General features: G+C 31.8%; 6 protein-coding genes, 2 long non-coding RNA genes and 1 other non-coding gene across 13 annotated transcripts in view; 2 read left to right on the top strand and 7 right to left on the bottom strand.

Moving 5' to 3' along the window:
- Window positions 1-1125: 1125 nt before the first annotated feature.
- On the top strand, window positions 1126-1197 carry TRNAM-CAU. Its single transcript has one exon. It is a non-coding gene; the product is annotated as a tRNA-Met (tRNA).
- A 2278-nt stretch (window positions 1198-3475) lies between these two features.
- On the bottom strand, window positions 3476-5940 carry LOC123224454. Its single transcript, XR_006503973.1, has 3 exons — window positions 5786-5940; window positions 5328-5691; window positions 3476-4541 (listed from the first exon to the last, which is right to left on the bottom strand). It is a non-coding gene; the product is annotated as an uncharacterized LOC123224454 (long non-coding RNA).
- A 5580-nt stretch (window positions 5941-11520) lies between these two features.
- Window positions 11521-14255, bottom strand: LOC123224428 (bidirectional sugar transporter SWEET6a-like). 2 transcript variants are annotated; one of them, XM_044648083.1, is made up of 7 exons: window positions 14161-14255; window positions 14035-14071; window positions 13723-13948; window positions 13457-13618; window positions 13243-13362; window positions 12999-13165; window positions 11521-11688 (listed from the first exon to the last, which is right to left on the bottom strand). In XM_044648083.1, the coding sequence occupies exons 1-6, from the start codon at window positions 14201-14203 to the stop codon at window positions 13028-13030; spliced, it is 726 nt and encodes a 241-aa protein (XP_044504018.1). In that variant the 5' UTR covers window positions 14204-14255; the 3' UTR covers window positions 11521-11688; window positions 12999-13027. The 2 variants fall into 2 exon arrangements, with proteins under 2 accessions (XP_044504018.1, XP_044504017.1); XM_044648082.1 differs by lacking the exon at window positions 11521-11688 and having other exon boundaries at window positions 12847-13165.
- A 6921-nt stretch (window positions 14256-21176) lies between these two features.
- LOC123224433 (bidirectional sugar transporter SWEET6a-like) lies at window positions 21177-22461 on the bottom strand. Its single transcript, XM_044648088.1, has 6 exons — window positions 22367-22461; window positions 22241-22277; window positions 21929-22154; window positions 21680-21841; window positions 21466-21585; window positions 21177-21388 (listed from the first exon to the last, which is right to left on the bottom strand). Exons 1-6 carry the CDS (start codon window positions 22407-22409, stop codon window positions 21248-21250), a joined length of 729 nt encoding a protein of 242 aa, XP_044504023.1. The 5' UTR covers window positions 22410-22461; the 3' UTR covers window positions 21177-21247.
- Window positions 22462-31108: 8647 nt separating this feature from the next.
- On the bottom strand, window positions 31109-32311 carry LOC123222331 (bidirectional sugar transporter SWEET6a-like). The gene is made up of 6 exons (XM_044645027.1): window positions 32269-32311; window positions 32119-32155; window positions 31813-32032; window positions 31560-31721; window positions 31347-31466; window positions 31109-31269 (listed from the first exon to the last, which is right to left on the bottom strand). The coding sequence occupies exons 1-6, from the start codon at window positions 32309-32311 to the stop codon at window positions 31132-31134; spliced, it is 720 nt and encodes a 239-aa protein (XP_044500962.1). The 3' UTR covers window positions 31109-31131.
- Window positions 32312-49177: 16866 nt separating this feature from the next.
- LOC123223106 (homeobox-leucine zipper protein HAT5-like) lies at window positions 49178-51674 on the top strand. Of its 2 annotated transcripts, none has more exons than XM_044646181.1 (4): window positions 49178-49702; window positions 50000-50133; window positions 50502-50741; window positions 51119-51674. In XM_044646181.1, the coding sequence occupies exons 1-4, from the start codon at window positions 49615-49617 to the stop codon at window positions 51491-51493; spliced, it is 837 nt and encodes a 278-aa protein (XP_044502116.1). In that variant the 5' UTR covers window positions 49178-49614; the 3' UTR covers window positions 51494-51674. The 2 variants fall into 2 exon arrangements, with proteins under 2 accessions (XP_044502116.1, XP_044502117.1); XM_044646182.1 differs by having other exon boundaries at window positions 49178-49684.
- An 893-nt stretch (window positions 51675-52567) lies between these two features.
- LOC123224562 (methyl-CpG-binding domain-containing protein 9-like) lies at window positions 52568-66634 on the bottom strand. 3 transcript variants are annotated; one of them, XM_044648289.1, is made up of 10 exons: window positions 66014-66634; window positions 64637-65336; window positions 63334-64455; window positions 62556-63221; window positions 60706-61011; window positions 59365-59700; window positions 58705-58803; window positions 57337-57771; window positions 54301-56592; window positions 52568-53522 (listed from the first exon to the last, which is right to left on the bottom strand). In XM_044648289.1, the coding sequence occupies exons 1-10, from the start codon at window positions 66418-66420 to the stop codon at window positions 53220-53222; spliced, it is 6666 nt and encodes a 2221-aa protein (XP_044504224.1). In that variant the 5' UTR covers window positions 66421-66634; the 3' UTR covers window positions 52568-53219. The 3 variants fall into 3 exon arrangements, with proteins under 3 accessions (XP_044504224.1, XP_044504223.1, XP_044504225.1); XM_044648288.1 differs by having other exon boundaries at window positions 62532-63221; XM_044648290.1 differs by having other exon boundaries at window positions 62532-63221; window positions 64637-65283; window positions 66014-66189.
- A 1768-nt stretch (window positions 66635-68402) lies between these two features.
- Window positions 68403-71037, bottom strand: LOC123224564. The gene is made up of 3 exons (XR_006503991.1): window positions 70344-71037; window positions 69309-69653; window positions 68403-69195 (listed from the first exon to the last, which is right to left on the bottom strand). It is a non-coding gene; the product is annotated as an uncharacterized LOC123224564 (long non-coding RNA).
- A 159-nt stretch (window positions 71038-71196) lies between these two features.
- Window positions 71197-71714, bottom strand: part of LOC123224563 (E3 ubiquitin-protein ligase ATL23-like) — a 1139-nt gene continuing 621 nt past the window's right edge. The window contains exon 1 of the mRNA XM_044648291.1: window positions 71197-71714. This exon is cut by the window's right edge and continues 621 nt beyond it. Coding sequence (XP_044504226.1) covers window positions 71365-71714 — 350 coding nt within the window. The 3' untranslated portion in view covers window positions 71197-71364.

Here is a 71714-nt window from a genome sequence, read left to right on the forward strand (position 1 = left end):
CGTTCATCAGGGGGAGCATTCATCAAACAAAATTTTGAAGTTTATCAAATATTGGACAAAAGGTGCACTGTACTCTTTTTCCCTTCACTAGGTTTTGTCCCACTGGGTTTTCTTAGTAAGGTTTTTAATGAGGCAGTTTAAGCACGTCCAACGCCAACTTACAGAACATTTAATAATTATGTTTCTTCGTTTTGGTTTTTATCCCACTGGGTTTTTCTTTAGCAAAGTTAATATAATTATCTGTAAGTGGTGGAAATCCAAGGGAGAGTGTTATAAAACCAGGTGGCTTTCAACCAAAGCAAGTCCAAAAAGGCAGTGGGAATTCATTTATTAGAGAAAGAAGAAAATGGCAAGGCTTACGCAAGAGAAACCAAAGGAGTATGAATGCATTAATGAAATTGGAAAATTAGCTTGGAAATTTGCTTCCTTTGTTGACTGGAGGGGCGGCAAATTGCCTATAAATCCCCCCTCCTCTCTTCATGTAGATATAGAGATTTCTCTTCTCTTTTCTTCATCCAGAAATAAAGTTTCATAGTCTTGCTCTCTTCTCCTTTGCTATTTCTTCCTTTCATTTCTTTATCCTTTATACTTGCTTAATTAATTTTATAACATTATTATTATTTTTGGCTAGACCAAGGGTTGCTGTGGGCGCATAAGTTGCATAGTAGCCAAACAAAATATATCAAAATCTTTTTTACGATACAACTATAGTATCATGCCGAGTCAAGTTAACTTGCGGTATGACCTAATCAACCCACAAGTTGGGCATGATTTGTTATATATATTTTTAATATTATTAGTAAAATAATGATTTTATTCATATTTCTAACAAAAAAATTTAATCCTAATTGGTCAACGATTGAGACTTTGAGTTTTTAAATTTTACAGATATAACTTTAGGAATACAACTAAACTTGGTTGGAAAATAATCCTTTGGCCTAATAACAATCTATATCAAACAGCTCTTGTTCATTTATACTGAATTATTAAAAGAGAATTTGACATAGATGGTATTAAAATGAGTGTTTGAGCAAATTTTAAGGAGGCATGGGATTTTTTAAAATAATTCAGTCAATGGGTCTAGACTTAACTTTGAATAAAATTATAACGAAACGTTGATCAAACATCAGAGTGGCGCAGCGGAAGCGTGGTGGGCCCATAACCCACAGGTCCCAGGATCGAAACCTGGCTCTGATAGAGTGTAGTTTTCGAAATTTTTTGGGTTTTCTATTTGGGCCTGCCTTGTTCACACCCAAAACTAGCTCTGATAAGAGGTAGCTTCCCACTTTTTTTTTTTTTTTTAAATTTGGGCCTTGATAAGCCTCGCACATACCCAAAACTAACCCAAACTGCTGAGCATAGCAGCCCCTGGCAGCGTGCCAACTGCTTACAAGACAAGTTACAATTACACCAATTTCTTCGACTTATTTTTTCCTGCTGCACACTTTTTTAAAAAAAAAAAAAAACAGAACAGTCATATCGATTGCAGTCAGTTGTTTTTAGGCATGAGCGTTTTAGACAGCGGCTGTAGCAGATAGTTGAACGTCAGTTGGCTTGATGTCGTCTTCAACTTTTGTTGGTGTTGATCTGTAGTAGAATCCATAAATTATTAGATCCTCCTCCAGCTACAACTTATTTTGGTATTAATATTCTATTAAAGGCCAAGAACTATTTCCCATATAAGGTTTACTGCAAAGACAAATATACGTTTGCGAGATTTTAAAAAGTTAAACACTTACTCATTTTTTAATTTTCATTAAACGTGAAAGTAAAACTGTTATTTTAATAATATTATTAAAAAATATAATTTTATCTCATTCTTTCTTTATCAGATTTTAAAACCTAGCAACTTTATCTCTATTTAAAGTTTTTAATTTAAAAAAAAAAATCATATTTTTCTTCCAAACCTAGGTTTTTTTTTCACTTCTCCAGCCACTAGCGACTATCTCTTTCTACCCTAAACCGGACCACCATCTCTGTCACCGTCTCTTTCTTCTTTTGTCATGCCATTGAGTCTAGATGAATGGATGATGTTCACCATTGCTAGAGAAAAAGTCATCGGGAGAGAGCGCCATCGAGAGAGAAACATCGAACAAGAAGCTTACCATTCGCCAGATTTGTTTTCTAAACCTTAGGGGGAAAAGTGAAATTTTCAAAACTCAATATTAGGGAAAATTGTTAGTTTTTCAAACCAAGAGAAGAATATGAGATATAATTTTATTTATTTTAATATTATTAATAAACTGATGATTTTAACCTTAAGTATAACAAAAAATTCTTAGGTGTGTTGAAATGGACTAAACCTTGAGTAAGTATATAAGTTTTTAAAATATCGTGGATGTGTGTTTGTCTTTGCTCCATACTTTGGGTGGGAAATAGTCCTTTGGCCTTTGTTATGGGGATTATTGGAATGAAAATTGTCCAAGTTGATGAAAAGCATAAGCTCACCAAATGCAACCAGGGCTGGATTTGAACCAAGCTTATTCGAGCTCAAGCTCAGCTCAAATGAGCCCGAAACAAGCCAACCCCAAAAGAGTTTGAGCTAGCTTGAGCCTGCAACTTCGAGTTTGAGTTGTTCATCAAACTCATAAACTAAAAATTTTAATATAAAACGATGTTGTGTTAATAATGAGTTAGTTAAAGCTTGAACTCAAATTGAGCTTTAGCTAAGCTCAAGCCTATTTGTAGTAAGCTCGATGAGTATGAGCTTGAGCTTGAACTCAATTACTATAAATTGAATTAAGCTCAAGTTCAAACAAACTTGAACTTGATTCAGTTTGAATCTAGCCGTAGGTGCAACCATTAACAAAGCCTGCCAGTGAGAGATAGACTGACATGTCCTCCAAACTGTTCGTCTTTATAGTTTTTCGCTGTTAAAATCAACAAAAGGCAACAGGGAAAAAGTTATGAAAATATTTTTTGACAAAATAATATAAAACAGCAGTTTAGTCTTTACAAGCAACGACAATTAATTATCATTTCAAATATCTCAAAAGCATATTTCGATTTCATCGTATTGATGTTTATTTTGTAGTTATGATTTGACTATATTGTTTGGTATGATCTTGTAATATATATACTTTTACTTTATTGGTATCACAATTTTTTCATTACTTAGATTATATTTTACAGTTGATTCGCTACTACATTTCGAGAAAATAATAAAAATATATATTTTTTAATTCAAAATTTTTTAATAATATAATTATAAAAAAATATATAAAGTTTTAATATAATAAGAGATGAGGTCAAATAGATGATTCTTTTTGAATTGACACAATAAGTTTAAATTTTGAGTTCTCTCTTAATAAATGTTTTCTAGTTAACATTTTATTAGCCTTTTTCGGGATTAAATCAAATAATTTAATTTTACGTATTTAAAAAATTAAAAAAACTCTTTTAATTGATAGATAAATCTAACCAAATAAACTTTTAATGTTGAAATTATCAATGAAACTTATACAAAATGGGTATGTAACATCCAATATTCAAAGTGTTATTATTGAAATTTTATGCCAATTTGGATTTCAATGGAAATAATGGACCACATAAAATTTTTTTGAACTCACTGCTAAAAAAATCAGCATGATAGATTAATTTAAGCCCTGGGAGCTGTAGAGAGCTGAACCTCCGGCGGCTTTTCGATATCTTGGCCCGTTCTAGGCGTTGATCTATAGTACACGCCATATATAATAAGTTGCAGAAGACCGAACAGTGCTCCAAGGCCATTGCTTATCTGCAAGAGCAAAACCAAAATCATCTGTCTGTTTTTTGCACCAGTGCAAAATTATTATAGAGAAATATTTGGTTTACCAGAATAAAATAATCCAGCTTGATGAGAGCATAAGTGATAGATTATTGCTTTATTTTAACAACTCCACATTATCAACATATATGCCCTCTCATTTTTCAAAACAAATTTCACCATCTCTGTCACAGAAGCAGCTCACTCATAATGGTTAATGCTGAAACTGCTCGCAATATCGTCGGCATCATTGGTTTGTTTTTCACTTGTGTTGTTGCTACAAAAAACAATGATTTTTTTATTTTTTGGTGTGTGTTTTCAGTTACCTTTTTGTTTAATGAAAATATTTGGTTATTTATGATGCAGGTAATGTTATCTCCTTCGGCCTCTTCCTCTCGCCTGGTTTTCTTATCAAAACTGTTAATCTTGTTAATGGATAATTAGCCTGATTTTAAAATTACATTGTTTTGACAGTCCAACTTTTTGGCGAATAATTAAGAGGAAATCAGTGGAGGAGTTTCAGCCCTATGCATATATTGCAACATGTATGAATTGCATGTTTTGGATGTTTTAAGGTCTTCCATTTGTTCATCACTCTCGTCATCACCATCAACATCGCTATTGCCCTGTGTCAAACCACTTTTACTATGATTAAATTTGCCACTGGGGATTTTCGGAATGAAAATTGTCCAAGTTGATGAAAAGCACAAGCCGACCAGATGCACCCATTAACAAAGCCGGCCATTGAGAGATAGACTGACGTGTACTCCAAACTCTTCGTCTTTATAGTTTTTCGCTGTTAAAATCAACAAAAGGCAGCGGGAAAAATGTTATGAAAAAATATATATATATTTTTACTGGCAACGACAATTAATTATCATTTCAAAAATCTAAAAAGCATAAATCATATTGATGTTTATTTTGCAGTTATGATTTGACTATATTATTTGGTATGATCTTGTAATATATATACATTGATAGGATCAAATATTATTTAGGTTCATAATTTTACTTTATTGATATCACAATTTTTTTTGGTTACTTAGATGATAATTTACGGTCGATTTACTACTATTTCTTAAGAAAATAATAAAAATATAAATATTTTTATTATATGTTATTAAATATTATTTTATTTTTAATTTAAAATTTTTTAATACTGTTATGATAAGGTTTTAATATAATAAAAGATGAGGTCAAATAAATGTTAATATAAATATATTCTTTAAATTTCAAGAGTATAAATAAATGATTCTTTTTGAATTGATACGAGAAATTAAAATTTTGAGTTCTCTATTAATAAATGTTTTTTAGTTAACATTTTATCACTTTTTAAAAAAATTAAATCAAATAATTTAATTTTTAAGTATTTAAAATATTAAATAAACTCTTTTAATTGATAAATAAATCTAACCAATTAAACTTTTAATATTGAAATTATCATTGAAACTTATACAAAATGGTAAGTAACATCCAATATTCATGTATTCAAAGTGTCATTATTGAAATTTTTTATTATAAAATGTGACAATTTGGATTTCAATGGAAATAATGGACCACATCAAAATTTTTTTGAACTCACTGCTAAAAAAATCAGCATGATAGATTAATTTAACCCGTGGGAGCTGTAGAGAGCTGAACCTCCGGCCGCTTTTCGATATCTTGGCCCTTTCTAGGCGTTGATCTATAGTACACGCCATATATAATAAGTTGCAGAAGACTGAACAGTGCTCCAAGGCCATTGCTTATCTGCAAGAGCAAATCCAAAATCATCTGTATGTTTTTTGCACCAGTGCAAAATTATTATAGAGAAATATTTGGTTTACCAGAATAAAATAATCCAGCTTGATGAGAGCATAAGCAGCCCAGATACAGCCATTAGTGAAACCGGCAAGTGAGAGATAGAATGGCATGTACTCTACGCTCTTTGTTCTTATAACTTTTTTCTGTAGAAATCCACACAAGAAATTAAGCTTTTTCAACATTTTTTTCTTCTGAATAAAACCAGCAGATTTAGGTTGGGGAGATGGAAAAACTTACCACAATGGTGAGTGGTGAAGCATACATGATAATGTTGAAGACATCGCAGATAATTCCCACAAAAAATGACCTGCTTTCATGGGTGTGAAAAGCCACCATTGTAATTACAGCTATTATCAACACAAAAACCACTTCCCCAGAAAGTCCAATGGCCACCTTCTTCTGCAAATAGATAAAAAGATTAGAAATTTTTATCAAATGAGCGAATTGTCTCTACATGTGATAATAAACATATATATATATATAGATATATACCCTTCCTTGGTTCTGATGGTCGTAGTAACAGAATATTGATAAATATATCAACCCCATCACAACGCCAATGGCGTTGATGGTGATGACGAGAGTGCTTTTAGGATGAACAAATGGAAGACCATAAAGCATCCAAAACATGCAATTCATACATGTTGCGATAGCGATATATGCATAGGGCTGAAACTCCTCCACTGATTTCCTCTTAATTATTCGCCAAAAAGTTGGACTGATTTTGAAATTACATTGTTTTGACAGTCCAACTTTTTGGCGAATAATAAAGAGGAAATCATTGGTTTTTTGTAGCAACAACACAAGTAAAAAACAAACCGATGATGCCGACGATATTGCGAGCAGTTTCAGCATTAACCATTATGAGTGAGCTGCTTCTGTGACAGAGATGGTGAGATTTGTTTTGAAAAATGAGAGGGCATATATGTTGATAATGTGGAGTTGTTAAAATAAGGTCTATTCCCTTCTGCAGTCCTATTTGCATGGGCGTAAAATCCGTTAACTCATTCAAAGAGCATTTGCAGTTTGTTATGATGTAGAGTTTTATACACATCTTACTAACTTGTTAATGGCCAAAAGACTATTCCGCACCAAAGGTTTGATGTAAATCCAAATTTTTTATCTGTTGATTGTTTAAAAATTTAAATATTCATTTATTCATTAATTTTAACTGTTATAATAAGGGTTAAAATAATTATTTAGAGATTTTTATTTGAATAAAAAGAATTCATTACCTTTTTACACTTTAATTTTGAAAATTAACTATCTCAACTATAACTTAATTTTAAAAAATTATTTTTTCACCCCCATTATATAGGGTTTCGAGGATTTTATATTTTAGAGTTATTAGCCACCTCTCTCAAAATTTGAAACATTATATTTATACTCCAAAACTTTATTTCACCTTTCCAATAGTTGTTTTTCTCGATAATTCACTCTAGTGACATCTTCTCTCTATCTCTAATGGTTTCTCGACGTAAAAACCACTGAACATTCTATCAAAATGGCTAGATTTTATGGCACAGATCTAATCAAAACTGGATCAGACTAATTAGTTCAATCAAGAATTAATCTTTAATTTGATTCGATTTCTATTTAATTGTTAATCAATTAAAAGTTAGTCAAACCCAATAAAAACACTGCAGTACAAGAAATTGTTTAAACCCAAAGAAACCTTGTTTCAATTTAAAATTTAAGAGTTCTAAAATTTCTCTAAAAAAGTGAATATACGCTCAACTTTAGAGAATTTTTGTATATTCTTGATTCTAAATGTAGAAGAGTTTGTGGAGTTAAAAACTTATGATGAATCAAATGTAGATTATGTAAATTATTTATACACTAATGTTGTGTATTGTATTATCAGTATAAAAAAACATATTTAAAATTATACTGGTTATTTATAGTGATGGTTATTTATAGTGCTAAATTTGAGAAAATTTGATAGATAACATTTATATTAATTAATGACATTATTGTATAATGTTACAAAATGTTAATTCAACCTTTTATAATTATTTGTTCAATTATAATGATTTATATTGAAACTAATCGATTGAATCATAAACCAATGAGGTGATCGATTTAATTATCAGTCTGGTTTTAAAAATATTGGATAATTTTATGGATAGTAAATTTGATAACATCTAATACATAATAGCAATCCAATCGCATAAATTGCTAAGTGCTATGAGTAACACTTAACGAAATTATAACAATATTTTTGGAATTAAACTGGACGTTAATTCAGTGAAAAGGGCAATTTGGTCTTAGATCAGTGGTTAGATAGTTAATTGTTTAAAAATAATTTTAAAGACTTAATAATCAAATATATAATTAAAAATATTTTGATATAAAAATAAACATAGTCTGACTACAATCGGTGGTAAATAATAAATTATTTTCTTTAACATTTTTTAATAATTAAAATATGATTATAAAGTTAAAAAATTTATCCGTTAATATCTTCTCTTTACTAAAATTTTCTTTATTTTTTCAACTATTGAAGAGATAAGATTAACATTTTTCCCTTTTTACCGGATATTGTTTTTACCCTTTTTTTTTTTTTGTATTATAAACAACAGTAAAATTTTTTTTTTTTCAGTATTCTAATTACAGCAGGAAAGTTGTTTTCGTGTGATATTCTTTCTCTCTTTTTTTTAAGTGAAATTCTTATACAATAATTTGAAATAAAGAAAATATTTTATACTAATAAAAATCAAAATCCAAGAAATATAATTATTAAGGTCAAAGGACTATTTCCCACACAAGGTATACTTTTTCTACATATTCCTACCCGTTAACTTTGAAAAGCCCATTTATCTATTCATAGGTTGTTAAAAAAACAGATTCAAGGATAAAATCGTCATTTTATCTATAATATTAAAAATAAATTAAAATTAAAATTTAATCCTCTTTTCCCCCCTAACCCCTAAAAACTAATCATTTTCCCCTAGGTCAAGTTTTGAAAAATAGCATTCCCCCCCTAGGGTTTAATTTTCAATCCCCGATGCCATCGTTGACGACGAAGCTTTTCCGACACACCACCATGCTCCGACGGCCTCTCTTTTTTCCTCTAGAAAGTCGATCGGCCCAGATCTGGTGTCGTCTTCTCCTGGAAAGTTGAAGACGAAGCTCTTCGTCTCCTAACGAAGCTCTTCAACTTTCCAGGCGAAGACGACACTAGATCTAGGTTGATCGAGTTCCAGAGGAGAGAAGAGAGGTCGTCGGAGCATGGTGGTGCATCAGGAAGGCTTCGTCATCGGTGGTTGAAAACTAAACCCTAGGGGGGGGAATGCTATTTTTCAAAACTTGGCCTAGGGGGAAATGGTTAGTTTTTGGGGGTTGGGGGAAAAAAAAGATAAAATTTTAAGGGGTTAGGGTTCCATAAAATTTAACTGTTTATAGGTGGATATTTGATATTTTTAAAGTTAAAGGGGAGAAACCTGAGAATACAACATACATTGGGTTGGAAATAGTCCTTTGGCCAATCATTAAACCGTGGGTTATCTCTGACAAAAACTGGATGACAAGAAAGGAGGATTCTGATTTGGAAAAGGATAACTCTTAATTATATATCTTCAAAAGTCGATTAACTTGTAGACAAATAATTAAAGATTATTTTGAGGCCAATGGTCTATTCCCCATCCAAGCTTTAGTACAATCTTAAATCTAAAAATCTAGACATTTATTTATAAGTTAATTTTTATTATAATTTTTGATTATAATAAAATAAAATTATCATTTTATCACTAAATTTTTACTTATGCTCAAACCATCTTGAGCTATTAAATTGATAATATAACATGCACATATAATATAAAATAATTTTTCATTAAATGAAATAAATATATGATTCAACATTAATTCAAAATTTTGTCATTATTTTTTGTTTTATCAAATATATGACATGCATTGCATTTTCATTTCATCATACGTAAAAATAAACATTTCTCCCATGTATTGGAAACCGCTCGACCTCTTGTTGCACTAGCATCAAGACTAATGGATCACGATCTGGTGAAAACAATTCGTTGTTGCTTTTTCATCTCGTGTGAATTTTTTTTACAATTATTTATAATATGCCAACAAAAATGTCCTATGCCACCCAAACTGACAAATGTTAAACGTGAACCGTAGTGTTTGTATATTGCTCAACAAATTGATCTTTTTTCAATCATTTCCTATATTTGATTGAAATGATCCCACACCATAGATTTTTACTTTCTTTTTCTTTCTATCGAGCTTGTGTTTGTCCCATTTTCCTTTATTGGTGCCCGTACTTCTATTCCACATGAATTATCAATAATATCGTCATCGTCATAATATTTAAAAAGATTGAACTCGTTTAAGTCTAAATCCATTTGTAAACTATTTAATAAAATTATGAAAAATAATAGTTGAATAACAAAACTGAAACAAAAACTAAATTATAAACATAAAGAAACATTGTTTATGAATTCAGAGAGTTTGAGAATGAGATATTGACGAGAAAATATGAGATTGAGAAAAATGAGAGTTTGAGAGATTGAGAGTATATATATGAATTTTGGGAGGGAAAAGGGGTTTACATAGAAAAAATTTTGAAGAAAAGAATTAAATTTTTTTTTTTTTTGGCTAACCAAACAAAATATATCAAAATCTTTTTTAAGACACTACTACAGTATCATGCTGAGTCAAGTTAGCTAACGGTATGACCTAATCAATCCACAGGTTGGGCATAACTTGCTACAATAACAAAATATATATTTTTAAAATAGTTTGGATTGAGTCTGAGGTCAATTGACCCCTTTGTTATGTCTGTAATGCCCTACTAATAAGATTTTATTACTTTGACTATATAATTTGTTTATGCTTAATATTTTGAACCTATAATTAGTAGTATGATAATACTGCTATTACAACCATTATGTTAAAATGTTTATTCTTAATAATATTTAAACACTATTTTCAAATTAATAAAATATAGAAAACAGCTTTTCATCCTTTTCTTATGCATATTATTTTTCAAAACAATTTGACTCATTTTTATTAAATGCATTTGAATAATATTTGTAATATATTTTATTATAAAAAATGAAAATATATATTAAACGAACCCTAACCCTAAAGCTTGGTTTAATGAAAAAGAGTTGATCCAATCTCAACGTTGTTTTCCCCTTCCAAATATTCTAACTTTAATAATAATAATAAGGCTGAAGGACTATTTTCTACCCAAGTTTAGTTGCGTTCTCAAAACCACATTTATAGAGTTTGAAAAACTCAAAATCTTACCTATAACATAATTGTCGTTAGAATTTTTTTGTTAAAAGCAGGGATAAAATCATTATTTTATTAATAATATTAAAAAAAATAAAATTCATTATATTTTCCCTTAAATTTTCAAAATTAACAATTTTACCTTTGTTTGAAGTTTTATAACTTTGAAAAGTTATATTTTTCCCTCCAAATTTTTTTTTCATTCCTTTAACCACTATCTCTAGTGTCAACGATCTTTCCTTTCTATTTTAAACCATTGGCTGACACACAGGAAGCAACCTGAAATAGATCTCTTTGTCAATGATGAAAATATCTCTTTGTAGTGGTTAGAGGAGAGAAAAAAAAAACCCTAAAATTGGGGGAGGGGGGGGGGGGAATGTTACTTTTTAAAGTCAGAAAACTTTAGGTAGAGGTGAAATATTAGTTTTTAAAACTTAGGAGGGAAATTGTAATGAATTTTATATTTTTTAATATTATTAGTAAAAAAACGATTTTATCCCTATTTCTAACAGAAAATTTTAATTCTAATTGATCAACGAGTGAAATTTTGGGTTTTAAAATCTTATAGATATAACTTTGGGAATGCAATTAAACTTGGGTGGAAAATAATCCTTTGGCCAAACAATAATCTATATCAAACAGCTCTTGTTCATTTATACTGAATTATTAAAAGAGAATTTGACAAAAATGGTATTAAATTACACCAATTTCTTCGACTAATTTTTTTTAGCCGCACACTTTTTTTTTTTAAAATAAAAAAAAACAGAACAGTCATATAGATTGCACTCAGTTGTTTTTAGGCATGAACGTGTTAGACAGCGGCTGTAGCAGATAGTTGAACGTCTGTTGGCTTGATGTCGTCTTCAACTTTTGTTGGTGTTGATCTGTAGTAGAATCCATAAATTATTAGATCCTCCTCCAGCTACAACTTATTTTGGTATTAATATTCTATTAAAGGTGAAGAACTATTTTCCATATAAGGTTTGATGCAAAGACAAATATACGTTTGCGAGATTTTAAAAAATTAAACACTTACTCATTTTTTAATTTTCATTAAACGTGAAAGTAAAACTGTTATTTTAATAATATTATTAAAAAATATAATTTTATCTCATCCTTCCTTTATCAGATTTTAAAACCTAACAACTTTATCTCTACTTAAAGTTTTTAATTTAAAAAATAATCATATTTTTCTTCCAAACCTAGGTTTTTTTCTTCACTTCTCTAGCCACTAGCAACTATCTCTTTTTATCTTAAACTTGGCCACCATCTCTCTCTCCTTTTGTCGTGCCATTGAGTCTAGATGAATGGATGATGTTCATTGTCGCTAGAGAAAATGTCATCAAGAGAGAAACATCGAAGAGGGAGCTTACCATTCGTCAGATTTGTTTTCTAACCTTAGAGGAAAAAAGTGAATTTTTCAAAACTCAATATTAGAAAAAATTGTTAGTTTTTCAAACAAAAAAATATAAGATATAATTTTATTTATTTTAATATTATTAATAAATTGATGATTTTAATTTTAAGTATAACAAAAAATTCTTAGATGTGTCAAAATAGACTAAATCTTGAGTAAGTATTTAAGTTTTTGAAATATTATAGATGTGTGTTTGTCCTTGCTCCATACCTTGGGTGGGAAATAGTCCTTTAGCCTTTGTTAAACCACTTTTACTATGATTAAATTTGCCACTGGGGATTATTGGAATGAAAATTGTCCAAGTTGATGAAAAGCATAAGCTGACCAAATGCAATCAGGGTTGGATTGAAACAGAGCTAATGCTTTTAATATTATATTAAAAAATATATAAAGTTTTAATATAATAAGAGATGAGGTCAAATATATGTTAATATAAATATATTCTTTAAATTTCAGCTGTGTAAATGATTTTTTTTTAATTGATACAGTAAGTTTAAATTTTGAGTTCTCTCTTAGTAAATGTTTTCTAATTAACATTTTATTAGCTTTTTTCAAGATTAAATCAAATAATTTAATTTTACGTATTTAAAAAATTAAATAAACTCTTTTAATTGATAGATAAATCTAACCAAATAAACTTTTAATATTGAAATTATCAATGAAACTTATACAAAATGGGTATGTAACATCCAATATTCAAAGTGTTATTATTGAAATTTTATGCCAATTTGGATTTCAATGGAAATAATGGACCACATAAAATTTTTTTGAACTCACTGCTAAAAAAATCAGCATGATAGATTAATTTAAGCCCTGGGAGCTGTAGAGAGCTGAACCTCCGGCGGCTTTTCGATATCTTGGCCCGTTCTAGGCGTTGATCTATAGTACACGCCATATATAATAAGTTGCAGAAGACCGAACAGTGCTCCAAGGCCATTGCTTATCTGCAAGAGCAAAACCAAAATCATCTGTCTGTTTTTTGCACCAGTGCAAAATTATTATAGAGAAATATTTGGTTTACCAGAATAAAATAATCCAGCTTGATGAGAGCATAAGCAGCCCAGACACAGCCATTAGTGAAACCGGCAAGTGAGAGATAGAATGGCATGTACTCAACGCTCTTTGTTCTTATAACTTTTTTCTGTAGAAATCCACACAAGAAATTAAGCTTTTTCAACATTTTTTTCTTCTGAATAAAACCAGCAGATTTAGGTTGGGGATATGGGAAAACCTACCACAATGGTGAGTGGTGATGCATACATGATAATGTTGAAGACATCGCAGATAATTCCCACAAAAAATGACCTGCTTTCATGGGTGTGAAAAGCCACCATTGTAGTTACAGCTATTATCAACACAAAAACCACTTCCCCAGAAAGTCCAATCGCCACCTTCTTCTGCAAATAGATAAAAAGATTAGAAATTTTTATCAAATGAGCGAATTGTCTCTACTTGTGATAATAATATATATATATATATATATATATATATATATATATACCCGTCGTTGGTTCTGATGGTCGTAGTAACAGAATATTGATAAATATATGAACTCCATCACAAGGCCAATGGCGTTGATGGTGATGACGAGAGTGCTTTTAGGATGAACAAATGGAAGACCATAAAGCATCCAAAACATGCAATTCATACATGTTGCGATAGCGATATATGCGAAGGGCTGAAGCTCCTCCACTGATTTCCTCTTTATTATTTGCCAAAAAGTTGGACTGTCAAAACTATTTAATTTTAAAATCAGGGTAATTATCCATTAACAAGATTAACAGTTTTGATAAGAAAACCAGAAATTAGTTACGATGGCGAGAGGTAGAGGCCGAAGGACATAACATTTCCTGCACCATAACCAAATATTTTCATTAAACAAAAAAGCAACTGGAAACGCACACACACACAAAAAAAACAACACAAGTGAAAAACAAACCAATGATGCCGACGATATTGCGAGCAGTTTCAGCATTAACCATTATGAGTGAGCTTCTGTGAGAGGGATGGTGAGATTTGTTTTGAAAAATGAGAGGGCATATATGTTGATAATGTGGAGTTGTTAAAATAAAGTCTATTCCCTTCTGCAGTCCTATTTGCATGGGCGTAAAATCCGTTAACTCATTAAAAGAGCATTTGCAGTTTGTTATGATGTAGAGTTTCATACACATCTTACTAACTTGTTAATGGCCAAAAGACTATTTCGCCCCTAAGGTTTGATGTAAATCCAGATTTTTTATCTTTTGATTTTTTAAAATTTAAATATTGAGCAATACTATGTGTATCCACTTTGGGTACATAAATATATACACACTCATATGTGTCATCATATGATTGGTTATTGTTTTATTCTTAATTCAAAATCATCTAATCACATGATGACACATATAAATATGTACATATTTATGTACTCAAAATAGATACACATAATTTTATTGTTAAATATTTATCTATTCATTAATTTTAACAGGGTTAAAATAATTATTTAGAGATTTTTATTAGAATAAAAAGAATTCATTTCCTTTTTATATTTTAATTTTGAAAATTAACTATCTCTCTTCTAACTTAATTTTAAAAAATTATTTTTTCACCCTCGTTATATAGGGTTTTGAGGGTTTTATATTTTAGAGTTATTAGCCACCTCTCTCAAAGTTTGAAACATTATATTTATACCCCCAAAACTTTATTTCACTTTTCTAATAGTCATTCTTTCTGACGATTCATTCTAGCGACATCTCCTCTCCATCCTTAGTGGTTTCTCAACACAAAAACCAATTAATATTCTATCAAAATGGCCAGATTTTATGGCACAAATCTAATCAAAACTGAATCAGACTAATTAGTTCAATCAAGAATTAGTCTTTAATTTGATTCAATTTCTATTTAATTGTTAATCCATTAAAAGTTAGTCAAACCCAATAAAAACACTGCAGTACAAGAAATTGTTTAAACCCAAAGAAACCTTGTTTCAATTTAAAATTTAAGAGTTCTAAAACTTCTCTGAAAAAGTGAGTATACGCTCAACTTTAGAGAATTTTTGTATATTCTTGATTCTAAATGTAGAAGAGTTTGTGCTATTAAAATTTGGAGTTAAAAACTTATGATGAATTAAATGTAGATTATGTAAATTATTTATACACTAATGTTGTGTATCGTATTATCAGTATAAAAAAACATATTTAAAATTATACTGGTTATTTATAGTGATAAATTTGAGAAATTTTGATAGATAACATTTATATTAATTAATGACATTATTGTATAATGTTACAAAATGTTAATTCAACCTTTTTATAATCATTTGTTCAATTATAATGATTTATATTGAAACTAATCGATTGAATCAAAAACCAATGAGGTGATCGATTTAATTATCGGTCTGGTTTTAAAAATATTGGATAATTTTATGGATAGTAAATTTGATAACATCTAATACATAATAGCAATCCATTGCTAAGTGCTATGAGTAACACTTAACGAAATTATAACAATGTTTTTAGAATTTGGTCAATTTGGTCACCTCAGTGAAAAGGGCAATTTGGTCTGAGATCAGTGGTTAGATAGTTAATTGTTTAAAAATAATTTTAAAGACTTAATAATCAAATATATAATTAAAAATATTTTGATATAAAAATAAACATAGTCTGATTACAATCGGTGGTAAATAATAAATTATTTTCTTTAACATTTTTCAATAATTAAAATATGATTATACAGTTAAAAAATTTATCTGTTAATATCTTCTCTTTATTAAAAATTTTTCCTTTTTTTTTTGTATTATAAACAACAGTAAAAAAGTTTTCTTTTTTTTTTTTTTCAATATTCTAATTACAGCAGGAAAGTTGTTTTCGTGTGTTATTCTCTCTCTTTTTTTTAAGTGAAATTCTTATACAATAATTTGAAATAAAGAAAATATTTTATACTAATCAAAGTCAAAATCCAAGAAATATAATTATTAAGGCCAAAGGACTATTTCCCACCCAAGGAATACTTTTTCTGCACATTCCCATCCGTTAACTTTGAAAAGCCTATTTACCTACTTATGAGCTGTTAAAAAAACGTATTTAAGGGCAAAATCGTCTTTTTATCTGTAATATTAAAAATAAATTAAAATTTAATCCTCTTTTCCCCCCATAAACCCTAAAAACTAATCATTTTCTCCTAGGCCCTGTTTTAAAAAATAACATTCCCCCCCTCTAGGGTTTAGTTTTCAATCCTCGACGCCAAATCTGATGACATCGCTAACGACGAAGCTTTTCCGATGCACCACCATGCTCCGACGACCTCTTTTCTCTCCTCTAGAATGTCGATCAACCCAGATCTAACGTTGTCTTCGCCTCATTGGGAGACGAAGCTCTTCAACTTTCCAGGCGAAGACAACACCAGATCTGAGTTAATCGACATTCCAGAGGAGAGAAGAGAGGTCGTCGAAGCATGGTGGTGCATCGGGAAGGCTTCGTCATCGGCGATGACATCGGGGCTTGAAAACTAAATGCTGGGGGGGGGGGGGGGGAATGCTATTTTTCAAAACTTGGCCTAGGGGGAAATGGTTATGTTTTAGGGGTTAGGGGGTAAAAAGAGATAAAATCTTAAGGGGTTAGAGTTTCGTTAAATTTAACTGCTCATGGGTAGATATTTGGTATTTTCAAAGTTAAAAAGGGGAAACATGAGAATACAACATATATTAGGTTGGAAATAGTCCTTTGGCCAATTATTAAACCCAAATAACTTACGTGGGTTATCTCTGACAAAAACTGGATGACAAGAAAGGAGGATTCTGATTTGGAAAAAGATAACTTTTAATTATATATCTGCAAAAGTCGATTAACCTGTAGACAAATAATTAAAGATTATTTTGAGGCCAATGGTCTATTTCCCATCTAAGCTTTAGTACAATCTTAAATTTAAAAATCTAAACATTTATTTATAAGTTAATTTTTATTATAATTTTTAATTATAAAAAAAGATAAAATTATCATTTTATCACTAAATCTTTAGTCATGCTCAAACCATTTTGAGCTATTAAATTGATAATATGACATGCACATATAATATAAAATAATTTTTCATTAAATAGAATAAATATATGATTCAACATTAATTCAATAATTTTTCATTATTTTTTGTTTTATCAAACATATGGCATGCATTGCATTTTCATTTCATCATATGGAAAAATAAACATTTCTCCCATGTATTGGGAACCGCTCGACCTCTTGTTGCACTAGCATCAAGACTAATGGATCACGATCTGGTGAAAACAATTCGTTGTTGCCTTTTCATCTCGTGTGATTTTTTTTTACAATTATTTATAATATGCCAACAAAAATGTCTTATGCCACCCAAACTGACATATGTTAAACATGAACTGTAGTGTTTGTATATTGCTCAACAAATTGATATTTTTTCGATCATTTCCTATATTTGATTGAAGTGATCCCACACCATGAATTTTTTCTTTCTTTTTCTTTCTATCGAGCTTGCGTTTGTCCCATTTTCCTTTATTGGTGCCCGTACTTCTATTCCACATGAATTATCAATAATATCATCAACGTCATAATATTTAAACAGATTGACTCATTTAAGTCTAAATCCATTTGTAAACTATTTTAATAAATAAAATTATGAAAAATAATAGTTGATTAACAAAACTGAAACAAAAACTAAATTATAAACATAAAGAAACATTGTTTATGAATTCATAAAGTTTGAGAATGAGATATTGACGAAAAAAATATGAGATTGAGAAAAATGAGAGTTTGAGAGATTGAGAGTATATATATGAATTTTGGGAGGGAAAAGGGGTTTACATAGAAAAAAATTTGAAGAAAAGAATTAAAAAAATTTTGTTTTTTTTTGGCTAACCAAACAAAATATATCAAAATCTTTTTTAAGACACTACTACAATATCATGCCGAGTCAAGTTAGCTAGCGGTATGACCTGATCAACCCACAAGTTGGGCGTAACTTGCTACAATAACAAGATTTATATTTTTAAAATAGTTTGGATTGAGTCTAAGGTCAATTGACCCCTTTGTTATGTCTGTAATGACCTACTAATAAGATTTTATTACTTTGATTATATAATTTGTTTATGCTTAATATTTTGAACCTATAATTAGTAGTATGATAATACTGCTATTACAACCATTATGTTAAAATGTTTATTCTTAATAATATTTAAACACTATTTTCAAATTAATAAAATATGGAAAACAGCTTTTCATCCTTTTCTTATGCATATTATTTTTCAAAACAATTTGACTCATTTTTATTAAATGCATTTGAATAATATTTGTAATATATTTTATTATAAAAAATGAAAATATATATTAAACGAACCCTAACCCTAAAGCTTGGTTTAATGAAAAAGAGTTGATCCAATCTCAACATTGTTTTCCCCTTCCAAATATTCTAACTTTAATAATAATAATAAGGCCGAAGGACTATTTTCTACCCAAGTTTAGTTGCGTTCTCATAATCATATTTGTAGAGTTTGAAAAACTCAAAATCTCATCTATAACATAATTGTCGTTAGAATTTTTTTGTTAAAAGCAATGATAAAATTGTTATTTATTAATAATATTAAAAAATATAAAATTCATTATATTTTCCCTTAAATTTTCAAAATTAATAATTTTACCTCTGTTTGAAGTTTTATAACTTTGAAAAGTTATATTTTTTCCTCCAAATTTTTTCTTCACCCCTTTAACCACCATCTCTAGTGTCAACGATCTTCCCTTTCTATCTTAAACCGTTGGCTGACACACAGAAAACAACCTGAAATAAATTTCTTTGTCAATGATGAAAAGATTTCCAAATCTTTTTGTAGTGGTCGGAGGAGAGAAAAAAAAAAACCTAAAATTGGGGGGGGGGTGGGAATGTTACTTTTTAAAGTCAGAAAACTTTAAGTAGAGGTGAAATATTAGTTTTTAAAACTTAGGAGGGAAATTGCAATGAATTTTATATTTTTTAATATTATTAGTAAAAAAACAATTTTATCTCTATTTCTAACAGAAAATTTTAATTCTAATTGGTCAACGAGTGAAATTTTGGGTTTTTAAATCTTATAGATATAACTTTGGGAATGCAATTAAACTTGGGTGGAAAATAATCCTTTGGCCTAATAATAATCTATATCAAACAGCTCTTGTTCATTTATACTGAATCATTAAAAGAGAATTTGACAAAAATGGTATTAAAATTAGCGTATGAGCAAATTTTGAAGAGGCATGGGGTTTTTTAAAATAACTCAGTCAATGGATCTAGACTAAACTTTGAATATACGTATAATGAAACGTTGATCAAATATCAGAGTGGCGCAGCGGAAGCGTGATGGGCCCATTACCCACAGGTCGCAGGATCGAAACCTGGATATGATAAACTGTAGTTTTTGAAATATTTTGGGTTTTCTATTTGGGACTGCCTTGTTCACACCTAAAACTAGCTCTGTTAAGAGGTAGCTTCCCACTTTTTTTTTTCTCTCTAAAAATATTTTGGGCCTTGATAAGCCCTGCACATACCCAAAACTAACCCAAACTGCTGAGCATAGCAGCCCCAGGCAGCGTGCCAACTGCTTACAAGACAAGTTACAATTACACCAATTTCTTCGACTCATTTTTTTTTGCTGCACACTTTAAAAAAAAAAAAAAAAAAAACAGAACAGCCATATAGATTGCACTCAGTTGTTTTTAGGCATGAACGTTTTAGACAGCGGCTGTAGCAGATAGTTGAACGTCGGTTGGCTTGATGTCGTCTTCAACTTTTGTTGGTGTTGATCTGTAGTAGAATCCATATATTATTAGATCCTCCTCCAGCTACAACTTATTTTGGTATTAATATCCTGTTAAAGGTGAAGAACTATTTCCCATATAAGTTTTGGTGCAAAGATAAATGTACATTTACAAGATTTTAAAAGGTTAAACACTTACTCTTTTTTAAATTTCCATTAAATATAAAAGTAAAATTGCTATTCTAATAATATTATTAAAAATTATAATTTTATCTTATTCTTTTAAAACCTAACAACTTTATCTCTACCTAAAGTTTTCAGTTTTTAAAAAATCATATTTTTCTCCCAAACCTAGATTTTTTTTCTTCACTTCTCTAGCCATTAGTGACTACCTCTTTCTATCCTAAACCCAGCCACCATCTCTGTCACCGTCTCTCTTTTTTTTGTTGTGCCATTGAGTCTAGATGAATGGATGATGTTCATTGTCGCTAGAGAAAAAGCCATCAAGACAGAGCATCATCAGGAGAGAAACATTGAAGAGGGAGCTTACCATTCACCAGATTTGTTTTCTAAACCTTAGAGGGAAAAGTAAATTTTTCAAAACTCAATATTAGAAAAAATTGTTAGTTTTTCAAATCAAGAGAAAAATATAATATATAATTTTTTTATTTTAATATTATTAATAAACTGATGATTTTAACCTTAAGTATAATAAAAAATTCTTAGGTGTGTTGAAATGAACTAAACCTTGAGTCAGTATTTAAGTTTTTGAAATATCGCGGATGTGTGTTTGTCTTTGCTCCATACTTTGGGTGGGAAATAGTCCTTTGGCCTTTGTTAAACCACTTTTACTATGATTAAATTTGCCACTGGGTATTATTGGAATGAAAATTGTCCAAGTTGATGAAAAGCACAAGCTGACTAGATGCAAGCAGAGTTGGATTCAAATAGAGCTTATGTTTTTAATATTATATTAAAAAATATATAAATTTCTAATATAATAAGAGATGAGGTCAAATATATGTTAGTATAAATATATTCTTTAAATTTCAGCTGTGTAATCGATTTTTTTTGAATTGATACAGTAAGTTTAAATTTTGAGTTTTCTCTTAATAAATGTTTTCTAATTAACATTTTATTAGCTTTTTTCAAGATTAAATCAAATAATTTAATTTTTAAGTATTTAAAATATTAAATAAACTCTTTTAATTGATAGATAAATCTAACCAAATAAACTTTTAATATTGAAATTATCAATGAAACTTATACAAAATGGGTAAGTAACATCCAATATTCATGTATTCAAAGTGTCAGTAGAGAGCTGAACCTCCGGCGGCCTTTCGATATCTTGGCCCCTTCTAGGCGTTGATCTATAGTACACGCCATATATAATAAGTTGCAGAAGACCGAACAGTGCTCCAAGGCCATTGCTTATCTGCAAGAGCAAAACCAAAATCATCTGTATGTTTTTTGCACCAGTGCAAAATTATTATAGAGAAATATTTGGTTTACCAGAATAAAATAATCCAGCTTGATGAGAGCATAAGCAGCCCAGATACAGCCATTAGCGAAACCGGCAAGTGAGAGATAGAATGGCATGTACTCTACGCTCTTTGTTCTTATAACTCTTTTCTGTAGAAATCCACACAAGAAATTAAGCTTTTTCAACATTTTTTTCTTCTGAATAAAACCAGCAGATTTAGGTTGGGGAGATGGAAAAACTTACCACAATGGTGAGTGGTGAAGCATACATGATAATGTTGAAGACATCGCAGATAATTCCCACAAAAAATGACCTGCTTTCATGGGTGTGAAAAGCCACCATTGTAATTACAGCTATTATCAACACAAAAACCACTTCCCCAGAAAGCCCAATCGCCACCTTCTTCTGCAAATAGATAAAAAGATTAGAAATTTTTATCAAATGAGCGAATTGTCTCTACTTGTGATAATAAACATATATATATATATATACCCTTCTTTGGTTCTGATGGTCGTAGTAACAGAATATTGACAAATATATGAACTCCATCACAAGGCCAATGGCGTTGATGGTGATGACGAGAGTGCTTTTAGGATGAACAAATGGAAGACCATAAAGCATCCAAAACATGCAATTCATACATGTTGCGATAGCGATATATGCGAAGGGCTGAAGCTCCTCCACTGATTTCCTCTTTATGATTTGCCAAAAAGTTGGACTGTCAAGACAATTTAATTTTAAAATCAGGGTAATTATCCATTAACAAGATTAACAGTTTTGATAAGAAAACCAGAAATTAGTTACGATGGCGAGAGGTAGAGGCCGAAGGACATAACATTTCCTGCACCATAACCAAATATTTTCATTAAACAAAAAAGCAACTGGAAACGCACACACACACAAAAAAAACAACACAAGTGAAAAACAAACCAATGATGCCGACGATATTGCGAGCAGTTTCAGCATTAACCATTATGAGTGAGCTTCTGTGAGAGGGATGGTGAGATTTGTTTTGAAAAATGAGAGGGCATATATGTTGATAATGTGGAGTTGTTAAAATAAAGTCTATTCCCTTCTGCAGTCCTATTTGCATGGGCGTAAAATCCGTTAACTCATTAAAAGAGCATTTGCAGTTTGTTATGATGTAGAGTTTCATACACATCTTACTAACTTGTTAATGGCCAAAAGACTATTTCGATGTAAATCCAGATTTTTTATCTGTTGATTTTTGAAAATTTAAATATTTATCTATCCATTAATTTTAACACGGTTAAAATAATTATTTAGAAATTTTTATTTGAATAAAAAGAATTCATTTCCATTTTACATTTTAATTTTGAAAATTAACTATCTCTCCTCTAACTTAATTTTAAAAAATTATTTTTTCACTCCCATTATATAGGGTTTCGAGGGTTTTATATTTTAGAGTTATTAGCCACATTTCTCAAAGTTTGAAACATTGTATTTATATCCTCAAAACTTTATTTTACTTTTCTAATAGTCATTCTTTCTGACGATTCACTCTAGCGACATCTCCTCTCTATCCTTAGTGGTTTCTCAACATAAAAACCAACGAATATTCTATCAAAATGGCCAGAGTTTATGGCACAAATCTAATCAAAACTGGATCAGACTAATTAGTTCAATCAAGAATTAGTCTTTAATTTGATTCGATTTCTATTTAATTGTTAATCAAGTAAAAGTTAGTCAAACCCAATAAAAACACGGTAGTACAAGAAATTGTTTAAACCCAAAGAAACCTTGTTTCAATTTAAAATTTAAGAGTTCTAAAACTTCTTTAAAAAAGTGAATATACGCTCAACTTTAGAGAATTTTTGTATATTCTTGATTCTATATGTAGAAGAGTTTGTGCTATTAAAATTTAGAGTTAAAAACTTATGATGAATTAAATGTTGATTATGTAAATTATTTATACACTAATGTTGTGTATTGTATTATCAGTATAAAAAAACATATTTAAAATTATACTGGTTATTTATAGTGGTAAATTTGAGAAAATTTGATAGATAATATTTATATTAATTAATGACATTATTGTATAATGTTACAAAATGTTAATTCAACCTTTTATAATCATTTGTTCAATTATAATGATTTATATTGAAACTAATCGATTGAATCAAAAACCAATGAGGTGATCGATTTAATTATCGGTCTGGTTTTAAAAATATTAGATAATTTTATGGATAATAAATTTGATAACATCTATTACATAATAGCAATCCAATCGCATAAATTGCTAAGTGCTATGAGTAACACTTAACGAAATTATAACAATATTTTTAGAATTAAACCAGACATTAATTCAGTGAAAAGGGTAATTTGGTCTGAGATCAGTGGTTAGATAGTTAATTGTTTAAAAATAATTTTAAAGACTATATATAATTAAAAATATTTCAATATAAAAATAAACATAGTCTAATTACAATCGGTGGTAAATAATAAGTTATTTTCTTTAACATTTTTCAATAATTAAAATATGATTATAAAGTTAAAAAGTTTATCCGTTAATATCTTCTCTTTATTAAAATTTTCTTTATTTTTTCAACTATTGAAGAGATAAGATTAACGGATTTTGTTTTTACCCTTTTTTTGTTTTTAAACAACCTTTTTTTTGTATTTTTTTTTTTTTTCAATATTTTTTTTACAGCAGGAAAGTTGTAATTTCGTGTGTTATTCTTTCTCTCTTTTTTTTAAGTGAAATTGTTATACAATAATTTGAAATAAAGAAAATATTTTATACTAATCAAAATCAAAATCCAAGAAATATAATTATTAAGGCCAAAGGACTATTTCCCACCCAAGGTATACTTTTTCTGCACATTCCCACCCGTTGACATTGAAAAACCCATTTACCTATCTATGAGCTGTTAAAAAAACGTATTCAAGGGTAAAATCGTCATTTTATCTGTAATATTAAAAATAAATTAAAATTTAATCCTCTTTTCCCCTTATAACCCTTAAAAACTAATCATTTTCCCCTAGGCTATGTTTTAAAAAATAGCATTCTCCCCCTCTAGGGTTTAGTTTTCAATCCCCGACGTCAAATCCGGTGACATCGTCGATGACGAAGCTTTTCCGATGTACCACCATGCTCCGACGGCCTCTCTTCTCTCCTCTAGATCGTCGATCAGCCCAGATCTAACGTTGTCTTTGCCTCGTTGGGAGATGAAGCTCTTCAACTTTCCAGGCGAAGACAACACCATATCTGGGTTAATCGACATTCCAGAGGAGAGAAGAGAGGTCGTCAGAGCATGGTGGTGCATCGAGAAGGCTTCGTCATTGGCGATGGCATCGGGGGTTGAAAACTAAACCCTAGGGGGGGGGGAGGGGAATGCCATTTTTCAAAACTTGGCCTAGGGGGAAATGGTTAGGTTTTATGGGTTAGGGGGGGAAAAAGAGAGAAAATCTTAAGGGGTTAGGATTCCGTTAAATTTAACAGCTTATAGGTAGATATTTGGTATTTTTAAAGTTAAAAGGGGAAAACCTGAGAATACAATATACATTAGGTTGGAAATAGTCCTTTGGCCAATTATTAAACCCAAGTAACATACGTGGGTTATCTCTGACAAAAATTGGATGACAAGAAAGGAGGATTCTGATTTGGAAAAGGATAACTCTTAATTATATATCTTCAAAAGTCGATTAACTTGTAGACAAATAATTAAAGATTATTTTGAGGCCAATGGTCTATTTCCCATCTAAGCTTTAGCACAATCTTAAATTTAAAAATCTAAACATTTATTTATAAGTTAATTTTTATTATAATTTTTAATTATAAAAAAAGATAAAATTATCATTTTATCATTAAATCTTTAGTCATGCTGAAACCATCTTGAGCTATTAAATTGATAATATGACATGCACATATAATAAAAAATGATTTTTCATTAAATAGAATAAATATATGATTCAACATTAATTCAATAATTTTTTCATTATTTTTTGTTTTATCAAACATATGACATGCATTGCATTTTCATTTCATCATATGGAAAAATAAACATTTCTCCCATGTATTGGGAACCGCTCGGTCTCTTGTTGCACTAGCATCAAGACTAATGGATCACGATCTGGTGAAAACAATTTGTTGTTGGTTTTTCATCTCGTGTGATTTTTTTTTACAATTATTTATAATATGCCAACAAAAATGTCCTATGCCACCCAAACTGACACATGTTAAACATGAACCGTAGTGTTTGTATATTGCTCAACAAATTGATCTTTTTTCGATCATTTCCTATATTTGATTGAAGTGATCCCATATCATGGATTTTTGCTTTCTTTTTTTTTCTATTGAGCTTGTGTTTGTCCCATTTTCCTTTATTGGTGCCCGTACTTCTATTCCAACATGAATTATCAATAATATCATCAGCGTCATAATATTTAAACAGATTGAACTCATTTAAGTCTAAATCCATTTGTAAACTATTTTAATAAATAAAATTATGAAAAATAATAGTTGATTAACAAAACCGAAACAAAAACTAAATTATAAACATAAAGAAACATTGTTTATGAATTCAGAGAGTTTGAGAATGAGATATTGACGAAAAAAATATGAGATTGAGAAAAATGAGAGTTTGAGAGATTGAGAGTATATATATGAATTTTGGGAGGGAAATAGGGGTTTACATAGAAAAAAATTTGAAGAAAAGAATTAAAAAAAATTTGTTTTTTTTTGGCTAACTAAACAAAATATATCAAAATCTTTTTTAAGACACTACTACAGTATCATGCCGAGTCAAGTTAGCTAGCAGTATGACCTGATCAACCCACAAGTTGGGCATAACTTGTTACAATAACAAGATTTATATTTTTAAAATAGTTTGGATTGAGTCTGAGGTCAATTGACCCCTTTGTTATGTCTGTAATGACCTACTAATAAGATTTTATTACTTTGACTATATAATTTGTTTATGCTTAATATTTCGAACCTATAATTAGTAGTATGATAATACTGCTATTACAACCATTATGTTAAAATGTTTATTCTTAATAATATTTAAACACTATTTTCAAATTAGTAAAATATAGAAAACAGCTTTTCATCCTTTTCTTATGCATATTATTTTTCAAAACAATTTGACTCATTTGTATTAAATGCATTTGAATAATATTTGTAATATATTTTATTATAAAAAATGAAAATATATATTAAACGAACCCTAACCCTAAAGCTTGGTTTAATGAAAAAGAGTTGATCCAATTTCACCATTGTTTTCCCCTTCCAAATATTCTAACTTTAATAATAATAATAAGGTCGAAGGACTATTTTCTACCCAAGTTTAGTTGCGTTCTCAAAACCACATTTGTAGAGTTTGAAAAACTCAAAATCTCACCTATAACATAATTGTCATTAGAATTTTTTTGTTAAAAGCAGGGATAAAATTGTTATTTTATTAATAATATTAAAAAAAAAATTCATTATATTTTCCCTTAAATTTTCAAAATTAACAATTTTACCTCTGTCTAAAGTTTTATAACTTTGAAAAGTTATATTTTTCCCTCAAAATTTTTTCTTCACCCCTTTAACCACCATCTCTAGTGTTAACGATCTTCCCTTTCTATCTTAAACCGTTGGCTGGCACACAGGAAACAACCTGAAATAGATATTTTTGTCAATGATGAAAAGATCTCCAAATCTCTTTGTAGTGGTCGGAGGAGAAAAAAAAAACCCTAAAATTGGGGACGGGGCGGGGGGAATGTTACTTTTTAAAGTTAGAAAACTTTAGGTAAAGGTGAAATATTAGTTTTTAAAACTTAGGAGAGAAATTACAATGAATTTTATATTTTTTAATATTATTAGTAAAAAAACGATTTTATCCTTATTTCTAACAGAAAATTTTAATTTTAATTGGTCAATGAGTGAAATTTTGGGTTTTTAAATCTTATAAATATAACTTTGGGAATGTAATTAAACTTGGGTGGAAAATAATCCTTTGGCCTAATAATAATCTATATCAAACAGCTCTTGTTCATTTATACTGAATTATTAAAAGAGAATTTGACAAAAACGGTATTAAAATTAGCGTATGAGCAAATTTTGATGAGGCATGGGGTTTTCTAAAATAATTCAGTCAATGGATCTAGACTAAACTTTGGATAAAATTATAATGAAAGGTTGATCAAATATCAGAGTGGCGCAGCGGAAGCGTGGTGGGCCCATAACCCCCACGTCCCAGAATAGAAACCTGGCTATGATAAAGGGTGGTTTTTGAAATATTTTGGGTTTTCTATTTGGGCCTGCCTTGTTCACACCTAAAACTAGCTCTGTTAAGAGGTAGCTTGCCACTTTTTTTTTTTGAAAAACATTTGGGCTTTGATAAGCCTTGCACACACCTAAAACTAACCCAAACTGCTGAGCATAGCAGCCCCTGGCAGCGTGCCAACTGCTTACAAGACAAGTTAAAATTACACCAATTTCATCGACTAACACACTTTTCAAAAAAAAAAAGAGAACAGTCATATCGATTGCACTCAGTTGTTTTTAGGCATGAACGTTTTAGACAGCGGCTGTAGCAGATAGTTGAACGTCAGTTGGCTTGATGTCGTCTTCAACTTTTGTTGGTGTTGATCTGTAGTAGATAGAATCCATAAATTATTAGATCCTCCTCCAGCTACAACTTATTTTGGTATTAATATTCTATTAAAGGCAAAGAACTATTTCCCATATAAGGTTTGATACAAAGGCAAACGCGGCAAATATACGTTTGCGAGATTTTAAAAAGTTAAACATTTACTTATTTTTAAATTTTTATTAAATGTGAAGATAAAACTCTTATTTTAATAATATTATTAAAAAATATAATTTTATTTCATTATTCTCTTGTCAGGTTTTAAAATTTAATAACTTTATCTTTTCCTAAAGTTTTCAATTTTTAAAAAATCATATTTTTTCCCAAAACCTAGATTTTTTTTTCACTTCTCCAGCCACTAGTGACTACCTCTTTCTACCTTAAACCTGGCCACCATCTCTGTCACTGTCTCTCTCTTCTTTTGTCGTGCCATTGAGTCTAAATGAATGGATGATGTTCATTGTCGCTAGAGAAAAAGTTATCAAGAGAGAGCCCCATCAAGAGAGAGCGCCATCAAGAGGAACATCGAAGAGGGAGCTTACCATTCGTCAGATTTGTCTTCTAAACCTTAGAGGGAAAAGTGAATTTTTCAAAATTCAATATTAAGGAAAATTGTTAGTTTTTCAAACCAAAAGAAGAATATGAAATATAATTTTATTTATTTTAATATTATTGATAAATTGATGATGTTAACTCTAACCATAACGAAAAATTCTTAAGGGTGTCAAAATGGATTAAACCTTGAGTCAGTATTTAAGTTTTTGAAATATTGTGGATGTGTGTTTGTCTGTGCTCCATACTTTGGGTGGGAAATAGTACTTTGGCCTCTGTTAAACCACTTTACTATGATTAAATTTGCCACTGGGGATTATTGGAATGAAAATTGTCCAAGTTGATGAAAAGCACAAGCTGACTAGATGCAATGGGGATAGATTCAAACAGAGTTTATACTTTTAATATTATATTAAAAAATATATAAAGTTTTAATATAATAAGAGATGAGGTCAAATATATGTTAATATAAATATATTCTTTAAATTTCAGCTGTGTAAATGATTCTTTTTAATTGATACAGTAAGTTTAAATTTTGAGTTCTCTCTTAATAAATGTTTTCTAATTAACATTTTATTAGCTTTTTTCAAGATTAAATCAAATAATTTAATTTTACGTATTTAAAAAATTAAATAAACTCTTTTAATTGATAGATAAATCTAACCAAATAAACTTTTAATATTGAAATTATCAATGAAACTTATACAAAATGGGTATGTAACATCCAATATTCAAAGTGTTATTATTGAAATTTTATGCCAATTTGGATTTCAATGGAAATAATGGACCACATAAAATTTTTTTGAACTCACTGCTAAAAAAATCAGCATGAAAGATTAATTTAAGCCGCGGGAGCAGTAGAGAGCTGAACCTCCGGCGGCTTTTCGATATCTTGGCCCCTTCTAGGCGTTGATCTATAGTACACTCCATATATAATAAGTTGCAGAAGCCCCAACAGTGCTCCAAGGCCATTGCTTATCAGCAAGAGCAAAACCAAAATCGTCTGTATGTTTTTTGCACCGGTGCAGAATTATTATAGAAAAATATAGATTATTATAGAAAAATAGGACTGCAGAAGAGAATAGGCTTTATTTTAACAACTCCACATTATCAACATATACGCCCTCTCATTTTTCAAAACAAATTTCACCATCTCTGTCACAGAAGCTCAGTCACAATGGTTAATGCTGAAACTGCTCGCAATATCGTCGGCATCATTGGTTTGTTTTTCACTTGTGTTGTTGCTACAAAAAACAATGATTTTTTTATTTTTTGGTGTGTTTTCAGTTACTTTTTTGTTTAATGAAAATATTTGGTTATTTATGATGCAGGTAATGTTATCTCCTTTGGCCTCTTCCTCTCGCCTGGTTTTCTTATCAAAACTGTTAATCTTGTTTATGGATAATTAGCCTGATTTTAAAATTACATTGTTTTGACAGTCCAACTTTTTGGCGAATAATTAAGAGGAAATCAGTGGAGGAGTTTCAGCCCTATGCAGATATTGCAACATGTATGAATTGCATGTTTTGGATGTTTTAAGGTCTTCCATTTGTCCATCCTGACAGCACTCTCGTCAGCACCATCAACATCGCCATTGCCCTCTGTCAAACCACTTTTACTATGATTAAATTTCCCACTGGGGATTTTCGGAATGAAAATTGTCCAAGTTGATGAAAAGCACAAGCCGACCAGATGCAACCATTAACAGAGCCGGCCACTGAGAGATAGACTGACGTGTACTCCAAACTCTTCGTCTTTATATTTTTTCGCTGTTAAAATCAACAAAAGGCAACGGGAAAAATGTTATGAAAATATATATATTGTTTTGCAAAATATTGATGTTTATTTTGCAGTTATGATTTGACTATATTACTTGGTATGATCTTGTAATATATATATTAATAGGATCAAATATTATTTAGGTTCATAATTTTACTTTATTGGTATCACAAATTTTTTTGTTACTTAGATGATAATTTACAGTCTATTAATAACTATTTCTCAAGGAAATAATGAAAAATAAATATTTTAATTATATGTCATTAAATATTATTTTATTTTTAATTCAAAATTTTTTAATACTATAATGATAAAAAAATATATAGAGTTTTAATACAATAAGAGATGAGGTCAAATAAATGTTAATATAAATATATTCTTTAAATTTCAACTGTATAAATAAATGATTTTTTTTGAATTGATATGAGAAATTAAAATTTTGAATTCTCTATTAATAAATGTTTTTTAGTTAACATTTTATCAGTTTTTTTAAAGATTAAATCAAATAATTTAATTTTTAAGTTTTTAAAATATTAAATAACTCTTTTAATTGATAAATAAATCTAACCAAATAAACTTTTAATATTGAAATTATCATTGAAACTTATACAAAATGGTAAGTAACATCCAATATTCATGTATTCAAAGTGTCATTATTGAAATTTTATATTATAAAATGTGACAATTTGGATTTCAATGGAAATAATGGACCACATCAAAATATTTTTGAACTCACTGCTAAAAAAATCAGCATGATAGATTAATTTAACCCGTGGGAGCTGTAGAGAGCTGAACCTCCGGCCGCTTTTCGATATCTTGGCCCTTTCTAGGCGTTGATCTATAGTACACGCCATATATAATAAGTTGCAGAAGACTGAACAGTGCTCCAAGGCCATTGCTTATCTGCAAGAGCAAAACCAAAATCATCTGTATGTTTTTTGCACCAGTGCAAAATTATTATAGAGAAATATTTGGTTTACCAGAATAAAATAATCCAGCTTGATGAGGGCATAAGCAGCCCAGATACAGCCATTAGTGAAACCGGCAAGTGAGAGATAGAATGGCATGTACTCTACGCTCTTTGTTCTTATAACTTTTCTCTGTGAAATCCACACAAGAAATTAAGCTTTTTCAACATTTTTTTCATCTGAATCAAACCAGCAGATTTAGGTTGGGGAGATGGGAAAACTTACCACAATGGTGAGTGGTGAAGCATACATGATAATGTTGAAGACATCGCAGATAATTCCCACAAAAAATGACCTGCTTTCATGGGTGTGAAAAGCCACCATTGTAATTACAGATATTATCAATACAAAAACCACTTCCCCAGAAAGTCCAATCGCCGCCTTCTTCTGCAAATAGATAAAAAGATTAGAAATTTTTATCAAATGAGCGAATTGTCTCTACTTGTGATAATAAACATATATATATATATATATATACCCTTCCTTTGTTCTGATGGTCGTAGTAACAGAATATTGATAAATATATCAACTCCATCACAAGGCCAATGGCGTTGATGGTGATGACGAGAGTGCTGTCAGGATGAACAAATGGAAGACCATAAAGCATCCAAAACATGCAATTCATACATGTTGCGATATATGCATAGGGCTGAAACTCCTCCACTGATTTCCTCTTAATTATTCTCCAAAAAGTTGGACTGTCAAAACAATTTAATTTTAAAATCAGGTTATTTATCCATTAACAAGATTAGCAGTTTTGATAAGAAAACCAGAAATCAGTTACGATGGCGAGAGGAAGAGGCCGAAGGAGATAACATTTCCTGCATCATAACCAAATATTTTCATTAAACAAAAAAGTAACTGAAAACACACACCAAAAAATTAAAAAAAAAACCATTGTTTTTTGTAGCAACAACACAAGTGAAAAACAAACCAATGATGCCGACGATATTGCGAGCAGTTTCAGCATTAACCATTATGAATGAGCTTCTGTGACAGAGATGGTGAGATTTGTTTTGAAAAATGAAAATTTGAGATTTAAAGTTATACTGGTTATTTATAGTGGTAAATTTGAGAAAATTTGATAGATAATATTTATATTAATTAATAACATTATTGTATAATGTTACAAAATGTTAATTCAATTTTTTATGATCATTTGTTCAATTATAATGATTTATATTGAAACTAGTCGATTGAATTATAAACTAATGAGATGATCGATTTAATTATCGGTTTTGCACACTGGACCTCCCACTGCAAAATTACAATCGATGGTAAATAATAAATTATTTTCTTTAACATTTTTCAATAATTAAAATATGATTATAAAGTTAAAAAATTTATTCGTTAATATCTTCTCTTTATCAAAATTTTTTTTATTTTTTCAACTATTGAAGAGATAAGATTAACATTTTTCCTTTTTTACCGGATATTGTTTTTAGCCTTTTTCTTTTTTTTTGTATTATAAACAACAGTAAAAAGGTTTTCTTTTCTTTTTTTAAATATTCTAATTACAGCAGGAAAGTTGTTTTCGTGTGCTATTCTTTCTCTCTCTGTTTTTTAAGTGAAATTCTTATACAATAATTTGAAATAAAGAAAATATTTTATACTAATAAAAATCAAAATCCAAGAAATATAATTATTAAACCCAAGTAACATTACGTGGGTTATCTCTAATAAAAACTGGATGACAAGAAAGGAGGATTCTGATTTGGAAAAGGATAACTCTTGATTATATATCTTCAAAAGTCGATTAACTTGTTGACAAATAATTAAATATTATTTTGAGGCCAATGGTCTATTTCCCATCCAAGCTTTAAGCACAATCTTAAAATCATAATTATAATAATTTAAAATTTTAAATAGTTATTTATAAGTTAATTTTTGTTATAATTTTTAATTATAGAGAAGGATAAAATTATCATTTTATCACTAAATCCAAAAACTCTAGATGTTAATAACATTTCCTCCCTTCTCCAGATTTTAAAAACTAACACTTTACCCTCATTTTCAAAGTTTGAAAAATTAACATTTCACCCCTAAAATTTGTTTTCTTTCTTTGGGCACCACTATTCCAGTCGACCACTGACGCTTTCCACCTATCTCCCATCCTGTCATAAAAGACGACCACCCACCACCACAAAAGATGACGTTCATCATCCCTATCTAGATGACGAAGCTTCGTCATCTGAATGCTTCGTTCGACATCATCGTTCACCGTTGAAGAAGATCGACTCGCGGCCACAAGAGATGAAACCTATAAATGGCGATGGCGAGAGAGAAGTGAATTTTTCAAAGTTTAATTATGATTGAAAATTATTAGTTTTCTAAACTAAAGAGGGAAATGATATAAATTTTTAGAGTTTTAAGGTTTAGTGATAAAATGACGATTTTAACCTTATCTCTAACAAAAAATTTTAACAAAAGTTGGTTTATAAGTGGGTGTTTGAGTTTTTAAACTATCGTGAGTATACTTTTAAGATTGTGCTAAAACTTAAGTAGGAAATAGTCCTTTGACCTTTTTTTGGTTTATAATTTTTGTCACATTTTTAACTATAGACTTTATGTTTATATCAGTTTTAAATACTAGTTATGCATATCTTTATTTGTTCTTATGTTAATAACATTAAAACAATATTGTATTATAGTTTTTAAAATTTTAACCTAAAGAGTAAATTAATTTTCTCACCCAAGGTTTTCCCTAAAAACATCTTTCCACTTTTGACGATATAATTAACATATACCCAAAATCAAACTCTAAAAAGAGGTCTGAAATAAGGACAAAAAATTAAATTATTTCATTTTTTAAAATTATTACTTAATATATTAGATTTGACTATTACTCTAGAAATGCTTACTGAATGGTTGGAATGTGATTGTGATGCAATATTAGGTGCTCCAAAAAACTTTAATCACTCTAGAGCTTGGAATGAGTTAGGAGGTTGAGAAGTTTATGATTCACATCTATTTCCATCTATTTAAGTACTTCATAGGTTAATTACTTATACTCTAAATGCTCGAATGAACTTGAATAGATTTGTCTCAATTCATGACTTACAATTGATGTTTGCTACTCAACATGGAATTCAAGTTGATACTGTTCATTGGCTTATTTATCGATTGTACCTTATTAAAACTGATGATCATGCAATTCAGTTTGGTATGATCGTATCCTTCATTGTAATAAAACTTGGATTAAACCTAGTAGCAGATGATCTAGATTACCTTATCTATTTCCATCTATTTAAGTACTTCAAAGGTTAATTACTTATACTCTAAATGCCCGAATGAACTTGAATAGATTTGTCTCAATTCGTGACTTACAATTGATGTTTGCTACTCAACATGGAATTCAAGTTGATATTGTTCATTGGCTTATTTATCGATTGTACCTTATTAAAACTGATGATCATGCAATTCAGTTTGGTATGATCGTATCCTTCATTGTAATAAAACTTGGATTAAACCTAGTAGCAGATGATCTAGATTACCTTATCTATTTCCATCTATTTAAGTACTTCATAGGTTAATTACTTATACTCTAAATGCCCGAATGAACTTGAATAGATTTGTCTCAATTCGTGACTTACAATTGATGTTTGCTACTCAACATGGAATTCAAGTTGATACTGTTCATTGGCTTATTTATCGATTGTACCTTATTAAAACTGATGATCATGCAATTCAGTTTGGTATGATCGTATCCTTCATTGTAATAAAACTTGGATTAAACCTAGTAGCAGATGATCTAGATTACCTTATAAAGTTTAGAGATCCAGACCTTCTTTTAGCTCAATCCTTGATAAAGATGGAATTGATTAAATGACCTGATCAATGAGGCTATAGATTCAAAGCTTATCATCCAAGGCATCAAAGAATTATTAATGGTGAAGGAGAACAAGTTCCTCCTGAGCATCAAGTTCCTTTAGCACCTCGCAATATTCTAGGATTGAGCTCCCAAATTGAAAAACAACCTAGAATGGAAGGTGAAGAAATGATGAACCCGTTCCAAATTCAATATGCTAACATGATGAGTTTCATGAGCGGAGGGTTTCACGCCTTACATCTTTGTTTGGATGGAATTCATGAAAGACAAGATCACATCATGCTTGAACAACAACGCTTAAGAAAGGATCACGAGAGTTTTCAGCAAAAAGTTCGTGATTGGATGCATCATCATTCGTGATCATGCATTTCATATTATATTATGACATTTCGCATTTCATAAGTTTGGTTTCTTTTTTTTTTTTTTGGCTATGTTTTGATGCTGACTCTTGTTTATTATATGTTGATAATCCTTATTACTTGGCATTCCATATTAATTTTGTTTAACATTGTTAATTGTTTGTTCTTCTGAATTGATGATGGTATTTGATTGCTAATAAAAAGGGGTGAGAAATTAGTAAAATAAATATAAGGGAAACTTTGTTTTTTTTTTTAGGCTAAAAGGCTAAAAGTGAAGGGAAGTAATACAAAGTTAAATTTCTCACTTTGTATTATATTATTTTTTTCTAAATTAAGCTTTTGTCATTAATCAATAAAAAATGAGGAGATTGTTGTATCTTAATGTTTAGATGATGATAAAAATATAAGTTTAATATATTAATATGTCCAAAGAAATGCATTATAAGATACACAAAGTGTGAAATTTGCAGATAATCATAAAGCAAGAAAATATTGGCCATACCTTTCATGTGACAAAATTGTGAGTTAATCATTCAGTGTTTTGGAATGAAAAGAGAAAATTTCTAGCCATGATGTTCTAATTGTTCCAGCCATGAGTTTTATGTCACGTGTAAGTTGTCTAGCTTTGCCATGTGTAAAGTTGTCTTGAATGTCCCGGTCAGGACATTTAAAAAACCTCCCAACCGTGATACTTTCTCCTCTCAAATAGTTGCCACGTGTTGCCTCCAAGCAAGTGTTCAATGCCTCATCACCACTTATCCAAGGAAGTTGTCAATCCATTGTCGCCACATGTCCAAGTCACATGGGCTTAAAATGTCCTAGTTGGAACACTTGAAAAATGTCCCAGCTATGACACTCTTTCTTCATGGATCGTTGTTATGTGTTGTCTCCAAGCAGGTGTCCAATGCATCATTGCCATGTGTTTAAACAAGTCAGTCCAAGATTTGCGCCACTGCCATGTGTCCAAAGACTTAAAAGTCCGAGCCATGACACTTTGCACTGTCATGCCACATGTCCTAGTCACACCATGCCATGTCGTGACACAAAATCCAGTACAGGTGTGACATGTGTAAAATTCATCCCTCATGTGTAGTTTTTGAAAGCCTCTCTATTGTGACACATATAAAATCGTAAACTCTTCTCAACTGTGCCCCTCTTAAAACCTTTTAGTTGTGCCCCTCTTAAAATCAAGCTCTTGCTTCAACCGTGTGCAAGTCGACATATACCTATTCAAGCTTCTAGATTTTTTTTACTAAAGAAATGAAGCATGCCGCCCATGACACGAATCTACCGCTCGTGCTGAGTATATTTAAAGTTATCCATTAAAGCATTTAAAGCTATATGTTGTAACTCTTATAGAAGTTTGTTTTCTTCGTCAAATTTTTTAGTTAATTCTTGAAGACAACTCAAGCCTAATAGAATGCAACTAGCTCTATAAATTGGTTTGAGATTGAAGGCAAAAGGTTAGATATTCTACAAAGCAAAAAAGAAAAAGAAAAATAGTTTGATTTCTCTCAGTCACTCTTACTAAGCTTCTATCTTTATTCATTGAGATTTTTGTGCACTCAACTTGTATTTACAACCTTATGAAGGCATTAATACCTTCATCTCTTTTTAATTAAACATTTTGGGTGCAATTTCGTGTCAACTAGTATAGTGAACACAATCCTGAATATACTACGTGTAGAAAATTTTTCAAGAAATAATGGAACTTCAAGGTAGTTTGCTTGAAGACTCGAACATAGGAAGCTTTGAAGAGAAAGCTCCGAACCACGCTAATTGAGCATTTCTACAACTCAAACTCTTTAATTTTTGTCGGGTGTTCGTTAATTTATTGCTCAAATTGATATCAGTGTTATTGTTATTTATTGCTTGCTATAGTGCTTTTGTAAAATCTTAATTTGTTTGCTATTTTATTGTTATTGTGTGTCTTGTAAAATTTGCTCTAAAATTTATTACACTCTGCATAAACTTGGTTGCTTCCTTTAATTTTTTTTTAAGAACCTATTCACCCCCTCTAGGTTCTCTATTAGCCTTACAAAAGTGTTTAACAACTCTCACTTCCAATAACCATTTCTGGCATTGATTCAACTTTCAAACCCGCTCTTGATGCTAATATCTACATTTTTTGCTTATCCCTGCAACGATATGGTCGTTTTCTATCAATGAAACCTCTAATTATCAAATAAAAAACCAACAATGTCATTTCAGGATCCTCTTACCACGATGTGGCTTGATTTTTTTCAGTCTTTGTTGCACCTCTTTGTCACACATCCTTGTCATTTTCAATTACCTCCACATCGTGGCTTGATCAACAAGAACGATAATATTGAGATCTAGTAGCAACTAAGGTTTTAGGGGTATAAATGTAAATATTTCAAACCTATTTATGGGTTAAACTATTAGGTTTAATGTAATGAATTCTAACCTAAATATTTACTTTAATGAGGTCATTGAATTCATTTATTGAAGGAGTAATGCTATATATATATATATATATATATATATATATATATATATATATATATATTAATAGTAATCTATTATAATATGATTGAATTTCAATTTTATCTTTTATTTAAATTATTTAATCATACGATGATATATTATTATTAGTATCTAAATTAGTTAATCATTATAAATAATTAGTATTATTCTTATTTTTCACACCATTGTAATTCTTAAAAAAAAAAAATTATGAGAGTGCTACATGTATATTACTCTAAAACATATTTCACTACTCTCAAGGTTTTACCCTTGAAATCTGAAACAAATTACAAAAATCATGTTTAATATACATGTAATTTTTTAAACAGATTTCACCCCTAAAATATGTAAAAACAGTTTCCAATTTCACTCTCTAAGTTTCAGAAGTTGGATTTCCCACCCTCAATTGGGTTCTACCAATGAGTGCTATATGCATTGAAAACATAAAATTACCTTTTGTTGTTTTGTAAAATCTATTGAATAATAATTTATCCTCCAAACTTTTATTAGATATTTTTCAACTATGATTTAGCATAATTTGAATAATAATAATAATATATTATTATACTATTATATATTATTTTATTCTTAATTAATATTAATTAATTATATAATGATATATCATTATTGAATACATATAATAATTAATAAATAATCCCTTGCACGTATGAATACGTATAATATTATCACGAGTTTAATTGGTATTTTACGTGTTCACCAGATGATGTGGTGTGTTGTGGTGCTGAATTAGATAAGAACAGCAAGAACTGTTTAATAAAATTACTTCTATGGAATTCGCCGTCTATGAAAAGACATGGGCATATACATGTAGTGTAGATAGAATCAATATTAGTGGATAACGATGAAGCATGATGGAAACGGCCTCCCTCCCTGCCTGCTAAATATGAAATTTAAATATCATATTTAGTCATAGGATTCCAAATCCAATGTAATTATCTTTGTTCAATGTATTGATCGTGCAAGCCTCTGGATAAGGGGGGTTGAATACTCCATGTAACAAAAGAAAAATGGAAAAGCAGCATTATAACTTTGAGAACAGAGATAGAAGACTTCTATGGTTTAAACACCTGTTATGCAGCTTTTGACTTAACAAAATTTTCTAAGATTATAGTGTTTTTTTGAGTGCCATGATCATGAGAATGAACATCTTTTGGAAATTTTCGACCCATTTGGTGAAGAAAATCTTCACCAGAATAATTAGAAAAAATAAATTAACAAAAAGAAGACTTTGTTTGTGGTGAATTCTAGGTAAGCACTTACATAATCCCCTTGTTTCTGTGATTAGTCATATAATCAGGTCTGTAATTTGTTCAAACCTCGTCCAGATTTTGCATGGGTTCCAGTTTTTTAATTTGGGCCCAATGCTTGTAAAGCAAGTGCATAATCCGTAATTTTGTTTTAGGCTAAGGACTATTTTTCACTCAAATTTTAGTTTAATTTTAAAAATATATCTGTGATACTTCAAAAACTCAAACACTTATCTATCTTTAAACTTCCGTTAAAATTGTTATTAAATATAAGGGTAAAACTGTTATTTTAATAATATTATTAAAAAAATAAATAATTTTATCTCATTTCTTCACATGTTTTAAAAATTAACATTTCACCTCAAACCTCAAGCCTCAACTTTAAAGAATGACTTCCCCCCTTCTAAATCCCTGGGTTTTCTTCTCTTTGATGATAATCACCATCTTTGTCTTTGTTTCTCTTTCTGCCACCGTCGATGACTCCAATGACAAGGGAAGAAACTTTTACTGATGACGAATAAAAAAAACTCTAGATCGATCTTGATTTTGTTTAATCAAATGCAGTCCACCATGTTTTCATCACCTTCTGTCGTCGGCTTGCCCATGGTTCCAAACATGGTTGTTGATGCTAGTAGATGAAGCAGAATCGACGACCTCATCGATTCATTTGGGCAAAGATAATTCATCTTCGTCCAAACAAAGACTTGTCTTTTTTGACGAAGGTGAGTCCAGAAGACGGGAGAGAGATGGTCAAACGATGTCTATTGTCGAAGAGGGAGCTATTTTGCCGAAAATTAAAACTCTATGGAGGAAAAGTGAATTTTTTAAATTTCAATCCTAGAGAAAAATTATTAGTTTTCTAAACCAATGAGAGAAATAAGATATAATTTTAATTATTTTAATATTAATAGTAAAATAACGATTTTATCTTTAACTCTAACAAAAAATTCTTGAATATATAACAATGAACTAAATTTTAAGTGGATATTTAAGTTTTTGAACAACTATGGATATGTATTTGTCTTTTAACTAAAACTTCGGTGGAAAGGCCTTTGTTTTATTTCAATGTGCTCTGGGAATTGGAATGCAGTATTGGAGCAGCCCCAGAGATACATGAACTTGTTTTTTCATAAATGCTACAGCCAGTATATATTATAAAGAGTTAAGGAATTTGAATGTGATATAACATGATTTGATGAGCCTTAACCTAGGATTTAATTTAGTTTGTATTGTCAGGCATTGCTTGAATTTTTCTTCAAGAATGTTTAGGTACCCCATGGTATGTTCTTGTGTTTCGACATGTTTTCATTTCCAAAATGCCCTTATATTAATACAAAATTTTTCGAGAACATTTCAAAAATATAAAAAGTTCGAAACGCATTTTTTTTCTTATTTTTTAATCAATTAAAAATTGATTTCATGTTTTACTCTCCTTCATCATTTTGAACTTTAAATCTAATTTCGTCTCCTCTCTTTTGTTGTCTATGAAAGTTCTTTGCTCTCTGACATGTTAAAACTCATCTTTTATTCATTTTTGGCTTCTCCAATTGTTAGTGAATGCTATAAAAATCGGTTTCATTATATTTAATATATATTTCTTATTTAATTATCGATTGATAGATCAAACTAATTGCACACCTTATTGTAAATAAAAAATTACGGTATTTTACTATCTTTATAAAAAGAACATAGGTTGTTATATTTTGTTATCAAATTTGGTATTTATAAAAAAAATTCTCTATTTTTCATATTTATGCACACGTTTTCTTATGTTCCCCTTTTCGTTTTCTATATTTTTGAGGAAATCCGTTTTAACATTTCAATTCTCACGTTTTCACGTTTCTACACTGTTGTTTCCATGGCACATAGACTATTGAGTATTCTTTACAAGGGATTAGGTTCACTTCAGTACTTGTTTTAATAAACTTAAGATTCTCAGTTTAGTTTTGAAAGTGGGAATATCGAATTATAGGCTTGAACATCCTTATAAAACCCGTGTTGGGTAAAGTTCAAATCCATCTGTCAAGCTTCGTTTCAGCTCAGCTCAATAGATTATTTTTATACATAAATCTATTTTAAATCCAAACATTATTAGCTAGCAAGAGAAACAGTGCAGTTATTTGTAGAGGATGAGCAGTAGCTTAATAATAGAGAGTAGTAGTAGTGGATGGTCCCTGTCAAAAAAAAGGGACACAGATAGACAGATAGAAAGAGAGGCTGACTGGTTTTAAAGAAAATATATAAAGCTAAGTCCATCAAAATGCACTTTTATATGTGACAATAATGGCACTAGCTTATGCTCCCACTTACTCCTCAATTGCATTTTTTAACCATACACATTCAGACTTGTCATCTCTAAAGCTTTGTTCCTTCTGTCTCTATCTCTCTCTCTCAGCCTCATCTGGTGCTTCGTTTCGTTTTCTCTTGTTTTATAGTAATTTTTCTTTTTCATTCCATCCCCATTATAGTTTTCAAATTCGATAACAATTCCTTTTTATCTCCATCTCCAACACCCTTTTCTCTGACAATCTCATTTCCTGCCAAAAGATATGTACCATTCATTGGTTTTTATGCAATTTTTATCACAAAAGAGAAGCTACTATTCTATCTTTCTTTATTTTCTTTTGTTTGTTTCTCAGCTTCTCTAGCTTATCATCCATATTTTTAAAGTATATATTCAAATTCTCAAAGTCAAGTTGTTTTCTTTGATACCTTTTATAATGGTGCATGTCTTTGACACGGGATGCACTCGGTTAATTAAATTTGAAAGGACCCATATAGAATAAGTAATATTCAAGAAACAAAACATCTAAATATCAAGTAATTATGTAGTCTATATATGATGAAAATTATATAGTGAAATGGAGAATATGGATTTTTATGTGTTAAGGTTTAATGGAAGGAAATATGGGGATAGGTTGTTTCCTTGATTCCATTTGTTGAGTGATTTATAAAATAACTTTGATTAATCAATTAAGGCCAAAAGACTTATTCCCACCCCAGGCATAGTCCACTCACAAAGTTCCACATATGGAGTTTTAAAAACTCAAATACTCACCCATCATCCGATTTTTGTTAGATTTTCTAGTTAGTTATAAAGGTAAAATTGATATTTTACTATTAATATCTCATTTTAACCTCATATTGGGAAACCACTGGAGAGGGTGGTGGTGGGAAGGTCAGCTGATGGCCTTTCTGGAGTGATCATTAGATTTGGAAAAATCAAACCTTAGATGAAAAATATAACTTTTCAAATTTTTAGATAGAGAAAATTGTTATTTAAAAAAAAACTAAAATGCATTATATTAAACTGAAAAAATTAATAAAAGTTGGATAATAAATCTGTATTTAGGGTTTTAAAATTTCATGAATGAAACTTTGAGAATAGACTAAACTTGGGTGGGAATAATTCTTTTGGCCATCAATTAATAATAAGGGTGATTTTGGTTGATTATTCCCCACATTGGTGAACAACTGGCCTCCACATGGGAGAGAATTAGTGGGTTTATTAAATTAATATTATTAAAACCTATTTAATCAATAAATTATACAACTTAATATAATAATATTTGATTAAGTAATTTTAAAATAAATAATTATATCATTCAATCATAAATTATCATTTTAATTTTTTTTATTATTTAAATATGTTTAATATCATGTTACTCTAATTAAACTAATTACATAGGTTGATTGAATCTGTTACTTGACCTAATTCTTACATCACTATCTATTTAATATTATTAGAATTTTATTCTCCCAAGAGTAGTAGTATATGTGTAAATCACTTGCATAACTTTCTATATAAATAATGATATATCATTATATAATTAAATAATTTTAAATTAAAAATAAAATAATATCTAATTATATAATAATATGTCATTATTTATATATATAATTTTATTATATAATTATGGTTTGGTTGTTGAGCTAGTCAGACTAAGTTTTCTTTGCATATAAATTAATTGTGAAACTTTAGCCACTTCACCTTTGTTAATTTGCCGACTTAATCCTCAACTATTTGAATATCCCTCTTGCCCAACATATTAATTTATATAAATTAATAAAATATTTATGAAATAAAAAATTAATTACTCAGAAAAATATTCTTATTCAGGTAATTAAGAAAATTATCATTTTTGGCTTTTTCTTGGAAAATTATATTATATTATATTGTATTTATTAATTAATGAATATTAAACTTACTAATAAGATTGCAGGAAAGTGAAAGCAGCTGCTGATGTGGGAAGCATAAACCTTTGCAAAATGATAGCTTATTTACTTAGTATTTAATCACTTTTATAATTATTTATTAAGTGGGTATTAAAGTATTAAGTAGGTAAAATGATTTGATTTGAGTAAAATATCTTGTCACTTTAAAAAAAAATTTAATCAATGCTTAAAATCTACAGTTAAATTTTTTATTTGTATTATTTCAGAATTTACTTAGTATTTAATCACATTGTGGTTTATTTTTTTAATGATAAAAATAGGCAGCAAAAAATAAGAAAAAAAAATCATTTTATTAAACTATTTATTCATCAATAAATTAATAAGTTAAAAGGACGCACATGATCCAAAGCATGCGTTGCTTCAGTGGCCAGCACTGCGGTTTCCCAACTTCTGCATTGCTTTATTTACTATATAATTTGACGCAGATTAAAAAAAATTTTAAATCAATTTAAAAAAAAGAAAAAATTTTAATCACATTCTTCATATGTCTAATCACATTAATTACATAAATTTACTTTCTAATTATGAAATTTATTTTTTTAACTCACAATTTGTATTTGATAATGTTTTAAATGAAAGGTTTGTTTTGCGTGAAAAATGTTGTAAAATCAATTAAAAAACAGAGAGAATCAGAACCGTTGATTGCAGTTCCGGAAATGTGAGGGATGGAGATCTGACAATCTCCCGGCCACGATGCAGAGGACTTGTTTAACACCCTGCCACACCAGACGTCGCCTGTTTTCTCCTATCTATTGCGATACCACTCACCCACGGTACACGTTAGTTAACACCACAGAGAACCCAATAAAAGTCCACTCCATATACAATTCGAAATTGGCACAGCGTTATTACCAAAAACTCCCCGTTAACAAAACAAAAAATAAATAAGCCTGTTTTCTCCTCTTAATGTTTATGTGAATCCTTAGAAGGAGTGGAGGTAGACCTGCCCACGGGCCGGTTTGGCCAGTGAACCGGATCGAAACCAGCCCGGATGAAACTGGAACTGGAAAACCAAGAACTGAACTGAATCGAAATCAAAACCGGATTTTAGCGGTTCGATTCCGGTTTAGCGAATTTTGAATCGTAAAACCGCCGGTTCACACCCGGTTTATGAACCGACATGTAAACCGGCGGTTTACTGTGCTGAACAGAAAATTTTTGAATTTTTTTTTATTTTTTTAAAATTTATTAAACAGCCAACGGTTCTTTGCGCAGGGAACCATTGGCTTGCAGAAGAAAATTGCAGGGGATTCCCCCTGCAATTTTTAAAATCACAATTCACCCCCCTATTTTTTAATTTTTTTCAAAAAAATTTTTTCCTATATATATACTCATTCAAATTTTAATCTCTCAAATTTCAATCTCTCCACTCTCTCACTCAATCCTTCAAACTCTCATTCTTATTCTTTCAACTCTTAATACTCTTTCAATCTTTCAATTCAATCAAATTCTCTTAAATTTAATTAATTTTTTTCTTAATTTTTTATTAATTCCAATTTCTATTTTTATTATACAATTCATAATTAATTATAGAATTTATTTCTATAATTAATTTTATTTATTATCTTTCATAATTAATCATATAATTTATTTATATAATTAATTTTATTTATTATCAAAAAATGGCAAGTAGTAAAAATTCTTTCAGTAATAGGAGATTTTGTCAATATTCACATATATCAAATATGAATGAAAATCAATTTATAGATAATTTTTCAACACAAAAAAGTGAAAGCCAATATATAGAGGTTCAATGTATTAAATCAAGATCATGTATTAGAATTGACGGTTCATTATCGGTTTCGAACCGAGATCATGAACCGGAACCGTTGGTTTCGAACCGTCCTATTACGGTTTCGGTTCAGAGTCCTTGTTTTTTCAAACCGTGAACCAGCGGTTCCGAAAAGAAATCGCCGGTTCATGAACCGTGGCTAGGACTAAGTGGAGGGCTATCACTAATTTATAATAAGGGAAAATTTATCCAAATTTCAAAGGAAAATTTTATTCTGAGTTATTTGAGTCATGAAAAATCTTATGATAGATAAATAGTAATATAGTTTTTTATAAGAATTCATCATAAATTCTCCTAGGAACAATTCTACTGTAAATTATTTAATGAGAAATTAATTAAAATAACCAAAATTAGAGAGACATATATGAAATAAATCAACTTTTTAGGATTGTAGGAATCTAATCAATATATTACTCTTTAACGGAACTACCTATATATAAATAAGTTTTAAATTCACTTTTCACAATTAAATTTATGTGTATTCAACCTTATTGAGTGAGAGAAAACCACGCAAACCCATTTTCGACAATATTTTAAACAATTTCAATTATTTTTTCATGATTAAAATGACGAAAAACAGTTAGTATATTGTTCCTTGTCAAGTTTAATAGCTCATAATCTTGAGATTTCACAACTTTTGAATGAATTTCTTACGTTTCGCATAATGGTTTTTCAATTGAGTTTTCGTATAAAATGGCTTGAATCATTTGCAGTCACCAAATGGATCACTTGCGGTGATGAAAAAAGAAGATAGGGTTTATGCTTATTTGCCAACCACATGCGATCCATACAGTGGGGTTTTTTAGGATAATTATTATCATGCGAGGTGGGGGGTTGATATGTGAATGGCCTCTGTTACCTGCATGTTGGGGGAATTTTGGTTATTTTTTATAATTTGATATTCACCATGGAGGTCACATATGATTAGGTTTTCTATTTTTTAAACATTTTTTGGTGCATGTGGTTTGTTTGGTTCGGCCAACCCATATGGTCTTTTCTTTTTTCACTATGTACCAATCTTGGGGATTACTAATATTTTCTATTTTGGGGTGATAGATATCAATAATGTATAAATGTGCATATATTATGAAAATTAACTAGATCATATTTTGTTGGGAAAAGGAATATTTCCCACCTATTTTTTAGGTTTATCTCAAACCTATATCCACGGGAGATGAAAAATCTATTTTCCCACCCATAACCAAATTGTCGTCCAATTTTTCAGTTATGGATAGGGGTAAAATCGATATTTTACTGTTTAAAACCTTAAAACTTTAAAATTTTACCATTTCCGCCCTCCAGGTTTTAAAAACTAATAACTCAACCCATCCTCAAAGTTTAAAAAGTTTAGATTTCACCCCTAGGGTTTGCTTCCTTCTCCAGCCACCACCAACGGTGGACGCATTCCACCGATCTCCCATCGCTGACTACAAAGGATGACGAAGGACCACCCTTCGTCACCCAGATCTGGATGACGAAGCGTCATCCAAATCTGGAAGAACTTTGTCGTCCTTCGTCAGCACTTCTCGACGACGCGACGAAGCGTCGTCTTTCGTCGTCTAGGTGGAGCGACAAAGAGATCTCTGTCTCTTCGTCCTATCGTGCGACGAAGAGATCTTCGTCTCTTCATCACACTGTGCGACAAGGAGATAAAGATCTCTTCATCATACCACCGTCGTCGCACCAGGAGAAGGAGAAGGCCGGTGACGATGCCAGAGACGATGTCAGAAGATGAAGTTAAAAAATAGGGGTGAAACTGCTATTTGTGAAAGTTATTGGGGGCGGCTACGTTTTGAAAAATATGGAAACCCTAGGTTTGGGAGTGAAAATGTTAGTTTTCAAAGTTTAAAAACTTTAGGTAAATATGAAATATTAGTTTCTAAAACCTAAGGGGGGTGAAAAGTAATAAACTTTATAACTTTTTAATGTAAACAGTAAATTATCAATTTTGCCCTTATCTCTAACTAAAAAATTGTACGGCAGTTTGGTCATGGGTGGGAAAAGGGGTTTTTCATCTCTTGTGGGTATAGATTTGAGATAAGCCTAAAAAAAGGGTGGGAAATAGTCCTTTTCCCTATTTTTTTTGGTTGTAAATTGTTGCTTCTAGTCATAAACAAAAACATGAAACAACATTTGACAACTCTAGATTTCCAGTAAAGAGCTACTTTAAGGCCTAAGTGGCTACAAGTGGCCACAAAGATGTGAAGTTGAAGATTCGAGCATAGTTGCAAAAAAAAAAAAAAACTTTTCTAAACAATATTTTTCAAAAAGTTTTAAATTTGGATTCATTGGAGTTTTAGAACACTCCGTTCTATTATGGGAAGTAGTTAAGGCGAACTCAGATAATGAGTTGTGATTCAAATTGAATGGGTGGACATTAGATTCAATCCATTTGAGTTTACCTTTGTGACGGGTCTACGATTTAGTCATCATATAAAAATATTGAATCATCTTTCCGCCTCATCCAAACAGAGGATTCAGGATACTTGTCTTGGTAGTAAGACTTTGGTGACATGCGGTGATGTGATAAGGGTGTTCGAGAGGACATGGCAAGATGATGACATTGACACTATTAAGATGACATTACTATATTGTTTACACATCAGATTATTAAGTTTCAAAATAGAAATTCAATCAGTAAGGATGTCCTTCAACTAATAGATCACTTGAATGGATTTAATTTTTACTCATGAGGGGTACAAGTATGAAAAATGACTTACAAATCCATATGTGATTGTATCTCTCAATTTATTAGGAGTTGAAGTTGATTAAAAAAGAGACCCTCCATGCAATCGTACAATTTAATGGAGTTTCTACTAGCCTTCCAAGTAACTATATCGTCTATTTATCATTAATAAATATTTGTGTAATAATATACTAATAATTTGTGATTAACACTTTTAATTTTCTTAGTGCAGTATTAAATATATGAGATCTTTGACAAATTAGATAGTTGGATAGATTTTATGGATACCCTAAATGATGAGATGGTGCACTAGAGACATCTCAAATTGGAATAAAGTCAAGACTATTTTTTATAGAGAGTTAGTAAGTGAATCCACATTATTAGTTGTTATTTGTTTTAACTTATTTTATATTTTAATATGATAGTATTAACCAAATGACAACAACAAAAACAATAATGTAAATTTTTTTTTGGTCGTATCTTTGTCATTGAAGGGTGAAACTTGGTATGCATACATTATAGAGTATATGGGCATGACCGATGCCCACACGATAACTTTGTTCTGCACTTCATCTTCTGACAGGGGTGTTCTACGAAGGACAAATGATTTCCCACCCACATATGAAGTGATTTACCTAGCTATTGAGCCCCCAGCTATTACGCCCTCAACTCCTAAGCTCCAAACACTAGAGCTCATTACTATTGATCATAGTTTAGAGGGCTATATTTACGGTTATGTTGACATCTTTATAGTTTAGTTGTAAGTTTGAATAAAGGATTTAGTTCGATGAAAGTTCAGATCATTAACAGAGTTAGTCATTAAAGGTTTTAGTGTCATTTCTTGTTAATGTCTTCAATGCACATAAGAAAAATATAATAAATATCGTACTAATCTTTATTTGAACTAAACCAATAATAAACATGTGATAGGATTTAGGGTTTATATCCATATAACCTTTAAAATATTGACCAATTTTGTATAAAACCTCTTAATTTTAATCAATTTTCCTTATTTAATTAACAGTTTGATAATGAGTGAACTACTCTTATACTTCAAATTTCTCAAATGAAGCAAGCATCAATCTAGAAAAAGAATAATTATATAAGGGCATTACAGTCATTTTAAAATGTAAGGATGAATATAAAATCCGACAGATGCAAAAAACACAACTCTCCTCCTCTTCCTCTCTCTCTCTCTCTCTCTCTCTCTCTCGCTCGCCGGCACTCAAAAACTTCCGGTCACGTCCAAACCCCAAAACTCTTTGCCAAACAAACTTCTCCTTGTTTGGTTTCGTTCACTAACCCTGAGAAAAAATAAAAATTTTTACTCTGAGCTGGGTAAGGTTGGTGGTGGTGTGATGGGATTTTGTATATGTCCCTTGGAAACTCCGGCGAGGTTGCTGTGGACTACTAGCTTCTTCCGTCACAAGCTCATGATTTTCTAATCTTTAATTATTATTGTTTAAATATACTTCTCATCATCGTCGTCGTGGTTGTCCACTCACAACCACCCCTTTTATATTGTTTTTGTGTTGAGAGCTGCGGCCAGAGAAACGAGGATATATACTTGCGTACTGATATAATACGTAGAGTGATCAAAGAGATAACTTGCAAGGTTTTTTCATGGAGTCTGGACGGATTTTCTTCAACCCTTCTGTAGCCTGCCATGGCAACATGTTTTTCCTCGGCAAAGGTGATTCCTTATTTCGAGGTAATCATTTTGATTTTTTGGATTGTTTATTAATGATTGATGATGATGATGATCTAGTTTTGTATTTTTCTGTATCTCATTCTTTGACTCCGTTTCTTCATGTCTTCATGACAGTAGAAGAAGATAAAAAGCTTGCTTATTATTATTATTATTTTTCGTGGGGGTTCATTATCCATCGTTTAGAATCTCAGAAAACAGATTAAAAAAACAATCTTGAATTTTGGAGTTTCAACTTCTATTTGGCTACTAATATGTTTAAATTTTGTTTGGTTTAATTGTATATGATTATGATCAAAGGAGCAACATCGATGATGAGCATTGAGGACAGCTCAAAGAGGCGACCTTTCTTCACATCACCAGATGACTTGTTCGATGACTGCTATTATGACGAACAGTCACCGGAGAAAAAGCGCCGGTTATCTGCTGAGCAGGTTGCTTAATTTCTACTCGATCACAACTTTAAATTTGCTTCAATTTTATTTCTTTAAGATCAATATCTAAGCCTAGCTTATCGGCATAAAGTTATTTTCATTTTTTTATTCTCTTTTGGAAAAAGAATCTACCTTACTACGTACGGATACAGAACCAGATTTGGTTCATTTAGTTTTTAAGAAGAAAGGTAAGGAAAGGAGAAGTCAACAAGATTGAGTGTTATTTTTTTGGGCACCTGATGAAGCCAGTTGACCTAATAAATTTGTCTCAACAACCAAATGAAAAGCATATCATATAAATCCGACTTGATGAGTGGGTAATTCTAATTATTAATTTTGATGATGTGATGTGATGTTATGTTAATCAGGTGAATCTGCTGGAGAAGAGTTTTGAGGAAGAGAACAAACTGGAGCCAGAACGGAAGATCCAGTTGGCTAAGAAGCTGGGATTGCAGCCGAGACAGGTGGCTGTTTGGTTCCAGAACCGCCGCGCTCGGTGGAAGACCAAGCAACTTGAGAGAGATTACGATCTCCTTAAAGCTTCTTACGATGCTCTCCTCTCTAACTATGACACCATTTTCAAGGAGAATGAGAATCTAAAATCTCAGGTATATTGCTAATTCTAATCAAACAAATTACTGAAAAAAGTATAAAGATTTTTTATGTCTTCCAGATTAGGAGACACCTAAGCTTGTATGAATGGGACGTCCTATACATGAGATTCGACTTCATAGGCAAAAAAACATGTGTTTTCAAATCTAGCATATGTTCTAAAGAATCTAAACCCCACTTTGATTTAAAAGATAGGGTTTTTAAAGCCATATAAAGAAGAATATACTTTTGCCTTTCTCGATGTAATCTTCCTTTGTTATTCCCCAAACAACAAAATGACTTCAAATATGGGCACTCATATCTCAACAAATTCTACCTGTGGGTTTGTTATTTTCTTAGTGGTTTATTAATATAACTTTAACTTGAACTCTAGGTGGTTTCTTTAACTGAGAAACTTGGAGAAACAGAAGAGAATAATAAGGAAGGGAAAAAGAATGAGGCAGTGGCAACAGAAATGGCACAAGTTTTAGTAGCCCAACTGAGCAATAAGACTGAAGATGGGGTGAGTTCCGGCAGTGGTGGAAGTGCAGTGGTTGATGAGGATTATCCACAGATTGTGGAGAGTGGCGATTCGATTTCATATTTTCCAAATGATGAATACACTGGATGCATTGGGGCCATTGAGGGGGTTCAATCAGAGGAGGATGATGGCAGTGATGACGGCCAGAGTTACTTCCTCGATGTGTTTTTGGGTGCTCAGAATCAGCAGGCTGAGGAGCCATTGGAGTGGTGGATGTGGCCATCATAGGATCACTAATCAAACTTTGTTACTCAACTGTTGCAAATATTTTAGAGTAATGGCTTTGTAAGTGGATTTACGGGGCTTGGTATGAAAAAAACTGTGTTAAAGTCAATAGGATCTTGTGCTGTATGACAATTATGCTGCTATAAAAAAATATACAATAAAGTGATGTCACGTCCTTTATTAATGGGCGGCCAAGACCAAATCCAACCTACTTCAAGTCGGAGAACTTAAGGTGGGGAGTAACTGTCAACACACCACGCATCATTACACCATTTCTAACTTTTTTTTTTTAAATAAAAATCCCGAGTCAAACTGTTTTTACGGTCCAATCAATCATATTAAACAAATAAATTATCTTTTTTAAATTTAAAAAATCATAAAAAAAAATTTAATCTAATATTCACTAACACATAAAATTTCCCTTTTGTTTTAGGCCACCACTTCCCACTTACAATAGACTTTAAGATTAATTCCTACTATTCGCTTCCTTTTTTATTTTTGTTGACGTGTACTTCCATAATCCTGATTGGCACAAATGTACCCAATTCCAGGATATTCCCAATCCTTTTTCGGTGGACTTCGATTGGTAAGTAAAAAATTATAATAAAGAAAAGCCAATGTCATGGTGATACTGATGAAGATAAGAAGAAAGAATTTTGGGTAAAGAAAGATATAACAAGGGCATAAATGAAAAAACTTGGGTATCTCCAAATTCTGTAATCACGAAGTCAGCCTCCCAGTCCCAGACAAGCATATAACCGTACTGGGTGGATAAATCTTTAAATAAATTATTGAAACTCTATCCACCATACACAAATAAAGAAATAACAATGAATTCTAAGTAGAATATAGAGAATAAATAGTCCTAAAAAAGATAGATTATAGTCATATGCCTATGCCCAATTTCTGTGCCTATAACTTTATGATGTCTGGCTACATGCAGATCACAATGATAGAAATGTTACTTATTTGGTATAAACATTGGGCTCTTAGTTTTTGAAGAACAATTGTATCCCTCTTAGCTAAAGTTCCTAGGGAAAATAATCTTTAGGACTTTCGAACTATACAGAGTTAGAATAGGAGACTAAAATGTCAGATTCCACCATTTAATTTCTATGCAAGCAAACACAAGTAACCTCAGGCAAAGTAAGGAATGAATTTCACTCTTCCTACTTTATGCCAAGTTTGCAAACAACAGATGAATGAAAAAAACACGAGGGATGGGGAAAGCAGACACAGAAATAGAGAATGAAGTTGCCACTCTGCGCAGTTTTATTTTCTCTTACATCTTTTCCATTTCAACTAATTCATCTTGTATATGTATATCGATCGTGCTGGTCTAAGAGAATTTTCTTCTATTTTGCTGTCATTCTAAGAACAATTCTAAACACTGAAGCAAAAAGCAGTCCAAAATTGGAAGCATTCTGACTAATCCACTAGTCCTCAAGGATACAACATCAGAAAAAGATCTTTAGGACTCTGCTTCCAAATCCAAGTTAGTATTGTTAGCTTTATATACACGCACCAGAAGCAACAGCAGCAGTGGCAGCGTTGCCTTTTGTTCCCAAATCATCCTCATGATTAATTTGACCAATAGACACAAATGTGGTCTCGATTATAGGAACCTTCTGTATTATTACAACACAGGCTGACTGTCACCTTCCATTGGCACCAGGATCATTTTCAGGATTATCTCTCCCAATAAATTCAGAATCCATAGATCCTTAAATCAACCATCTGGTTCCTTGTGCTTCTTGTTAGATTTTCGGCTTACCCTGAACTTTTCTGCCAATTCTGAACTGGCCAGTGACTTATGCTCCAGTATGCTGCTGAGCTTCAAATTGTCAATTTCATTGGAATTGGATAAGGACTTCTCATAAACAATGGCTGCATCAAGGGAGTATATCCGTAAAGCAAGAGCAGACATAGTGGATGTTTTGGCAGCTGCTGAGAATGATGACCAATACCACCACTCATTCCTCAGATACTCAGACTTGATCATGTCTTCTAATATAATTGTAGCCTGGACCATCTGATAGAGAAGAAATAAAAAAATATTAAAGTCTCAACAAATCCATGCATTAGAAGAACAACTAATGATTGAGGAACTTTAAGAGAGAATAAACAATCATTACACAAGTTTCTAGTACCTCTTTATTATATCAAACAGTAAAGCAAGAAAGGTAATAAAAAGACAAAAGGATCAATAATCGGTTAAAATAACAATGTACAAGTTATAAGCATGTTTTCAGATCAGAAGTTATGGGTTGAATTTACACCATCGATCTATTGTGAAAATATTGACTAACATAGCTAAGTCAGCCCAAACAGTCTCATACTTAAATCTTGTGGACATGTGGAAAACATGAATCATATTTTTGAACCAAAAGTCAAGTTTCCTATCTCATTATCTCCAGGCAAAATGGAAAATGAAATGATCGTGCACCCAACAATAGAAAAGTTTTCTATCTCATTAACTCCAGGCAAAAAAGAAAAGGACATCATTGTGTACCCTACAATAGAAAATTTCAGATGGTGGTCTGACCAGCAAGTGTATTGTGTTAAATTAGAAAATTTTAGAAGTTCCTCTTCCCATTGCAATGAAAGCATACTTCCAAGCCAAATCTAATGAAAAATGTGGCAGGCAACTCTTTCAATAACCTCAATGAGATAAACTAAGCAAGAACTTTCAAAAAGCATATAATTTCTACAGTAATCATAAATATTTTATCAGACACCATAAATATGGACTGAGACAGCAATTAACACTGTACAAAGTACCGAAATAATAACAAGGAAATGAAACTAACCTCATATATTGTTTCTGCAGATTTAACAAACGCACACCAAGCCCACCTCCTTTCAGCATGGGCCTTTGAAGGTCTCAGAGCAGCTTCAGGGAGTGCAGCTTCCATATCTAGTAAATTAATCTTGAGCTGCCTCATTATTTGTGACACTTTACCAATTAATGGCCTCAATGAAGACTGGGGAACTACACAACAGTGAGCAAACCCAACCTCACAAAATTGTCTATTTGAAACAGATCTTTTATCTCTCCGTTTAGAACATCCCAAGGCTGGTTTATTACTTTTAAGTACTCCAGGTATACCACGTGCAGCAGATTGTCTAAAAGAATAATCTGTGATGTTGTTATTGCCAGCATTAGCCTTAGACTTGTTTCCTTCTGCAGATAACAGTCTCTTGCCAGCCTTCAACTCATCCCCTGCACCAACTACCCCTTTCTGAGGAGATATTAACATTAAAGTAGGGTCACTCAGGAAAGGAGATGCAGATGGAACAAGCGAGGGGATTCCTTCTGAACCAATGAAACCAATTTCCTGTATCAGTTCTTTATTAGAATCTTTTGTTATAAACTTGAAACTTGTTTCCTCAAAGTCAAAAGGGCACACTAACCCTTCGTTTTGGAACATTGTCAATCGAGAGGCCCTTTCATTGCACCCACTTTTAGAAGTTTCAACATCCATTTCAGAAGTGCATGCCTCCGCTGGTATGCCAGATTTCATATTCCCTTTCATATAATTATTTATCTCTTTGCCCTTCTCAAACACTGGAGAAGCTGAACAGCACCTAATATCATTATGATCCTCAAATTCAACATCAGTGAAAAAAGTTCTGTGACAAGAGAGGCAGTGGTTTCTGGAAGGCCAAATTGGTTCTAAGCATTCACAGCGATACATTCTATCTTCACTAGTGATTCTTGTCTTTTTTCCCCGCCTCTTCATGATTTCAGTGATTTCTGAAACAAAGCAAGGACCATACTTCTTCTGCAGCAACACGGCTGCCTTAGTAACAAGATAATCAATAAGTACAGTTTTTTCACTACTAGTGGGTGTTCCCAAACAACTTTGGCAGTCATCTTGCACTTGGTTTTTACATTGTTCAGGATCCAGGAATCTTAGCCTTCGCCAATGCAGAATAGACTCTTTCAGTTCCCTTTCTTTTGGGTCATTGTCCTTCAACCATTGAATCAATTCTTCAACTTCAGCATCAGTCTGATAAAAAACCCATTGTGGACTAGCCATAGTCACATTAGGATCATAGGAAAAGGGGCGGGAAGCTTTCGAGCCCTCCGAATTCAAAAGAGTACCTGTATATGATGAAGTGGAAGTCTGCAAGATTGAGTTTTTGTCTGTTTGCTTTTGAAAATCCAGCCTTTTTCTTCCGTGATGCAATGCAAAACTCCCATCAACAATAACCCCAGGATACATACCAGGCATAGCTGAAACCCAATATAACCGACCAATAGAATCACTGCCCAAAAACTCCCTTCTAGATGTTAGCTTCAAAAGCTGTGATTCAGTGGTGGTAATTGAATCTTGTAGAACAAATATGTCACTCTTGATGGTGTTCAACTCAAGATTGTAGGCTTGTGACTCATTTGTGACAACAGATGGCTCTTCATGAGCTACTTGAGGGGTCATCAATTTTGAGGGTGAAGACAGTCCCTGATGATCTGAAGATGGTATTTCAGTTGAAATTTCCCCCCTCAAATTTTGTTCGCTTTCCTTTAAATGGATTTCTCTACTGGCATCATCTTGCGGAGAAGTATTTGATAAAGGGAGCTCATTTTGTTTAAATAAATCATTATTTTGAGAAGGTATTCTACTGTCATCAAAAACAGCATGATGATCTTTTATTTTATCTTCAGTATCTGCAGGGTTCACATATTGGTTGTCACAGTTATAACCCTTCTCTGAATACAAGAGATATGGGTGCTTATTGGAATCATTAAGCTCGGATTCCTGTTGACCACCCTCTGCTGGATGTACATCATCAGAGAAGAAAATAAAGCCATTATTTCTGCTACTTGAGCCCTGCGGCTGTCCCATAAATTTGCCATTGTTTCTAATAGTAGTAGCAGGCCCCTCAACGTTTCCAACTGCATTAAGCATATTTGTCTCCACTTTTGCAACTCTTGCAGCCACCATTTCTTCCCTAGACTTTAAATTTTTCCATTCAGCAAAAAAAGAACGCAATTTGTGCTGTATTTCAGCAGTTGTTTCAGCACATTGCTCAAGATGTTGACGAATAAGAGCTGAATTAAGTAACTCATCACATAAAAACTTAAGAAGGAAGGTTCTCTGCATCCATAAAAAGAAAACAAGCTCCATTAACCACACTTCTAAAACAGAAAGAGGATAAATGTGCTATAAAAAGCATAGAAGAACCCAGAACTAACACAAGCAAAAAATGCAAAATAAACAATATAGTTTTCCTCAAATTCCATCACCATAACAATAGAAATGCTATCAAATTCAACTAAAAGACAGAGACCCAAAAACAGACCATTCTGCACTTATGCACATATGCATAAAACAAGGTTGACCCCAGTTCCAAGCCAGTGATAGCAAAGAATTTACAGATCACATAAATTGATATGAACCTTAGGAAAACCACACCCCAAAAGCTAACTGTTGAGATTAGAAAGCCCAACGTCATATATACCCCACACTGGAAGCCCATTTTTTTCGATATAGGATTCAAATCTCATATCTTACACTAGAATCGTAACAAAAACAAACATCATGAATCTAGATGTAAGAGAAGTAATAAAAAGAACTCATAAAATAAAATAAGAAAAAACATAGAAACATAGCAAAAACAGTATGGCAATTCATACACTATATATAATAAGCATTACGAAACTACAAATCCAAACAAAATTGACCAATGACTAAAGTGAATGATCACTAGCTATGCAAAATAAGAAAAGGCCAACTAGTCTATAAACAAGTTGGAATAAAATCAAAACAGAGGTCTAGGGTTTTCAATCAGATAACAGCTAAGACTAAAATGGATATATGAGAAGGATTCAAAAGGCAAACCTCATCTACATTGTATTCCCAATAATCTTTTTCTTCCATTACAGCAGTTAAATGCCTGAGTTTCTCCAAGTACACATGAGTCACTTCTCCCTTGTGTTTCTTTCCTCTGCTTCGAACACTGACTTCAGAACTTCTTGATAAATCCTGAAGCATATCGTTACTGACAACACAAGACGGACAATACCAGTTCCCTCCAGGAATCCGTGCAAGTGGAGGATCCAAGCAATAAGTATGATACTCAGCATCACAAGTATCACATAGAAGAACACTATCATCATCTTTATCTACCCCACATACTTTGCAGACTCCTTCATCCCAGGGAGCTTTTGGAACCTTGCTTGTGAGAGCAATAATATCGTTTATTTCTCGTTTTGCTTCAGCATCTAAGCATTCTGATTTTGCATACTCCACAAGTTTCTGAACCAGGGGGACTACCTGCAACACAAGAAACATTAAACAGCTAAAAAAATAAAAAAGAAAGATAAAAAACACTGATGTGCAAAAAGTGGGCAGCCAGGAACACAGGGAGCATAACATCCATTTAATTCATATGTAGAGGATGAATTATTTTCCTATTACTTCTGTGAAGTGAAAATATAGTCCAAAATCTTTGACATTTAAGGACTTACTTAAAGCATTTCAGTAAATCATTTTTTGAGTATACAACATGCATTTCCTATTTGTTTATTACTATAAAAAAACAAAATTTTGAAGAATCATGTTGTGTTTAATTAAAACATTTACTTCTTTCCATGACTTCACTCTTCAAAAAAATTGTAACATATTTTCGCTTACTTCTCTACACCTCAGAAAACTTTTTCAAATAGAAGACACTTGATCTCTTTTAATGTTTTCATTGAGTTGGTTGCCAATTCATAAGGTAAAGCATTCCTAATGCAGTCTTAAAATTCATCCTTAATATCCAAGCTAAAATATACAGGCAAATGACAATGAAATATTAAAATCATAGTTTTAATCCATTGCTTGCTCTATAAGAAGCTCAGTCCCCGGAAAAGAAAACAGGTTTCTGTGGGTCATTCCAGCCTCTTTTACTGATTTTCTTTAAAAACAAGTTTATGGTTTGGGTTAAGGAGAAAAGGTCAAAATTTTATGAAGCTGCAGTTTTTTAGCTACTTTTTCGGTGATTTGGGCAGAAACAAAAGAACAGAGTTCCTTTATATTTTTGTGCACAACTTGTTCATCATGGCTAAAACCACTGTTTCTATCTCTGCTTCTTTGGTACTACAGGGAAATTCAAACATTAACAATTGGGGGCAGCATTAGTGAAACACCAATCCATATGCTCTCATACAAAAAACAATGACAAACAATTTCAAATAATTGGAATGGACAGAAAGAAATACAAACCTCCTTTTCATACAATGCTTCAAAAATTTGGGATAATTTCTCAGCCAAATCAACCAAATCAGGCTGATCCCCATACGCCAATCGCACATTATTCCATAACTGCCAGGTTAATGCAATGGTTATTTCGTTTTACAAGCCGGCATATCCACATATTCCATCAAACCAACATAGACCTAACCTAAAAAAGCCCCTGAAAGTCCAACATCATAAGAACACACTAATGTGATTCAAGACAAGCGTTAAACAATAACAATACAGCAGGTGTGGTTCTTAAATTTAGAAATTAAATACCTTCCCGACAAAATTGTTTATGTGATCATCAAGCTAGAATATTTAAACTCAACAGAAAACAAAATGTTGAGAAATCAATATTAGTTCATAATAATCCTCCCATATATTTATCAGCATTCAAAAAAACATCGTTCATTTCCAATCTTTCAGGCTAAAAGACGATAAATCACATTGCCAAACAAGAAGCTTCACTTATCACATTAATATACAACCAAGTTTGCAGTCTAACTCATGCCGACTTTTAATATGTGAAATGGACACAGGACATCATCAATCATGAAGACAGGAACTCAAAGGAAATCAACCAATATGCATTGGAAAAACTTTGCAAAGTCAAAAGAAAATGAAAAACTATAGTCATAGCCAGACCTCCCGTATGTCCTCAAGACAAGATTCATGTGATCCATGATAAGCCCCAACTGCCAATCTCATATCAATAGTCCTAAAATCCAGAGGACGAGATACCATGCCAGGCGACCCAAGTAGCCCCTCATCATCATTATCAATAGAACTCAACTTTCTTCCCAGTAAATTACAGAAAACTTTTCCATCATCTGCAGCAGCAGCACGGCGTAACACAATACGACATTGTTTCATTATAATGTCAAATATGGATAGGACAGTCTTTCTCTTTGTTTTCTTATCATATTTTTTTTGTGGCAATTCTTTGTTCTGAACATCTGCCAGCACTGAAAGAACGGCTTTCTGTATTCAAATCAACAGTAAAAAAGTATGAGACTCTGAATTGTCTCTGATTATTAATAGATAATGGAATAAAAATAACAGAACCAATATATAAAGAAAACTGTACAGAAGAACTGCTAAATGGATGTTTTGTAAAGAAAAAAATAAAACAATTCAAAATGATAACTCCAACTTCAGAGACATACAATTCTTTTTTATCGATTTAGAATATGATATATGATAAGATACCTGTAAAAACTAAGAAAAAAAAGTACAGGAAGCAGAAAATCAATTACGCTTAAGACAACATGAAGGGGTGAGCTTAGTGGTAAAAGTTCTTAGTTTCAACTGGAGGTCTCAAATCCAATGGGCCACCCATTATATCTTACAAGCTTCCCAACAGCTAAGCTTACAGAGTACAGTAGTGGCCTAGGTTCAGAATATGATGAGTATACAAGGTAGAAGAAATTTTTGGTTTAAAAAAAGAATTAAGACCAAGAACAGCCTCTTTTAAAGAATGTATACTCTTCAACTTTTTTTTATGAGGAATGAATAAATACTCTCTCAACTTGCTGAAATGAAATATATGAGACAAAAGTGATTTGGGTGGCTTAAGCAAGAATGAATCAATTTTGGCCACCCAAGGCATTTGACCCCTCCCCAAACTACATGCATTCTATTGTGAAATGCACCATAGCACAGAACTTTAGATACAAAAACAGATAGGTGATTTTGTCAAAACATAGAAAAAGGTTTGCATTGAAAAAGGACATATTCTATCAATTAGTTCAGTATTAGTAATAATATTCTTTATTTATAAGAATTTTACAGAACTTAATCATATAATCAAATGGAAATCAACAAACAAATGGTATCTTAAATGCAAAAATGAAGAAAGATATATTTAATGACATTGATCTGCAAAAAAGAGTACCAGCATACACCACAAAATAAAACAGAAAAGCAGCAGATTATAAATACTTTTCCTTAAAATTGCACAGAAGATAAAGTTACAGCAAACAGCACCTTCGTTGGTCCTGACGCATTGCCTTTATAAATTTCTTTACTGATTGAATGTTCCAATCTTTTTTTTGCCCAATCTGGTGGATCTTTCATTAGGGCTTCATGAACACACCTTCTGATTCTGGTTCCCACATTTGTCGGTAGCTTCCTAACAGGTTCCAGAACCTTTGCCCACTCAGGCACAGTGCCATCACTCACAACTTTCGTTTCACAGGAGCCAGATGATTCAGATTCTTCATCTTCAATAGTCAGTGTGTCATTTTCTCTGTTCAAACAACCAAAAATTTTTTGTGTGGCCTCTGCAAGCAACTGCAAATTGAAAGAGCCAAAGTATTAGTACACATTGTAAGTATGTTTTTATTTTTGGTTCCTAATTCTTGATCATATTGGAAAGAGCTAAACCACAGCTTAAACAGACGAAGTCACTGGACAAACATCATATATCACAAGGAAAATAAAAGCAAACATTCATATACATTTAGGGTAATCACACTGCCAAATGCTGAGTTAAAAGGTAACTTTGCCATGCACAAATTTCTCATAAGAAGTGATTATAATTCTGTAGAAATACAATCTAAATCTTAGATTGACAAAATATTTTAAAAGAGACATGAACTACGAGGAGAATTTCATACGGTAATAATTTTAATAAATTCATGTTTAAAGTCAAGAAAGTAATATATGTCATAAGAAACTTATTAAATAATACCAGCTTAAGAGAAACATAAGGTATGACAAAAAATATTAGAAATTGTATATGATTTGGAAGAACATTCATATAATCCATTACCATGTCAGAAAATAGAACAGAATCCTGCTCAGACAATCAAGAAGGTTAAACTTTTGTGATACCAAAAATCCATTGCCACACTTTTCAGTGCAAATACAGCCCAACCTAAGACTTTAGTGATTAAAAAAAAACTATGAGATACAATATCATTAATAAGTGGCCTCATTGGAATTTGGACCTCTAACCTCTTGATGGTGAACCAAGTGTACCTATCCATTAAAATTCATCAAGTAAGTGGTATTTCCCATTAAGAAACTTCTCTAATTGAAAGCAACCTAATAGAAACATCTAGAAAATCAAAAATCTTTTCTAAATAGCACAACAATTTGAAAGAAATCTTGGTTAACCACTCCATGATCAAACAAGGAAATAAATCCATCTTCAATAAATATCCATCAAGATAGTTACATTTGTCATCAAGAAACTTTTCTAAGTAGTATGGTGCCTCAAAGAAACAACTAACACATGGAGAAAAAATCATAATGACATGTGAATTTGACGGAAAATTTCATACAATCAAAAGATCAATTGTTTGCTTTACCAATGAAGATGCAAAGCTGAATTATTGAACTAGTATGAAATCTCATCAGTACATAAATGTTTCTCCTTGAAATTTATTTGAGATAAATGCAAGACTTTTACAAACTTTTACTGTCTTATCAAACTACTACTAATAATAATAATATGGAGAAACTTTAGGTGGGAAGTTTTTTCATTAAGCTAGTGTCTAGGCCATACATTATTTCAGGAAAATCAAGTATATTTTAAAATTTAATTTCAATTTCTGCTTCTAACATATCACATTAATCATTCTTCTAAAGCCCGTGTTATGAAAAATAAATTTCAGTCTAAATCTATGTTAGCATCGGTCTAACCGTTAAGCAAAAACTTGAAAGCTAATTTCGTACCCTCTAGCAATTCCTACTTCCAATTCGTACATCTACAACCTTGGAGATGGTAGGAACCATGCAAATTAAAATAATGTTCTCTAGATCATGTGTTAAAAATTTCTGCTAAATAAGAGCATGTGTATACTTACAAAAGAACCAAGAGACAATCTTACCAAGGCATCTGCTTCCATTCCAACCACTCCAGTAAGTGAGCCACCGAGCACCCCTCCATCACCTTGTAAGCAGTGAAACACTTTACAACTTTCACGAGCAGTAATATCCACCGAGTCAAAGACACCATCCATGGATAAGAAAGCCAAGATGTATCTATGAGCTAATTCTGGCCAAGTCATTTCATTGATAGGAAGCATATTGAGCTTACCCTTCTTAGGAGGAATCAAGCTATCTGCATCTTTCTTCCTCCCCCGTTTTGATTTTGACTCTCCAGACTCAAAGTTTTGGTCAATAATTGCAGCCAACTTGGATTGCAGTTCACTAATTAGGACTCCAAGCAAAGAGCAATGAGCCTTGGTTAAAACCACACCAGAACATCTGCTGTAATTAACAGATTCGATTCTAGCTTGGGCTGCTTCCTTCATTGATCCAGTTTCCATCTGTATAAATGCATGTGGATTTTCACTTGAGGATAGCATTTGTCCGCCCGTACGGTCACTTTCTTGCAAGCTTGAAGGTTCAGTTCCCTGGATTTTTTTCTCAGATTTATCAAGAGGACTTGAGCCATCAAACCATGGGTTGATAAGCTCCTCTTCAAGTTCCTCCAACGTAAAATGCTCCTTCAGACCTAAAATTTCATGAAAACGCCAAAAGAACTCCCATACCTGGAAAGATATGCAAAAAGCTCAAGGTTTTACATCCTACAAACTCTATTGTGTATCCAAAAATAGATATATGCTCTGCATAACTAGAACACATCAAATTATACATGCATACCTGATAAAAGTCACCAATAATGTAAGGAGGAAGCCTCAAGCACAAAGCCTTTCCAGGAGGGCAATGATCCCGGTCTTCAACCAACAGAGGTTTGCTAAGTTTTCCAAATGAATTATCTGATACTCCTTCATTCTTGCTTTCTATCCCAAATTTCCTTTTTGCAATCAATAGTCCATTTCCAACAGTTAGGGATGAGGTGTAGTTACTTCTATCCTTCAGAAATTCATAATGTGAACAGGCATTAACACCAGGAAGCTGTTCAATAATCTCTTGCACAAACTCAGTGTCTAACCCAAATCTATCCTGGTCCAGCCACTTCAGAAGTACATTGCTCATTGCATCAAACTTATCATCACCCTGAAATTCAGACAGTATGTTAATGGAAACTGGAGAGCCAAAAAACTTTTCAAGAGCAGAAAACCTCACTTTGTCCTTCTCGCCCATCATATCCCAGTTTGGTGACCCCCTTCTGTTTTCAATGTGCTTGCAGAAAAACTTTAAAGTACCTTTTTGTTTAAAGATCTCAGAGCAAACATCAACAAGCTTCTGAGAGATCACTCTCCATGCTGATGAAGATGAATGATCTTCCACAGAAATCTCACCAATTTCATCCCAAAACCCTAAACTATCAATTTGAAGCTTTCTAAATTTTTCATGAATGGAACTAGCTTCAAGAAATAAATTATCACAAGTATAAAGACCATAACCTTTGTTTTCACTGTTTCCTAGACAAGTCAAGATATCATGCCCCATGGGAGGGCAAGGATCTGAAAGAATTATCTGAATACTGATGTCATTATCATAATCATCACAATAAGGAGCAACATTGCAATTTTCTTCATCAAGTAGACCAGAGAATTGCCCAAGATTTGACCCAAACAGGATGGTTGATCCATCTGGAATGGACAGCACAGAGCATGAACACCTTCTGACCTTAAAAACAGGACCAGAATCACCGCCATCTGACACTTCACAAATAAAAAGAGACCCAGTGATCTTATCATGCCAACAAGAGGTATAGCCAACAGGACTGATCCAGTTGACATCATGATATGAAGGTCTCGCATCAACATGCCCCAAAGAAATAACAAGAAAATTTTCAAACTGCACAGGAAGTCCCTCCTGAGATAAAAAAAGTGTGACAACAATTAGGCATTAAGAGGAAGCTGAACTAAATTATGATATTCCAAAAATTAGTGAAATCCAAATTTTATATCATCACACTAGCATGGAACAGACCAAAAAAAATAAATAAATAAATCTAGAGAACAGAAGATGACACATAAGTAACATGCTTACTTACCTTATTGTGCTGAAATCCAGTGAAACCATTTTCCTCTCTTATAGGTTCAGTACCATCCAGAAAAGTATCAGATCTACTAGCAAAAATCTTCATAGGTTCACAATTGGATGAAAACTTGTTACAATAATTACTTATCAATTCCTTTTTTTCCTCAATACCATTAACAACCAAAGATTTTCTTAGCTTTCTTCTTTTGGGTGTATCTAACTTTTCCTGCACAGCAGATCCTTTGGTTCTTATTTCAGCATCCATAGAATTGTAGCCAGAAATCAAACCCAGATAACAAGCAACTTCAGATATTGATTCAAAAGTCTTTCCATCTGGAGCACAGTAAACAGCATATGGTTGACAACTGTTCATGGAACGTCTTAATTCAACATGCCAACCTTCATCTAAAAAACCCTGCCTTTCGGAAATAAATTCTCTAAGAGACTGCAACAATACCTCACTGGGATTTTGAGACAGAAATCTAGTACTCCTAAGGCTTCCAGTGGCAAAGCTCAAATCCACCCCATCAAAACTTCCATTCATTCTTTGTGTATGAAGCAATATATCCTCAAGACCAGTTTTTACAGCATGTGATGTAATTCCAGAAAGAATTTGAGATCCATATCCATTCCCCGCATATAAAGAGTTTGAATAGTTCACTGGGGCAACAAATCCATTGCCACCAAAAGAATTATCACCCAGGGTGTGCTTTCTAAAACCAAAATAAATATTACCAGTAACTAAATATGAGAACTTTCATTTCAAGAAATCTATTGAAAAAAAAAATGACATATATCAAGACAGATGCAGAGAAAAAAGATTCAAAATAAGGATCACAGGGGAAATAGAAATGAATAGATTAAGAATGAGAAAAATAAAATAAGAATTAACCCCTCCCAGTTATAATTTGCTTAAATATATATAACAACGACTCCACCAAAATAAGGTACCAAAAAACTCCCAGTATGGTAAAATTGGAGTCTGCGGTATAGTAAAATTGCCTCAACAAACTAATAACACCATCTATGCATAATGTATCAAATTCATGACTTTGGTCTTAATTTGCAATTCAATAACTGGAGTGTGTATAAAATCATTCAAGTAGATTAGCTCTATGCTCATAAGAAAACCCCCTTCATCATGAATAAATTTACATCTCACTGACAGTAAAATCACCAAAAGTTTCATTCTTTAGCTTTTGCTACAAACTTAAACCAATGTGGTAACCAAAATATTATGGTTTTCACCTTAAAAGACCATCATAAACTCTATCAAAGTAGAACTAAAATAAAGTTCCGTGCTTTCTCTTCTAGCTTTTCCAAAAACAAACCTACTAACACTTACTTCAAACTTAAACATTCACCACTGCTAAAACCGAACATAACATACCTGGCATCGAGCAGCTCCTCAGCAGCGTCTCCGTCAGCATCGCTAGGCGGAGAAGCGTTTATATCCAAAATCCTCTTTCTCTTGCCTAACGGCCACCGTTTACTTTTGACTCCGCTTTCAACGCAGTCGCTACACACCCACTCAACCAGATTAACAGCCTGCCTCCCGTGCATTCCAGCACACTCCAAGTGAAAACCTCGCTCGCAGCCGTCGCACACAACCACGAATCCCTCCACTTCGGGCCCTCCGCATGCGCCACATATTCCGCCCCTAGCCTCCTCGCCTGGAACCACCACCGCCGACGTAGGATCCGTCCAGCAATCGGCCGGATTCTCCGTCAAAGAAGTGGTCGGTATCTCATTGAGATCGATGCCGAGAGGCGAACGAGTCGAATCGCTCAGTTCCATTATCCGAGTTGGAGTTTCGTCTTCGTAATTAATAACGTAAACATTGCCCGCTTAGATTTCGTTCTCTCTTTTTTTTTTTTTTTTGAATTTTTTTTTCCCTTGCGGGGTTTTCACGGGTGTATGGATAAATGGAGAGAGAGAAGAACGGGACCAAGAAAGGACCGTACAGACAACCAAGCAGTAAGTAAAAGACTGTTTTGTTTGGGTGTTTGGATAGTGGAGTCGGGGATTGTTTTATTCCTGTAGTTGGTTTTTTAGCGGCTCCACAGTCTAAATTCCAAACAGACCATCTCGTCATTATCATTATTATCATAATTATTATATATTTTTAATTATGAATTCTATCTTCTTTTTTTTTCTTTTCTAATGACTAAATAACAAGTTTGGATATTCTAAGCTAAGCAACAAATTGCATTTGTTTAGGGTTACTTTCATAATTATTTAAAGCGAAATTTATTTTTTTGTGACACAATTTAAATGGTCAAAATAATAAGAAGTAAAGAATTAAAGGAGCAAACTAATAAGTAAGATAAAATCATATGTATACAATAAATAAAGAGCAATACTATATGTACCCACTTTGGGTATACAAATGTATACACACTCATATGTGTCATCATATGATTGGTTATTGTTTTATTCTTAATTCAAAATCATCCAATCACATGCTGACACATATAAATATGTATATATTTATATACCCAAAGTGGGTACACATAGTTTTATTGATAAATAAATATAATAAAATAGTTTAAATAAAAATATTTGTAAATATAATAATGCATAATTGAGAAGGTCAAATGACTTATTCCCACTCAAAGATTGATGTTTTCACAAATTCCCATCTTTTTACTTTGAAAACCCTGTTTACCCACCTATGGGTTGTTTTGGATATATGTTGAAAACATGTCATCAAATGAACTTATAGATGAGGTTGTTATTGAATATACACATTGAGAGCAGTACCAATTGTTTTTTCTAAAATATGGATATTGTTAGGTGGATTTGACATAACCTTTGCTACTTACTATAAGGGTACAATCTTTCTCTTTTCTTTGTATATGCTATTATTATGACAAGTTAACTTTAATTTATCAGGTTTTAACATGGATATTGATATTTTAGAGCATATGTTAAGGCTGCAATCAAGTTCTCAGGTATTGAGGCTGATCTCAATTTTAATGTCAATGATTATAATGAAGATATGAAAGAAGTAAATTAATACTAATTATTCTACTTGATATATATTGCATATTGGTTAAATATTTTGTAACGATTGCTATATGTAAAAGAAGAATCAATTTCAACTACAATGTTTGGTCCCATCCTTGGCCACATGTAAAGGTTGTTGTCATAGGTAAAAGGTTTACGATATTATTTTACATCTATTAGTATTTACATGTTTATGTATGTAATTTGGCAAATTGAGTTGATTTCTTGTTGGTAGATCATCAAAATTTGCTTGGTGTCCTCGAATCACTCATGTATCATCACCATTTTAGTTTATAAATGATTAAATGTTGTGAAACTTAAACACCGAATTGAATTCGAACTTACCTAAGTTTCAATTCGACAAACTCGAATCGAACTCAAATTGTCATAATTTTCTATTGAGCCGAACTCGAGCAAATATATGTTTGGGTTCGATTCGGTTCGTATCCAACTCTAGTCGTGGGCTTATGCAAAATAAACTTAAGCAAGAAGTCCAATTTTATCATTTGGGTTTCCAGGGATAATGTTCCACCAAAATTGCCATAAAAATAAGTAAATTAAGAAATTGTATATGATCTGGAGGAACATTCACGTAATCCATCAAGGTATTTGTCGTCAAGAATATTCACATATAATACATTATATCTGTAAAATAAAGTATATTCTAATTTAATCTCTGCTATTAACATATCATATTAATCATTCTTCTAAAACCCACGTTATGAAAAAATGAATTTCATTCTAAATCTATGTTAGCATCGGTCTAACTGTTAAGCAAAAACTTAAAAGGTAATTTCTTACCTTCTAGCAATTCCAACTTCCAAATTGTATCATAGGAGTACATCTACAACCTCGGAGATGGCAGGAATCAAGCAAATTAAAATAATGTTCTCTAGATCATGTGTTAACAATTTCTGTTAAATAAGAGCATGCGTATACCAACAAAAGAATCAAGAGCCAATCTTACCAGGGCATCTGCTTCCATCCCAACAACTCCAGTAAGTGAGCCACAGAGCACCCCTCCACCTTGTAAGCAGCGAAACACTTTACAACTTTCACGAGCAGTAATATCCACAGAGTCAAGGCCAACATCCATGGATAAGAAAGCCAAGATGTATCTCCAAGCTAATTCTGGCCAAGTAAATTCATTGATAGGGAGAAATTGAGCAATCTGCATCTTTCTTCCTCCCCTGCTTCGATTTCAACTCTCCAGAATAGAAGTTTCAGTCAACAATTGCAGCTCACAAATTAGTGCCCCAAGCAAAAAGCTATGAGCCTTGGTCAAAACCACACCAAAACATCTGCTGTAATTAACAGATGCTATTCTAGCTTGGGCTGCTTCCTTCATTGATCCAGTTTCCATCTGTATAAATGCCTGTGGTTTTTCCCTTGAGGATAGCATTTGTCCACCCATACAGTCACTTTCTTTCAAGCCTGAGGGTTCAGTGCCAGAGGACTTGAGCCATCAAACCATGGGTTGATAAGCTCCTCTTCAAGTTCCTCCAACATAAAAGGTCCCTTCAGACCCAAACTTTCATGAATACGCCCAAAGAACTCCCATACCTGGAAAGATATGCAAAAAGTTCAAGGTCTCACATCCTATAAACTTGACTGTGTATCCAAGTATAGATATATATGTTCTGCATAACTACAGTACATCAAATTGTACATGTTACCTGATAAACATCACCAATAATGTGAGGAAGCCTCAAGCACAATGCCTTTCCAAGAGGGCAATGATCATGGTCTTCAACCAACAGAGGTTTGTTGAGCATTCCAAATGAACAATCTGATACTTCTTCTTCTATCCCAAATTTCCTATTTGCAATCAGTAGTCCATTTCCAACAGCTAAGGATGAGGTTGAGTAACTTCTATCCTTCAGAAATCTGTAAAGTGAACAGGCTATAACACCAGGGAGCTGTTCAATAATTTAATGCACAAACTCAGTGTCTAACACAAATCTATCCTGGTCCAGCCACTTCAGAAGTACATTGCTCGTTGTATCAAACTTATCATCACCCTGAAATTCAGACAGTGTGTTAACAGAGACTGGAGAGCCAAATAGCTTTTCAAGTGCAGAAAATCTCTAAACTATCAGTTTGAAGCTTTATAGACTTTTCGTGAATGGAATTAGCATCAAGCAGTAAATTATCACATGTATAAACACCATAACCTTTATTTACACTATTTCCTAGACAAGTCAAGATATCATGCTCCATAGGAGGGCAAGGATCTGAAGAATTATCTGAATATTGATGTCATAATCATCACCATATGGAGCAATATCGCAATTCTCTTCACAATGTAGACCAGAGAATTGCACAAGATTTGACCCAAACAGGATAGTTGATCCATTTGGAATGGACACCTTCTGACCTTAAAATCAGGACCAGAAGCACTGCCATCTGGCACTTCACAAATAAAAAGAGACCCAGTGATCTTATCATGCCAAAAGGTATAGCCAACAGGACTGATCCAGTTGACATCATGATATGAAGGGCTCACATCAACGTGCCCCAAACTGCACAGGAAGTCACTCCACAAAAGAAAAGTGTGACAACAATTAGGCATTAGGAGGAAGCTGAAAAAAATTATGATATTCCAAAAACTACTGAAACCCCTACTTTCACATCATCACACTAACATGGAACAAAAAAATAAATTAAAGCTAAAGAACAGAAGATGAAGCACAAGCAACGTGTTTACTTACCTTATTGTGCTGAAATCCAGTGAAACTATTTTCCTCTCTCACAGCTTCAGTACCATCCTCAATAGTATTAGATCTACAAGCGAAAATCTTAATAGGTTCGCAATTGGATGAAAACTCGTTAAATACTTATCAAATCCTTTTTTGCTCAATACCATTAACAACCAAAGCTCTTCTTAGCTTTCTTCTTTTGGATAGATCCAACCTTTCCTGCACAGCAGATCCTTCAGTTCTTATTTCAGCATCCATAGAATTGTAGTTAGAAATCAAACCCAGATAATAAGCAACTTCAGACATTGATTCAAAAGTCTTTCCATCTGGGGCACAGCAAACAGCATATAGTTGACAACTGCTCATAGAACATCTTAATTCAACACACCAACCTTCTTGTAAAAAACCCTGCCTTTCAGAAATAAATTCTCTAAGAGACTGCAACAATATCTCACAGGGATTTTGAGACAGAATTCTGCTACTCCTAAAACTTCCAGTGGTGAAGCCCAAATCCACCCCATTGAAATTTCCATTCATTCTTTGCATATGAAGCAATATATCTTCAAGAGCAGCTTTTACAGCATGTGTCAAAATTCCAGAAAATTTTTGAGATCCATATCCACTCCCCGCATATAAAAAGTTTGAATAGTTCACTGGGGCAACAAATCCATTGCCACCAAAACAATTATCACCGAGGGTGTGCTTTCTAAAACCAAAATAAGTATTACCAGTAACTAAATAGGGGAACTTTCATTTCTAGAAATCTATTCGAAAAAATCATATAAATCAAGACAGATGCGGAGAAAAAACATTCAAAACAAGGATCACAGTGGAAATAGAACAGAATAGATTAAGCATCAGAAAATTAAAATAAGACTTAACCCCTTTTAGTTATAATTTGCGTAAATTGATACAACAATGACTTTACTTAATAAGTAATCTCTTTCACAGTTTAATTATCTAACACAACAATTGATCATATATATTCCAATTAAAACTTTTATAAGTAATCTCTTTAAACAATACCAAGATTTTAACTCAGTTGATCACCATGAGACGTCCCAACAGCAACAAGATTTGTTTGATTCTCTCTTGATTCATTAACACCACCATGAATTTGATCATCATTTTCATGGCTTCTTGGTGAGATCATCTGGGTATTATTCTCCACCAACTCAATTCTAATATCACTCCCTTGTAAATTTTCTGTTGGCTGCTGATGATTTCTCAACTCAATACTACTAACACCACTGAAACCGCTGCTGTCTTCACCAAACCTTCGGGAATCCGCCTCGCTTCGACAAATCGGACAAATAGGGTTCTTGAGAAGCCATGAGTCCACGCACTGAGCATGAAAGCTATGCTTGCAGAACGGCAGCAGCC

This window comes from Mangifera indica, chromosome 8 (assembly GCF_011075055.1).
Source record: "Mangifera indica cultivar Alphonso chromosome 8, CATAS_Mindica_2.1, whole genome shotgun sequence".
In the NCBI taxonomy this organism is placed as follows: Eukaryota; Viridiplantae; Streptophyta; class Magnoliopsida; order Sapindales; family Anacardiaceae; genus Mangifera; species Mangifera indica.

Coding starts and splice junctions, on each gene's coding strand:
- LOC123224428 (XM_044648083.1), bottom strand. CDS start 14,203: ATGGTTAATGCTGAAACTGCTCGCAATATCGTCGGCATCATTG. Junction 13,949..14,034: donor GGCCTCTACCTCTCGCCATC/GTAACTAATTTC, acceptor TAGTTTTGACAG/TCCAACTTTTTGGCAAATAA. Junction 13,363..13,456: donor CATCACCACTCACCATTGTG/GTAGGTTTTCCC, acceptor GGATTTCTACAG/AAAAAAGTTATAAGAACAAA.
- LOC123224433 (XM_044648088.1), bottom strand. CDS start 22,409: ATGGTTAATGCTGAAACTGCTCGCAATATCGTCGGCATCATTG. Junction 22,278..22,366: donor CAATATCGTCGGCATCATTG/GTTTGTTTTTCA, acceptor GTTATGGTGCAG/GAAATGTTATGTCCTTCGGC. Junction 22,155..22,240: donor GGCCTCTACCTCTCGCCATC/GTAACTAATTTC, acceptor TTGTCTTGACAG/TCCAACTTTTTGGCAAATCA.
- LOC123222331 (XM_044645027.1), bottom strand. CDS start 32,311: ATGGTTAATGCTGAAACTGCTCGCAATATCGTCGGCATCATTG. Junction 31,722..31,812: donor ACCATCAGAACAAAGGAAGG/GTATATATATAT, acceptor ATCTATTTGCAG/AAGAAGGCGGCGATTGGACT. Junction 31,270..31,346: donor AGCTGGATTATTTTATTCTG/GTAAACCAAATA, acceptor TTGCTCTTGCAG/ATAAGCAATGGCCTTGGAGC.
- LOC123223106 (XM_044646181.1), top strand. CDS start 49,615: ATGGAGTCTGGACGGATTTTCTTCAACCCTTCTGTAGCCTGCCATGGC. Junction 49,703..49,999: donor AGGTGATTCCTTATTTCGAG/GTAATCATTTTG, acceptor TTATGATCAAAG/GAGCAACATCGATGATGAGC. Junction 50,134..50,501: donor GCCGGTTATCTGCTGAGCAG/GTTGCTTAATTT, acceptor TATGTTAATCAG/GTGAATCTGCTGGAGAAGAG.
- LOC123224562 (XM_044648288.1), bottom strand. CDS start 66,420: ATGGAACTGAGCGATTCGACTCGTTCGCCTCTCGGCATCGATCTCAAT. Junction 61,012..62,531: donor GATTGTCTCTTGGTTCTTTT/GTAAGTATACAC, acceptor TTCAATTTGCAG/TTGCTTGCAGAGGCCACACA. Junction 53,523..54,300: donor CTGCAGAAACAATATATGAG/GTTAGTTTCATT, acceptor CTTCTCTATCAG/ATGGTCCAGGCTACAATTAT.